Source organism: Protopterus annectens, chromosome 2.part1 (assembly GCF_019279795.1).
Source record: "Protopterus annectens isolate FY-2018-M chromosome 2.part1, PAN1.0, whole genome shotgun sequence".
Classification (NCBI taxonomy): Eukaryota; Metazoa; Chordata; order Ceratodontiformes; family Protopteridae; genus Protopterus; species Protopterus annectens.
In genome coordinates this window covers 410,754,957-410,827,045 of record NC_056729.1, presented here as the reverse complement: position 1 = coordinate 410,827,045, position 72,089 = coordinate 410,754,957, and positions in this window count along the sequence as shown.

The window sequence follows — 72,089 nt, the reverse complement described above, 5'->3', positions numbered from 1 at the left end:
CCTAGCTGTGATCCCAGCAAAAGATGTGTATGCTATTGCTAGGCAGAAAAAGCAGTATGCCATATGGTCTGACGTAGTCCGTTGGTATTGACTGGGGTGTCCCATTGTAGGCTACAGCAATACATGCATTCTTATTGAGTGTTACTGCTGGTGAATCCAACCCCTGTATGAACTGTAGTACTACCTGAAGCTGTATGCCTAAACAGCACAGTATGGTTTATGTCCACATGTCTTGGAACCACTGTTTTGTTTGTTCCCCGTAGTCCTCACAGATGACATACCTCAGGCATAAGGTCTTGTAACTACTGACACACACTACTGTATGGTACACAGGTAAAGGTCATGTGGGTTGCCATACCTTTGTGTCTGGTATGTATGCCTGATGTGTGTGTGTGTATGCCTGTACCATGACCTCGGTCATATGTGTGTTACAGGATATAGGTGCGTATCTAGCAACATGTATAGTCTAGTACAGCAGTATGCCACCTATATTAATGAATGAGCACATATGTTAGGCAGGGGTTTGCCATCAATGACTAGTGTGGTATACTGGTAATACTGTAACTGGACTTTACAATCATTGCAATGGATTACATGTTATGTTATGCATTAGCTTGATATAGACCCCTGTGGCTAGGTGGTGCATTGTGTCGCATACAGTGTGCCATGTAGTGTTGTATAGTCATACATACTGGTTTATCTTTGTTGCTGTGCAAAACATGGTTTGATATATAGAGTGTGCCAGGCACTGTCAGGCAGTTGTGGGTTGAGCACTGATATGTGGTATTGAAAGTGTGTATCCTTTGACAGCCAATAGTTGCTATATATGGCAGTTAATTGATATCTGTACTTTAGAATGTTAAGTGTGCCACTTGACTTGCTCACACATATTGTTTCATTGTCTTCCAGGGTCATGGCCCGCCATCGTAATCCCTCATATAGCCCAGCAGAGGAGGAAGTGATTACAGCCACCAAGGTTCACCACTACGCCCTGCTGTTCTCAAGAACCAGCCAGGACCAGCATGAGCGGACTGCACTGTGGCAAGATCTTGTCCGTAGGGTAAATTACATAGGCATGTATAACAGGACATATGATCAGGTACATCATCACTGCAGTGATTTAATTAGACATGTCCGGCAGCGTGCGTCTAATATCTGTAGACAACAGCTTGCCACTGGTGGTGGGGTAACCATCCACCCCCCCTCACCAGAGTGGAGGAGCTGCTCCTGAGCCAGGTGGCTCCTGGCCAACAACAACAACTAACATGCATCATCATGGAGGCCGGAGCCACCCAGAAAGTTGACATGGAGCATGCAGGTAACATGGCATAGCTGTACACTACTGTTACCTCTATTGGTAGATCATGCTTATGTGAGATGTGAACTGTGTAGTTACAAGATGTGGTGCCCAGTGTTGTGCAATATTAATAATTAGGAATAAAATATGCAGGCCTGTGACTATCAACAGTCATACTACTGTAAGATTGCAAACACACAGTAGCAATGCACAGTTGTTGCCACTGACAAACTGTCTCGTAACCGTGTAGGTCCCTCTGGTGTGACAGCAAGGCAGCAGACCCATGCTGGTGAGTGTGTTCTACATTTAATATTGCTAATTAAATGTGCATGTCATAGATGAGGTGTAGGCCATGTACACGTCACACACCTGAGCATAATGCAAGCTGTGCATGTTTGCTGTGAGACTATGCACATCTCAGTAATGTGAGTAGCTGCCTCAAACACATGCAATACACGGAGCATCCCACACAATTGTAGCAACACTGTAGTGGACATTGGATAGGCAGAGTCGATACACATGCACACAACATACACAACTGTGTCATACGCAGTACACATTAACATGCTACACATGGCATATTCAGACACCCGCTGTAAGGTCACACTCCAGTATCCCAAATGTCATCTACATAGCACACATAATATACCTGAGGGGTAGAGGCCTCTCTTATGGCTGTGCGACACTCTTCAACACATAACACATTCATGTTAGGCAATGCCCCCTATTGGGCACCCTACAAACCCATTTAACAACTGGCTGTGAAATGGTGAATGTAGCCATGGTACTGCAGTTCAGGTACAGCATGCTATGTGCCAGTCTGGCACACATTAGTAGCCTTGAGTGACCACATGATGCTGCATGTTGATGGCTCATGGTACTACACCCCATCCAGTTACAGTGGCCACAGTACTACACATATCATTAATTGCTATGTACCTCAATTCTGTGTGTGTGCAAACATATGCACCTATACACAATATGCATAGCAATCACCATTTGTACAAAGTGACACACATATGTCTTGTAATGCTATTGAGTGTATAGGTAACATGACACACATTGTGTATTGTGATGTTTAATGTTGCAGTTGTGTGGTAGCATGCCATGTCATGGCTGGCAGAGGCATGTCCACAATATGTCCTACACTCACCATAACCACTGTACAATGGCTATGTTGAGCAATGGTATTCCATCAGGTATACGTGCACCACTCATCCCGTTTGTATACATAGCATGCATGTGCTAAACATGTGTCCACAATTATCTGCTAAAGACATAGATGCTCTAATCAGAAATGGATATCTATGTGATACACAGATACACATCCAGCCATGGTATGTATACCTGTGAGTGATGGTGCACAGGACATTGCAGAGCCTTTAATACTTGCACAGCAATGTTGTGTCCATGTACACATTGCATTCCAGGGTGAGGCCAATCACTGAACAAAACACACATGCATCAAAGCCATGTATACTATTATTAGCAAGGGCTGTCTACACTCACAATGCATGCTGTTGAGCAACACATGTCCTGCATGCTGTCACGTTTGATATAAACGTTTGGCTTGTGATACTGTACCCCACCATCACACGCTATTGTGTATGTTCTGGATTGCTGGTGGTGTGTGTGTGTGTGTGTGTGTGTGTGTGTGTGTGTGTGTGTGTGTGTGTGTGTGTGTGTCTGTTTTAGTGAGGAGTGTATTTGTGTGCATGTGTTCATGTGTGTATGCGATCATGTGTGCATGTGTTCATGTGTTCATGTGTGCATGTGTTCATGTGTTCATGTGTGCATGTGTTCATGTGTGCATGCGTGCATGTGTGCAATGTGCATGTGTGCATGTGTACATGTGTGCATGCGTTCATGTGTGCATGTGTGCTGTGTGCATGTGTGCATGTGTTCATATGTGCATGTGTGCATGTATTCATGTGTGCATGTGTGCCGACATCATGTACAGGTCGTAAAGTGTGTTTCCTGTCTTCCTCTCACAGGTGCTGATTTTGGGCTGGTTCACTGCAGCAGGGAAACTGATGTCACTGAGCATAATAGTGATAATGATGACAGGTGTGTTGAGGCACAGGCATGTTTGCCAGGGTCTGTCATTGAGCCACCAATATACAGTACACAAGTGTCCACCCCATCCATGCACACAGTCATACTACCAATACATCCATCACCAATGCCCTTAGCTGAGGGACAGCATACAGCTGGCATTGGCCAGGACAGTGTGGTAGCTATGGCACATGCATCCCAACACAGCAGCCATACCCAGATGCCTGGAAGGGCACCACATAGGCAGATGTCCAGGGGTTCTCATCGGAGCACTGCTGCTCATCATGCCACTGGCAGATGTGCCACAGGTCTTACAACCTCACGTATGTTCCAGGCTGTCATGGAGGCACAGGCACGTATGGAACAGTACACCATACAGGGACTAAGGGCACAGAGGGCACATAACACCACCGTAATTGACAGTATCCGTGACCTAGCAGGTGCCAACCATCATCACACTGAGGTCACTGATAGACGTTTGGGTGAGACATTAGATGTCCTCCGCAATGTCATGTCCATGTGTAAGGACAGTGTGGGACAGCCGAGTCGTCGACGTGGACGTATGCCAGCAACATCAGCAGCTGGCAGTCACCGGGGACGTCCCTCAAGTCACAGCCACTCCCATAGTGCCAGTATCAGCCCCAGCAATGTTGGGGGTGGGCTGTCCATAGACCGTCCTAGAAGACCATGTGCACATAGCTCTGGACAGTCCCAGCAGGGACCTGGGTCCAGTGTACATCCATCTACCTCTGGGGATAGCACCCAGTCAGGCTTAGTACCTGATAGTGTCAGTAGCGCCCCTGCCAGGCACAGGTACCGTATCCATGGCCAGAGACAGTGATCTGTAAAGCCTGGCAGGTACAGTCTGTGGCTGTCCCACAAATACCCATATATGGCAGCTACATGGTGGAACTGTGTGCATGCAGACACACACACACACACATAAACAAGACATCTAGGGCTACCACATACCCGCACACATTACATCAATATTGGCCCATAGCAGCACTTTTGGCCCTCACACACACACACACACACACACACACACACACGCACACACACGCACACACACACACACACACACACACACACACACACACACACATGTCGATTATATGGCTCACTGTAGGCCTCTGGCAAACCAACAACACACCCTGTGCATATGATGAAATCTGTGCCACCTCCTGTCATCTGTAACATCGATGCAGGAACAGGCTACTATGGTGCTGATGCACAGGGTGACTTTATAGCAGTATAGAAATGTTAGCATGTTGTCAGCAGTAGAGTGTAATGATATGCTTGAAGGTGTAGCTGAGCAGGCATGATGCATTAAGCTATGATTGTCAATGTAGTAATGTTTACACCAAGGTTAGTTCCAATAGTGTACTGTCCACCCACGTGCCACTTGGCTGATGTGTGTAGTATTGGCAGCATGTGTTGGAGACTGGACAGTATGTGTGGGATGTGTGTGGCACAGATTTGCAGGTGTACATTTGTGAACATGGTGGGGGTGCACTGTCTGCATGTACGTGCATAGTGGACACATGGGCAGGGTGACATGCCCTGTATTACACAGTAACACTCCATAGTCTCTATTGGTGGCCAGTATACATTGTACTAAACACATTTCGGAACTTGACTACACATGTGTGTATGACATGGTTTGACATTGTGCTCTGGGTGATACTGTTACTATCTGTCATTGTTTTTCATTCTGATAGTATACATAACTTCAACAGCCTGACCATAACCAATCGTTAGATGATGTCTTGACAAATGACACACAGATGTAGGACACACAGTAACATTTGGTTCCTTCAGGTACTATACTATGCCAGTAACCAGTGGTATTCACCTGCACCCATTACTGAGGCCACTCCTGTTTGGCATATAGCTCTCTTAGGTACAAGCAGTGACAGTAGGGATATGTCCGTTCATGTCTGGTAATGCATACTGTGGCCTATAATGCATTCTCTAGATGACACACACATCCTCCACAAGGGTATCACACAGACAGATCACTGTTGTCAAACCCATGCTGTAAAGCTATAAGCCAACCAAAGCATAGTCATCCACCTTTATGGAACATAGTATCCCCACAGTAGCACATAGGTAGTAGCCACCAACATGAAGAACAGGTACCGATGTGTACATTCAACCAAGTGGTACGTCATCTCTCCTTTGATAATCACATTTCCAAAGGTATTTTTAAATCCATCGGTGGATCACATAAGCAATAAGGGGTCTGCATGCATATCCACAAAGGTTGTTGTACACCTATAATGAATATCCATCATTGATAGACTTTGCTGCGTTTGAACAGGTCTGACATATACTTCAGCCATAAACCCTCACTCACACAATTCTATAGAAACCGTAATGAGTGTGTGTGACACAGTTGACCTAGGCCAGGGATCACTGCAGTGGCTGGCCTTGTCTCAAGCATACAGATGTGACCTAAGGTCTGGAAAGCAGCAGCACACTGTTGAAAAGATGACAGATGTGTTCTTGGAGAAAGCAGGGTTCCCACACATGCAATAATTGAGGTCACATGTATGTATATGTATTTGCCACACAGCTACCTCATATGTGCAATGCACATACTGGTGTCATACTGATATGTCATACAGTAGTAAAAGCAAAACCCACAGTGTCACACACACACACACACACACACACACACACACACACACACACACACACACACACACACACACACACACACACACACTCACCAAGTGCAGGATTCAAATCCCTACCTAACTACTTCATGATACTAGAGGAGTATGTATTAACATTACTGTGATTTCTCTTTTCCACAGGTATATTTGTAGGATGGTGATATCATCAAACCTGACAAAGATTAGTATACCTCTTTTAAGGTGTTTGAGTACTCTCCAAAAAGGTTGCTCCTCTTCAAGGAGATCACACACAAACAGACACACACTTGTCAAGTGCAGGATTCAAACCCCTATCTAATTGTACAGACACACACTTGTCAAGTGCAGGATTCAAACCTCTATCTAATTGGTTTATGATACTACAGGAGTATGCATTTGCATTATACGCTATACACATTACTGTGAGCTCTCTTTTCCACAGGTATATTTCTAGGATGGTGACATCATCAGACCTGACAAAGATTAGTATACCACTTTTAAGGTGTTTGAGTACTCTCCAAGGAGATCACATACAAACAGACACACACACACACACACACACACACACACACGCACACACACACACACACACACACACACGCACACACGCACACACGCACACACACACGCACACACGCACACACACTTGTCAAGTGCAGGATTCAAACCCCTTCCTAACTGGTTTATGATACTACAGGAGTACACATTTACATGACACGCTATACACATTTTGGTGAGTTCTCTTTTCCATAGGTATATTTGTAGGATGGTGACATCATCAGACCTGACAAAGATTAGTATACCACTTTTAAGGTGTTTGAGTACTCTCCAAAAAGGTTGCTCCTCTCCAAGAGGATCACACACTAACAGACACACACACACACACACACACACACACACACACACACACTTGTCAAGTGCAGGATTCAAACCCCTACCTAACTGGTTTATGACACTACAGGAGTATGCATTTACATGACGTGCTATACACATTACTGTGAGCTCTCTTTTCCACAGGTATATTTGTAGGATGGTGACATCATCAGACTAGACAAAGTGGGTTACATTAGGTGACATTGGGTGGGCTACATAGAAGGAATGTCTAAACACTTTGGCCATGTGATCATCAAAGTAGAGTTTACCATCTAACTGTGTCCCCAGGGCCTTCATGACTTTCTCCATACATACTGGAGTACCACCTATGTTGTAATTTGTTTGCACTTTGTTTTAGCCAAAGGGGATGACTATGCATTCTTTGGCATTCTTTTTGGGGCATTGTTTTGACACCAGGTATCTGTCTCTGTAAGCCCTTTCTGGAGGATGTATGTGTCAGCCGTAGAGTCGATTATGGACCACAGTTAGCAGTCATCTGAAAACCTATTCAGCCATACTCCTCCCGTGTTTGCCTCTACTTCTAAGCAGTGTCTGCTGAACAGGTGGGGTCCCAGGACCAAGACCTGTGGGATGCCATTTGTGACTGGCTTAGAGTCGGACATGGCACCCGCAACTCTGAACATGTGTGTTTGATCTGTGAGCCACTTGACCACCCATCCTGTGACATAGCTGTTAATGTTCAAGCTGGTAAGTGTGTCCATGATGACAGAGTGGGGAATGGTGTAAAAAGACCTTAGTGAGGTCCAGGTGGGCTGTGTGGACTACTTTCACCTCCATCTATGTCCTTGGTAACTGTTTGAAGTAAGTCAACTATGTTTTGGAGGCAGGATCTGCCTTTAACAAGGTGAGGTTGTGTAGAGTCCAGTGTCTGGAGGTCCCCAATGTCTCTGTTTATGGATTCCATGACAATTTGCTCAATAGCTTTGTAGACCAGGCTGAGTAGACATATAGGGCAATGGTTTCCAGGTTCTGTTGTGGCACCCCCTTTGTGGAGCTGGATGACTGTTAGTGTATGCCATTCTTTGGGTACATACCCTGTGGTACAATTGAGTCTGGGCAGTGAATGTAGGTGAGGGTGTAGTTCCTTTTGGGCCTAGTGTAAGATGCTGCCTGGGACACCATCCCGTCTCATTGATGCTGTGTTCTTGGCTTTGGAGAGGGCTGTCTTTACCTGCATGTCCATGACATCTGGGGCTCTGTATTCTTCTGTGATGGACACAGGCCCTTTTGGGGGTGATGGGGGGAAGTTTACACTGAACTTGTCCCCCAGGATGTGGGCAATGAAAGTTGGTTCAGTGTATTTCTTGCCATTTGTCAGTAGCTGACAGCATATTTGGAAGTTGACACCTACATGTCTGGTATAGCTACCGCAGGCTTTGTGGTTGTTATTCTTACATTCCTTGGCAATTTGTCTTTAGAAACTGTCATTGAATTATTTTATGAGCGATCATTGTTTCTTCCTAATAATGATCAGTGATGCCTTTCCTTTAGTGAAGTTGGCTCTATCAGGTGTTAGTTTCCTCCTTCTGTTGTCTAGCTTATTTATGGGCAACGACCACCAGATTGTTTTCTTATTTTTGGAGGAGTGCATCTTGGTTTTATTTGTGATGTCTCAATCCATGCATCCCTGTAGATGCTCATAGGATGCACTTGTAACTGATTCGGCAGATTGTATACCATTATCCTATAGCAAGAGGGCTTTGGAACTTTCCAATTGGTCTTGGGACATGTGCAGTTTGCTTTTGAAAATGTCTTCACAGTGGTTTCATTGACTGGGTGGGGGGGGGTGGCGGGATGTGGATGTCCAGTGTGATTACTTTATGATCTGATATCACCAGTGAGGGTTTTATCTCTGTTGTGGAACACTGGTACCCCATGTTGGTGATGATCATGTCCAGTATGGTGTCACCTCTAGTGGGCATGGTGACCAGCTGTTCCAGGGTGTTAGAGTTTTTAAACTCTAGGAGACATTGGGCAAAGGACATTGTACACAAGTAATTCTTCCACTCAGTGTTTGGGTAGTTGTAATCACCTCATATAATGGTGTTTGATAGAACCTTTATATTTTCTACTGTTCTCAGGAATACTGAGTGAGGTTCCTGTGACAAGGTAGGTGATCTGTAGCAGGCTACAATCTGATGAGCAGCTTTGCCCAATGTTAGCTGCACTTGCATGGTCTCCAAGGCCTCATGCTGTGCCACTAACCTGAAGGTGTGGGTATCCATAAGGTAAATGGGTACACCCCTTCCTTTTGTATTTCACTCGTGGTTTTGGGTCCAAAGCTCAGAAGGATTGTGAGTGTTTTACGTGGAGCATGTCCAACAGCTCTGCATTTGACATAGCTTTGTATGTTAGGCAGTGAACACATATGAGTAAGCGATATGCAAGGGAGTACAGATGGAGCATTTTGAGATGGTCTGTGTATGGCATGTATTTCAGGCCGCTAATGCTCTTTGTGAGGTATTGCTGCAGGCTTTCCAGTTGTTGTAGTTGTCTTGTGAGGTACATAGCAAAAGTGGCGTTGTACTCTATTATAGTTCTAGTGAGTGATGAGTAGTGGGGAACAATGTCCTCTTCTATTGTGCATGAGACACATTTTGTGATGAGGTGTGCCACATAGCAGGGTTATCTGACTACTGTGGGGATGTGATTATCACAGTTGTGTCCAGTGTCCACCTGTGACCCAAGGTCTCTTGTCACACTTTCAGTGTTAAGTATACTACCGCCTATGTTGTAGATCTTGGCTACAGTGTTTTTAACAAAGGGGATGACAATGCACCTTTTGGCATTGAGCTAGAGCCCATGGCTTTAACAACAGCCATCTGTCTCAGTGAGGCCCTTTTGTAGGATGTCCACATCTTTAGTGTTTAAAATTATGGCTCCTAGTTTGCAGTCCTCTGGAAACTTCAGTATCCAGAGACATTCCATGTTAAAGTTTACTTCAGGGAAGTAGATACTAAACAGGACAAGACACAGGACTGGACCTTGTGGTACTGCACTCATCACTGGTCCAAAGTCATACTTGGAGTCTGCTACTTTCACAGTGTGTGTTCTGTCAGTAAGTCTGTTGGCAACCCATCTTGTGACATAGCAATTTATACCTAGTTTAGTGGGTTTAGCTATATTTCCAGAGTGTGGGGTGGTGTTGTAAGCCATGGCAGGATCGACATAGGCTGTGTGAACCACCTTACCCTTGTCGATGATTCTGTTGACTGCTTCAATGTCATCTATCAGGTTTAGGAGACATGATCTGCATTTTAGAAACCCAACATGGTTGTGGTCTAGGGTTTGGGGATTACAAATGTAATTTTTTATATGTTGTATGATGATACATTCCATGGCCTTGAAGAGCGGGCTTGTCAGGCTGATGGGGGCGCTAGTTCCTGGGGTCCATGGTGTCTCCACCCTTGTGTAGTGAGATAACCGTCACTGTGCACCATTCAATAGGCACAAAGCATGAGGTGAGGCTATAACTGCACATGGTACATCAGTGTGGTGCCTGTTAGTTCTGTGGTTTGTGTGGAACACAGCCTGTGAAGTTATCTGGTCTCATGGCTGCTGTGATACTGGCTTTGGAGAGTGTTTTGTACCTGTCCAGCTGTGATGACAGCAACTTTGCAGTCTTCCATTATAGAGATGTGCTCTTTCATGGGTAAGAGGGGGTTACAGTTAACACTGATCCTATCTGCCAGGATGTTGGCAATATCAGTTGGGTCTGTATATTTAGTGCCATTGAGCTGTAACTCAGAACAGATCTGAGTGTAGCCATGACATGGACCTGTCTGTTGGGCAGAGATCTCCTGAGTAGACAGTATGCAACAGAGTACAGATTGGGTTACATTCAGTCTTGTTGCATGGGGCAACTGTTTGAGGCCAGTAATCCTCTTGTTAGGGTACTTCAGTGGTCTTTCTGGCTGCTGAACGTGCCTAGTCAGATGCATCGCAAGTGTGTTGTGGTACTCTCTGATGGGTCTGATGACTGATGAGTAGTGGGAACCTCCTTTGACCTACATGCACAGACCTTGGCAGTTTGTGTGAACACATAGCATGATTTTCTGACAACTTTGTAAATGTGCTTCTGGAAGTAGAGATGTCTATCCACATTTGTCCATAGATCCCTTATTATCACCTCCATATTTGGCATAAGTGTGTGAGCATGCCCAGTATGACTTTTCAGTGTGATGCTGAATGAAATCCACTACATTTGTTGGAGTGTGTGAGCATGCCCAGTATAGACATTTATACTATATGTGTATGGAAAATCAAGTTGTATTTTTACAGCAGTCCTCACCTTTGTGCCATAGATTAACAGGGATCATGTTGTGCCTGCAGGGCTTCCATGAGACACTTTGCATAGACTTATCAACATTTCTGCATACAGGGGGGGCAGCTGTTCTTTGTACATTTCTACCCAGGGGCACACTTGATTGTTACTGTGGTATACATAGGATGAGGGGTTCACCTGACACTTATACACATTTGCTACACCTGCACTGCTATGTACGGTACACCATTTCAGTCTGTACTGTTGCCTATCATACTGGTTTGAGGCATACTACTGTACTACACTTCTTAGTGTCCACTGCCACATATATTAGATTGCAACTTCATAGCCTACACAACCCACATCACACTGCCTGGCCTGATGTTCTCTGTCTGCATAGGCCTGTGGGGGAGGTTACCCATATGCCTCTTTAGGGGCATGTTACAGCATTTCTTTGTGTTTGCATTACTGTACAATTGTCCTGCTGTGTCTGTGCTACTGAAATGGTATCATGGCTTAGTGGTTCAGTACTGTGACTATAGTGCACAGTATCCTGGGTTCAAGCCCTGTCACTGCTTTTTATTTTCATGCTGGGCAGACCAGACTGCTTACGGGACAGTAAAGCTAATATGAGCATGTTTACCTGTCTTTGCTCAACTTTGCCCAACCTTGCCCAACATTATTCAACATTGCCTGACATTGCACTAGTTAGCACGGGCAATTTTGTTTGCATATACTAAATATTGGTAAAAGCTGCTTAGCACTGCTTTATATTGCTTAAAACATGGCAATCATGCCTCAGGTGGTGCTGCAGGGCTGCTTATGTCGGATGTACATACTACACTCCCTATACATGTTTGGAAACAGGTAGTGTCAAGTTAGGCATCCCTTTTATTTTATGTGTGAGTCAGAGAGAGGTATCATTTCCAGGGTTCCTACTGAGCCAGTGTATGCATTATGCATTGCCTCTTTGCCAAGGCCAAGGATTACTGGGCACGCCTCCTTCTGCCTACTGGGGCAGGCTCAGGTTGTTCCTCCTCAGAGTCATGCTGTGCCTGTGCAGACCTTGGCAATGGTGGGGGGCTGTTTGGCCCTGCCCTATGCTGTTCCTGCTGCAGCTGTTTTCGCAGGATCATATTGTGTAGCATGGCACATACCATGACAACTTGGGTACATGTAGTTGTTGAGTACTGCAAGGCTCCACCAGATGTGTCCAGGCACCGGAACCGTGACTTCAGCATCCCAAACACACGCTCGATTACATTTCATGTTTGTGCATGTGCCTCATTATGGAGTTCTTGTTCAGGTGTGTGTGTATTTCTGATGGGTGTCATCAGCCACGGCTCCAGTGCGTATCCGGCATCCCCCACTAATTGACCATCAGGGATGTCCCCATTGGCAAATTTCTGGTACAGCTGTGTCAGATGCCAGATATGGGAATCATGGTAGCCTCCAGGGCAACCAGCACACACATTCAGTATTATGCCTTGGGCATCACACACGCACTGGCAGTTGATGGAGTGGAAGCCTTTGCGGTTGATGTAGGCCCTACCCCGCTCACCGGCTGGTGCTTTGATGTGTATGTGCGTGCAGTCACTTGCACCCACTACCTCAGGGTATTCCGCTATTTGCTGGAAGAGACGCATATTGCTGGCCAGTACCTCACGGGAATTGGGGAAGTGTACACGATCACCAACATGTGCTAACATGGCATTCAGGAACTGGTGCAGTACCCTGGATGCTGATGTCTGTGATAGCCCCATCATATCACCAGTTGGTCTCTGGAAGGTACCTGTTGCTAGTATTTTTAGACCAACACATACCTTGGTTTACACTGGGATGGGATCCCCTCTGTTGGTTCTGTGTGTGAGGCATGGCCTGCACAGCTCAACAATTTGCTGCAGGAGGTCTCTGTCCACTGTATAGCGCTCCACTATCTCCAGCTCATGTAGCCCCTGGTAGGTTACCCTGGATCTGTACACTCTTCTCCATCTCCTCACTGTGGGTTGCTCAGCAGCATTCGCAATGGCATCACCCTCAGCATCTTGCACATGTTGCCTTATAATAGCAATGGCATCCCCTAACATTTTTTTTGTCTCAGTTGAGCTTTTTAAGTTTTAACTTCTCTTTGTAGACTGCAGTGTTGCAGTGTTTCTGAGAAAAAACATGGGGGAATGTTGTTTGCAGAGTTTTAAGTGCTGGGCTGGGCTAGTGTACTACCTGTGTAATTGGCTGATTGTGATTGATTTCACCTGGCAGGTCTGCTAGTTCTCCTTGCTTAACTTCCTACTATTTCTTTTCCTTCCTTTTCCCTTTCTGTTTCCACAGGGGGCAGCGATGCGCAAACAAGCGCAAACACACACACACGCACACACACAGGCTTACACAGGCTTACACAGGTTTACAAAGGCTTACACAGGCTTTGACAGGTGCACATGCACGCACACAGGCTTAGACAGCCTTACACAGGCTTACACGGGTGCAGACATGCGCACACAGCCTTAGACAGGTTTACAGGCACACACACCCACGCACACAGTGTAAGCATCTTTGCAAGAAACTTTGGTGATATCCACGGCATACACCTTCAGTTTCTGAGTTTCAGTTAAGACAACTGTAGACACGCCTCTTCCAGTCCTGAGTCACTTACAGCAAAAACATGCCACTCTGCTCCAATAAGCTTACAGTCTTTGATACATACCCCCTCATGATGTCACCTATTTTCTACTCTGTTACTCCCCTAATCCTACTCTTACACTCTAGGGACATGGTTCACATGGCAGGCAAAATTGGGATTCACTATCCTTATCCTCATTTGCATAAGATTGCCTAGTAATGCTTGGTTACATCTCTCAGACTGAGCTTCCCCCCTTAGCAACCACTACTCAGTAGCCATGTTGTCTTCAGCCTGCCATTCACCTGCATGGCAGATGAATATTTTTAATAAAATGCCTATTTTTGGCTTTTATTTATTTTTTTGGTTTTTAGAGCGCTGCACGTTTTAGCGGCACTGCGCTACGCTTAAACATCGGAGAGCAGGGGAAAAAAATAAAGTTTTATTATTTTGCAATAGATAAAAATGCCAATGGTCTTATATTTGGCCATTGGCATGCTTCCTCAACTGGATGCATCCTTTATTTGGAGCTGTCATAGCTCCATTTTGCTATTTGCAGAACAGTACTCCGTTACCAACGGAGTACATTTCTGCAAATAACACTACTCTTACTTGGACAGGTTAGGGTTTCCTGGATCGCAAATTTACCTCATTTGCATAGCTTTCAGCAGCAAATGAGGTAATTTGCATAACATAACACTGTCCGTGCAAGGGTAGTCTTAGGAGCTCTCATGCACGCCCCTGCCGGCTATTCCTGGATCGCTCGGCAGGCATATTGGCTGTCTGGAGTCTTACTCTACTCTTAGACTCCGTGCAAGCCTTCGTGAATCCAGCACTTAGTGTCAACCCGAGGAAAAGTTCATGGGAGACTGTTATTGAGTACAAAGAACTGTTTTGGCAGTTTAATTTAAATGTCCTGACCTCCCCAGGTGCAAATGACCTGATATCTGTGATATCAGGTTTAACACTTAGCACAGCAAAACTGTGAGAGGTGTGCCCTTGTAAATATTTACTATCTTTTTAATTATTATATTAATTAAGTTAAACAGAGTTTTTACTTAAATATTTTACTATTTATTTAACACCAAGGTTTTGATATTATTTTGAGGAATTATGCAAGTGCAGATCATTGTTGAACCTTTTTAATAGGTTTTGCATATATATTTACTACTCTTTTTATTAAAAAACAGTACACTGGATTAATTAGTTGTAATGTACAACTTCGTACTATTTCATAGTACAAGAAATTATGTTAGAATTCTGGAAATATCAGTGTTGACAGTTATATTACATATTGCATATTTGGATTATGTTTTCACATGCTTTTTTAGAATCATGACACATGACTGATTTTTGGTTGTTATATAAGCGCATGTTCCATATAATGGCTCTAGTTCTGAAGAAGTCCTTATCATTCAGAAAGAGGAAAGCAGGTTGTTCTTTGTTCAGATTTTTATGTAACACATGATCTTTGCTATGTTGATTTGAGTTTATATTAAAAGTATTTTAGATGAATAAGAACAGTGTCCATCCATTGGCTCCTGCAGTATATCACTAAGTGCATTACATTATCCAGATCTCTTTTAGTACCTTTTATGGCATGCTATTAAAGGCATCACTGGTATCTAGTGATTCCTAACTCCATTTTTTTAACTCAAGAGTCTTTAAGGCAGATTACACAGAGTATCCCTGGTGCCTAGTGCTCACCACAACCATACATTAGTAAAGAGTTCTCTCTTATGTCTATTGTTCCCCCAAACCACGTTACGTGTACATTCACACACAAGCTTAAAGAGCTATTCATGGTGGCTAGTGGTTCCCTTCATCCACCAGTCCTCATTCTGTTTGAGTGCCATTCAGACAGGAGTTTAAAGACTTCAGCCTGCTGGTTAGAGGTTCCCACCAAAATCAATCCTTGTTCTGTTTAAGTGCCATTCAGTTATGATTTTAAAAAGTTATCCCTGGTGGCTATTGGCTCCACCCACCCTGTGTTGTAGGTTATGCTCATTAGTCCAGTGGTGTGTGGAAATATGAGAACTCCTGCCCCCCCCCCCCCGCATAACATGGTCTTCACGCATACAAACTCATGGACAAACTCATCTATTCACCATGCATGCACACCTAACATGTGCCCTTAGTAACCCCACTACTGTGAACTCCCAGGCAGACACACACTCACACACACACACACACACACACACACACACACACACACACACACACACACACACACACACACACACACACACATAACTCCCAGGCACACACGCACTTACATGTTCACTCACACAGGCAGCCCTTTCAAACACATGCATACACTCACCCCTAACACTGCTTTACCAGTATACTCCCTTATCTTTACTGACATGAATGAACACTGCCAAAAGGCTGTGTTCATTACTACAAGCAGCCAGGAGTGGCCATGCCAATCTGTGCAGCTAAGTGATTCTATAAATCACTTGGCTGAATACATGTGTTACAACAGGCACATGGCTAATTAACATATACCTGTCCCCCCAGACTGTCTCATCAGCATGTAGCACATGGATAATTAACATATACCTGTCCCCCAGACTGTCTTATCAGCACATAGCACATGGATAATTAAACAAAAAAAGGTGGTGGTGTAGCCTTAGTCTACAACTGCCTGCTAAATCTTAGCCCATACCAAAATACCATTCCCAACTTTAATAATGCAGAACTAGTCATAGGAATCCTCAAAATAAACAACTTCAAAAGTATCTGTATTATAACCATCTATATCCCTCCTGGAGACAACTCCTCCACCCTAGAGAATATTCTCTGTTGGGCCTCAAACAATATTAAACAGGAAACTTTCATTCTAGGTGATGTAAATATTGATTGGAATAATATTAATAGCAATACTCCCCTTCAGTCTATCAATCTTTATAATTTTACTCAACTAATAAACAACATTACCAGACCTAACAAAACCAACCCTCCAGGGTCCATCTTGGACTGGATCCTAGTCAGCCACCCTAACAATATCTCCAACTCAGGTACCTTACCAGACTCATTAAGTGATCATCTCCCAGCCTTTATTAACCGAAACACCCAACAGCTCCCACACCAACAACAATATGCCCACTCTCGCAACCTAACTAATTTTAATCCTTCTGTATTTTCAGAAACCCTTCAACTAACAAACTGGGATTCACTAAACACTCTTCCCTAGATGAAGCCCTAGAACTCTTCAATACTACCTTCCTTAAAATCCTAGATTCCCAAGCCCCTCCCATACAAAAGGATAAAGTCCAACTCTGCCACTTGGCTAACTAAAGACACTAAAACTCTAATGCGACAAAGGGACAAAACATGGAAACTATACAACAAAAATAAAACCCAGCCTCTTTACTGCAATTTAAGCAACTCCAATCTTGCTAAAAACTTATTATAAAGGATAAGAAATCTTACTACGGCAAACTTCAGTCCTCCCTCACAAATAATCCCAAAAAATTCTGGAATTCCATCAATTCACTTTTACATCCAGGTACAAAATCCAATCCCTGTCCAGACAATAATAAGACTGACACTGAAATAGCAACTCTCTTTAACTCGTTTTTTACTGGCTCAATAGCTGAACTGACTAAATCCTTCTCCTCTTCCACCCCTACCCCTAACCCAAAGCATCCTTCTACACCCATCCCTCACTCCAACTCTCATAACCCACCTCCCACTTTCATTCTACATCCCGTGTCTACCACCAGTATCAAACAACTTCTTCGCAAACTCAAACCATGCTCCAATGCCCCTGACAACATTCCATCAATCTTTCTCAAGCTCGCAAATGGCATCGCCATACCTATCAGCATTCTCATCAATAGATCCATCCAAGAATCTTATGTTCCCAAACTTTGGAGAGCTGCCCACATTCTGCCCATCCATAAAGGAGGCAAAAATAACACCATCTCTAACTTCCGCCCAATAGCAATTCTTTCCCCAATCTCGAAAATTCTTGAAAAATGCATACACCAGCAACTCATGCCCTACCTTCTCGATAACCATCTCCTCACTCCCACACAACATGGGTTTCGGCCTGGCCACAGTACCATAACCGCTCTTCATTCCTTCCTAGAAATTGTCAACCAAGCCCGTGACTCTGGAAAAATTGTCTCCACTGTTCTTCTTGACCTTTCTAAGGCCTTCAACACTATATCCCACACTCTCCTTCTCAACCACCTCTCTAACCTTAATCTCTCCCACAACTCTCTTTCTTGGTTCAGAAGTTATCTCTCTGATAGATCCCAAGCTGTGAAATGGAATACTGGTACCTCAAAATTCCTACCTACCCCTACCGGAGTCCCTCAGGGTTCTATTCTCGGCCCTTTGCTCTTTAACATCTTTATCAATGATCTCCACTCTTCTATTCCTCTTGCTCAAATAGTACAATACGCAGATGACTCCACTGTTATCTGTTCTGCCTAACCTTCCCGAGCTCCAAGCCAAAACCCAATTGGCCTTCACAACCATAGAAAATTGGATGCTTCAGAATCATCTTTCCCTCAATGCCAATAAATCCCACATCATTCTCTTCTCCCCCTCAAAAGCTCTGACTCCTGATAAGTCATCCTTCATAATTTCCAGCCTCTCCCAGTCCTCAATAGAAGTTGTTAGTAGTGCTAAATTACTCGGAGTAACCATTGATGAACACCTGAAATTTAATAATCATATTCAACTAAACATAAAGAAAACTCATCAGAAGCTCGGTATGCTTTATAGAAATGCAAACTTTCTTACTCTATCTTCAAGACAAACTCTCGCCACTACCTTCCTTCTCCCTTCTCTACTGTATGGTGCTCCTCTTCTATCCAATCTCTCCACTTCTATCTCCACAAAACTTGAAAGTTGCTACTACAAAATTGCCAAATTTGCTACTAACTCCACTCATTCTACACACCACTGCATCTGCCTCCGTAGTCTTCAATGGCTAGAACTCCCTAATCAACTCAATTTCCTCCAACTTACTACTGCACACAAACTAATCTTTAAACCCACTGCTTGCCCAGCATTATCTAATACCTTCACCATATACAATCCTCCAAGGCCCCTAAGATCTAGCCACCAAAATCTTATTTCAGTATACAAACCCAAACGACCCCCTGGCCAACTCCTACTTTCCTATACTACAGCAAAAAAATGGAACTCACTTCCTTCCCTTCTAAGAGCCACTACAAACTATGAACACTTTAAATCTCTTCTTCATTCTCACCTTTTCCAAAATTGGAAATGTAATTGTATACTTCCTACCTAGATCTCAATTTATCCTAGTTCCATCCCACCCCCCTGGTTCCCCTTCTTCTGACTCTCTCCCTAGCTCCCCTCTCTTCTTCATTATCTCCTCCTTCCTCCCTGATTAAACCCTTTATTTTCCTTCAAGTGCTATGCTTGCTCTCACCTTAAATCTTTTGACTTTTTTCTCAAGGTGGTCTCCTGGACTCAACCACAATTTGAACATTAGTTATCTGTTCTTTTTCTATCCTCTTCTGACACCTCTCCTTTAATTTCTTTGCTTCTTATTCGTTTCTCCCATGCATCCCTGCTCTTGCATTCAAACTCTATCTATAATTTCCTTTCCTTTCCTACTTTACTAACATTCACAGTTGCACTAATATATCTTTTTCTTATGTATAGTGCCCAATGCACCTCATTCTTGTTTGGAAATTGTTAAAGTATTATGCTATTAGAACAGAGTGTGTTTTTGTGTGTATTAGTTTAGATCTGTTCTGCTGTTTTTGTGTGTAATGTATTATCATGGAGCTTTTCTCCCTGGGCCTCCACTGAAAACGGGCTTTCGGGCCCAGTGGACTTCCCCGGTTATCAAACTGGAAATAAATAAATAAATAAATAAATATACCTGTCCACTAGACTGTCTCATCAGCATGTAGCACATGGATAATTAACATATACCTGTCCCTAGACTGTCTCATCAGCATGTAGCACATGGATGATTAATATATACCTGTCCCCCAGACTGTCTCATCAGCGTGTGGCACATGGATAATTAACATGTACCTGTCCCCTAGACTGTATCATCAGCATGTAGCATATGGATAATTAACATATACTTGTTCCCTAGACTGTCTCAACAGCATGTAGTACATGGCTAATTAACATATACCTGTCCCCCAGACTGTCTCATCAGCATGTAGCATATGGCTAATTAACATATACCTGTCCCCCAGAATGTCTCATCAGCATGTAGCATGACCACACAGACAGCCCTCAATGCTGTTACATGTCTTCATGAAAAAGCACTGAGGTGGGTCTGTCTCTGAATTCAAGAAAGTCATGGCAAAGTGTATACCTTGTGGTAAATTGTATACATTTAACCTCTTCACTTTTTTCCTCAAATGAGCAGTTACTTTGTATCTTGACTACCATAGTTAAATATATTAAATTATAGTCATACAAGTGAGTAGAGTGGATAAATATCTAGGATAAAAAATTACCAGGAAAGACGCTTGCAACACTTTGTTACAATAAAAATAAATTTGAAATAGTTTTTAAACATAAACCAACTTCACTAAATTAACCAGCAAAAATATAGCAAAATAAGCAATAACATTATCATTACACTGTAAATGAAAATAAAGCCCCAAACAAAGCATTTCTTATTGACACAGATGTCCCTTGATTAAACTGAATCTCAGCTATAACTGAATTTTACAAGCTTATTAATGGTTTCAGAATATACTGCCTTTTATTTTACCAGAAAAAAAAGAGGTTTTACACCTGCTTTATAATCTTTCAATGTAATGAGGCTAATGGTGTGTTCTAGCAATCATAACTGTTTCAGCTGAACGAGAAACTATTTCAATAAGAACAGCATAACTTGTTTTTGCTCATTATAGCATCTGTTCATGCCCCAGCTCATTTATTTAGGCATTAACTCAGTTTCTGGATACTTCCATCTAAATGTCAATTTGGATTAGGTTTGTATGCAATCTTTTTCTTTGTTTTTTATATCATACTTTTTGTTTATACTGAGATACCCTGACAATGTCAGACACCAATCAGAGGACTTGACTTTTCTCTTCTCTTCTCTGATACAAAAGTGACCAGCTTCCTTCCACACACACACAGTCTAGGGGCATCCTGTGGTGGGGGAACCACATGATGCTAATGCCTCTGGTGTCAAGAATTCATTAAATGTTCCTCACTAGATTTTTGTGTTAGTTTGACCACATGCATGAAAGCAACAAAAAAATTATCTGGGCTCACCTCATTTAACAATCCTATATACGGATCAATAATCATCAAATCAAACTGGTAGTTAAATAAATCTTCAAAATGATGTGTCCACCAATAACACAATGTTTGTCATTAATAGTCTTGCACTGCAAAATAAGTCAAGCTCAGCACCATATTCCTCCTTGATCATTTGTAACATCTTTTAACATCAGACACATGCTACAAAAAGAAAGAGGAGGTAAATACATAGGTTCATAGGTTCATAGGTTCATACTAGGCTATCTGCCCTGGGGCAATTATAAGCCTAGCCTGATTCTGTATGGCTTACGCCACCCCTTGATTTGAGTATACTGTGCCCTTTTTAAGGTTTAGTTTACTGTGCCTCTGTCTAATAGTGACACGGGAGTAATCCCTGGGACAAACCTACGATCCCCCATCCACCTATTGAGATTCTTCTTGAAGAGATTCAGTGAGGTGCTCTGCCTCACATGAACTGGAATTCTATTCCAGAGCGAAGGGAGCCTCTGGGTTATGAACCTGTCCCTCCAGCAAGTTCTATTTATTTCTGTGCTGAGGTTCAAGTCCCTTGAGCGTGTGGCTCTAAGGGATTTAGATTTATTGAGTTGGAGCATGTCCATTAATTCTGGATTTGACATAGCTTTGTATGTCAGGCATAGATCGCCTCGAAGTAGGCAGTATGCAACTGAGTAGAGCTGGAGTTTTTTTAACCGAGCAGCATATGGCATCTGTTTGAGACCCTTGATCCTCTTGGTGAGATACTTTTGGGGTCTTTCTAATTGCTGCAGGTGTCGGGTAAGGTACATCCCAAAAGGGGCATTGTATTCTATGATGGGCCTGATGAGGGATGAATAAAGGGGCACGATTACCTCTCTTGATCTCGATGTGAAACCCTTCGTGATGAGGTGGGCTATGTAGAAGGACTTTCTAACCACTTTGGCAATGTGGTTTTCAAAGGAGAGATTGCTATCAACTTGGGTCCCCAGGTCCCTAATAACTTTCTCTGTACTTAATGGGTTTCCGCCTATGTGGTAATTTGTGGGCACATTGTTTTTGCCAAAGGGTATGACTATACATTTTTTGGCATTTAGCTTTAAACCATGGCGCTGGCACCAGTTATCTGTCTCTGTGAAACCTTTTTGAAGGATGTTTGTGTCAGCTGGAGAGTCAATTATGGCGCCCAGTTTGCAGTCATCTGTGAACTTGGTGAGCCATAGTCCTCCCACGTTTGCCAGTACCTCGGAAAAGTATATACCGAACAAGAGTGGTCCCAGGACAGAACCCTGTGGGATGCCACTTGTGACCGGTTTTGATTCTGACATGGCTCCAGCAACTCTCACTCTGTGGGTTCTGTCTTTGAGCCAGTTTGCGACCCATCTTGTGACATAGGGGTTTATATTTAAGCTGGATAGCTTATCTATGATGCCCGAGTGGGGGGTATACAAGACCACAGTGTCTTTTATTTTATTATTTATAGAATGAGGAAATGTTTTCATTTCCTTAAATGCCTTTTATTTATGTCTAATTGTTTCCCTATATTCTGCAGCCCTGTTCTGTCAGACATTCATAAAAAAAAATAAAACAATCTCATTAGAAAACTTCAGGAAGATCCAATCTGATTACTCAGAATGCCCACAGGATGTTTTCTCAGGTCTTCTGGGAATGGAAAGAACTTGCCTGCTTCCCCTCGCGGGTTTTGCCAGCAGGCAACAGCTGTATAGTCAACAAGTGGTGTATGGTGCAGAGCATCTGGAAATTACTTCTCCGTCTTTAAAAACCTTCTTTTCTGAATACAGGATTATTTTATTTATACATTTTTAACTGCTACAAATACTGTACTTAAATACAACCATGCATATTTTTTCTGATAATCTGGAATGTGAATTTATGTTACTTGATAAACAAAAATAGACAGTTAAAGTTTCTTAAACAAAATTATTTTCAAAAGATACATTATTTATCCTTTGCTGCTTAACACAGAAGGGTTAGTATGGAATATAGCAGGTTATAATCAGGTTGCCAATTGAAACCAGTTTATGTGTCAGAAATCGATGTGAAGAGTTCCACTTCAAGAATACACAACATGTTAGTTATTATTAGAGAAACTTGATTATATTACTTTGTTGTATGTGAAACTTCACATGCCCTGATATGCTAATAGTTACAGAGAAAAAAGTGCAAGAATGTAAACGTGTTTTACAGCTTTGAAAGCTGCAAACCTCTTAGTGCTGCCATACTAATTTCAGCTAGAAGAGAAGAGTACAGCTGATTATCTGACAGCTTCAAAACCTGTTAAACACTTTATAATGTAAACAAAATGTGGCAGTATTAAGTGCAATACAGCTTTCAAAGCTATATACTCTGAGGTGTGCTGCAGCATAAGACCTGATCCTAACAAATGTCAAAGGTCCTTAGCAACATTCAGTCTGAAAGCTTATCTTTCTGCTAATTCTGGAGAGTAATTGGCATGCTTCTTATACTACACTGTTCTTAAGGTGTTATCAATGCAAGTTTGATGTTGCCCAAAGCTATTTTTTTCATGTACAGAATTCAGTTTCAGCATGATGACTACTACCTAGCCCTATGCCTTTTTACTCCAAAATCAATATTATTCATGGTTTACTACTGAAGTACTGCAGAAATGCTAGTATGCAGTCATTGTCAGTGGTGCAACCAGTAGCACACAGGAGGTTGTGGGTTGGATTCCCATTCCAGGTGACGGGATTCATTTTCAGATTGTTGACATTGCAGTGCAACAAGCTGCCTTCCTGAGAGTGTTTTTCTTTAGTTGAGATGTTAACTGAGGTCCCATCTACTTCAGTTGGTGGTAACTCAGGTGGATGCAAAAGGTCCCTTGGCACTGTATTTGGGCAATGCCACTGAGACCCACACCATGAAGGAAATATTCCAAGATTCAGAGACACAATAATGTCAACGTGAGCAACATCTTATTAGAACCTCATTATCATGTCTTTGATTCCTACATTAGCAAAGTTAGACCTAGCCATTCTAGTGTACTCCCTACCAGTACAAGTAATGCCGTTAGACAGGCACCTACTCACATGTTTACATCCCTATGGTTGCGCGAGCGCACACACACACACACACACACACACACACACACACACACACACACACACACACACGCGCACGCACACATGCACACACACAAACACACACACACACACACACACACACACACACACACACACACACACACACACACACACACACACACACACACACACACACACACTAATGCTTATACAAAATAGTTAAGATAGTAACTATACATATACACAAGGAGAATCTTGCCAAGCTGGTGCTGTTTTAAACAAAACCTGAAATTTGGAAAAAATCCTATGTCATACCCTTACATAAAAGTGGCAGCTAAACTGACCCCTCAAATTTCAGGCCCATTGCCATTCTATCTCCCCTGTCAAAAATTCTCTAAAAGTGCATCCACAAACAGCTCCTTGATCACCTCCTCCTAGAAAATCTGCTTTCCCCTACACAGCATGGTTTCTGCCCAAATCACAATACAGCTACTGCTCTGATATCATTCACTAATTCTATCACACATTCTTGTGACAGCAACAACCTAATCTCATGTTTGTTTCTGGACCTCTCCAAAGCCTTTGACACTATTTCCCAGCAATTGCTTCTGTCCAAACTAGTTACCCTTAATCTCTCCAACTCTGCACTTTCTTGGTTCTCTCACTATCTCTCCAGCAGCTTCCAGGCAGTTTAATGGCAATCTAACTTTTCTCCCTTCTTACCAGTACAAACTGGGGTACCCCAAGGCTCCATCCTTGGAGCCCTATTACTTAATATGTTTATTATTTATGACCTACAGTCTTCCTGCTCACTCTCATCTGTCATACAATATGCTGACAATTCCACCATCATCTCCTCCTCTAACAATATCACCACCTTCACACCCTCACCTAATAGTCTCTCCACTCAGTTGAAAAATGGCTAACTTCCAACCAATTGCTTCTTAACCCTAAAAAAACAAAACTTCTCATATTCCTCCCTAAATCTCTGCAACATCATAAAGCTACCTTTACTGTCTGTTCCCTTAAGAACACCATCATCTCTGTTGAACCTCACACCAAATTGCTATGAGTTATTATTGATGACCAACTAAAGTTCAACCTCCATATTCAGCAGTGTATCAAAAAGGCACATCAAAAGTTAGGCCTGCTATACAGGCATAAAAAATTCCTCACAGATGTCTGTAGGCCTTCCATTGCACAAGCATTCCTACTCTCCACCCTTCTTTACTCCACTCCAATCTTTTGTCGAAAATGGAACTTACCTATAATAAAATTGCAAGATCTGTCTGTAACCAAGCCTACTGCCTCTCACTACTGCGTAGCCTTGAAAAACCTTCAGTGGCTGGAATTTCATCATCAAATCCTACTACCCCACCTTCTCATAGCTCATTCTATCTTACATGACCCCCTCCTCCTGTCCCTCTCATCCAGCTTTATACTCCCAACCACGCTCTCCATAGCTGCCAACAGCATCTTCTGCAAGTCTATACACCCAATAAAAGCATTGGTAAACTCCTCTACAGCTACTTAGTGGCAAATGCTTGGAATAAATTACCACTAAGTGTTAGACAGATCTCTAATCCCAAGTCTTTCAAAACAACACTAAAGGAAACTCAATATATATCATGGACATGCTTATGCTATGACCCAACTTAATCCACCTCCGTCCTATAATACTATTGCAGCAACATTTTCTCCTGCCTCTCTCTGCCTCTGCTTCTAATAAAGTCTACTAATAGTCAATAGTTCCTACAGCTTCCACAGCTGTAGTCTTGGAAATTGGCTCTTGCTCTGGGTTTATCTCCTATTTATATATTTGTTACTTTCTGTTTTACAGGCTTATCTATATTTTCTGCGTTCTGCTTACTACTCTATGAAACTTCATACTGTATTATGTTTTCAGTTTAATGACCATTTTCTAGCATATTATTGTAACATACTTCTCATACATATTGTATTTATTGTAATTTTAGTTATAACTCTGTCATGTTACTTGTACTTTTTGGAGCTTTTCTCCTCAGGCCTCTGCTGAAAAAGAGCTGCTGCCCAGTCAGACTAACCTGGTCAACAAATGTCAAATAAATAAATAAATGCTTCTCAAGTGAGTAACACTGTACTAATGTCCTATAGTTTCATTATCAGTACTTAAATGGTTGCAGCCAACTTTTGTGTGTTCACTTGAGACTTGTACAGAAGTGATCACAGTGAATTAAATGCTCTGCAGTATATATACTGTATAACATAGTTCAATCTTTTTTCAGGGACATAGAGACTATTTTTTACCTATTTGCTGACTGGCTAAGCCACTAGGTACAGTTGTCTGTTTTTAGGAGCAACCTAGGAGAACCATTTTGTTAAGTGATTTGCTTAGTTATACAACAGGTAAATGAAAATGGATGACTCAAGTTCTCTACCCTGGGTAAAGGAAGCAGCTTATTAACTGCTCAAAGTTTTAGTCCTCTTTAGTGTCCTAACCTGAGAAATAATGGACATACAGCAGTGAATTATTCCTGCACAGGACATAAGTCCATCATAAAACTTAGCGACACAGGCAGACTGACTGACAGACAGACACACAAACTCACACACTCACACATGACTCTTCTTATCCTCCTATGGATAAATTAGAGAACTCCTAGTTTGCCTAACTGCATTTTGTTGAGATAGGAGGAAAACACAACTATTACCCAAAACTTATGTAGCCAAGGAAGTCATGCAGAATCTACACAGAAGGCACACTGGTTAGGAGATGAACTGGCAAACCAATAGCTGTGACCCAGCAATGCTAATCCTTGAACCATAATGTACTATCCACATGAAACTGTCAGAAACAGCAGGCCCAGCACTGTAGAGTGCTAGTTTGATTGTGTCCACTCCAGGTGGATGCTTTCCTACTTCTATTCCTAATTGTACTCTAAGCACACATGCCCATATAGTTAGTATCCAGTCTTGTTGAAGAATCTGTTATACCAAATGCATTCTGGAAATGCCAGTTTAACAACAACAACTTAAGGCTGTTTCCAGCTGAAGTGAGCCTGTGGGGAACAGTTAATTCAACATTCCAGCCGTCTGAAAAAGGAGTCCGCTTTGCTGCTCATTGCATAAAAAGCAATACAGTTTCACACCACTAAATATATAATTGAGTTCTTCATGCAGCTTAGTGTAATCTACCAGAAACTCCTACTCAAGATTAATAAATTTTACTCACGCAAATTCTGTTTCTGTATGCATTTTATAAGATGCTAACCCTGCAGTGTTTGCTGGGTTTTAGTGTTCATTGCTCATGAACTATAATGCAATAGCTCGTCCATCAATATATTCTACTTTTTGAATCATTGCATTACTCACAAAATGGTAAGAATGATCAGAAAAGATGTCCATTTGCAGGATGCTCACTAAAGCATGAAGGGTAGAACAGCCTGAAGCAAATACATATCCAATATGCATTACATTAACTGACCCTCCAGTGCAGGTTTTGTTTACTGTTACAAAAGGTCCTTCAGTCTGGTATGATTTGTAACAAGGTTTAAAATTTGTAGCTTCTCTTTCAGAGATAATGTCATCAAAAGTGGCTGCAAATAATACCTGACCTTCATTGCAAAATTCCAGGAAGGTCAGCTTATTCCATTATAGGTCAGATGTTCAAGTTTCAGGTTTCTATGAGGATGGGAGAGACAGAGTGTGTCAGACTGGGTACTTTAAAGAGTTGGCCATAGTACTAAAACCTACCTTGTAAGCCTGGAAAATAGAATTTCAGGTTAGCATGTCTTTTCTTGTATAATTTGAAAAGTACCATTTCAGTTATCTACTGAATGGTATAATGCTGGAAAATCTGGATATTCGAAATTACTGTTTAAAAAAAAACAAAATGTGTCGGCAGTCTCTCTATGTTTCTGTAGTGTCTTAATATAGCTTACAGTTGTGACATTGAAACTGCAGTTTGCTGAAGATAAGTAATATACCCCATTGTTGTGTGATGCCACAGATTGTGTGTATATATATATATATATATATATATATATATATATATATATATATATATATATATATATTTATATAAAACGTCTATCTTGAAGTTGTCTTTTGGCCTCCATATCATATTGTGACCAATTCATTACTACCACTGCCCCACCTTTATCAGCAGATATGATGACAATATCCTTATTGTTCTGTAGTTCCATAAGTGCATCTTTTTCAGTCATAGACAGATTATTAGGTTTAAAAGAAATATCAGAGCTTTGATAGTGTAGATCTTTGAGGACACTGCTGTGAAACTGATGCACTATAGGATGCATAGGGGGAAGATATCTAGATTTATGATACACAAATGTGTCATTATCCCTATTGTCATCTGAGTCACCAAATTGCAACTTAAGATTAAGTATTCTACAAAAAGACATTACATCCTGTGTCAAAATATCTTCAGTGACCACAAAACCAGGAATAAAAGTTAATCCTTTATTCAAAATGGACATATGAGTTGTTGACAAACTGAAATCTGAAATATTCAGAACATTAACATTTCCATTTACTTTTGTATTGCTAGTTTCAGGAGACCATGTATATTGTTGATTTTTGCGATGGTTCCTACCTCCTCGTTTGTATCTTGGCCTAAAGGGACTGAAAACCTGTGTCCTTTTGTGGGTCGGTGAATCTGATGTATGATGCATGTCACTATCTGTACAAGAAGATAGATCATCAGTCGATGATCCATTTTCAACTGAATGTTTCTTGAGAATGGATCTAGGCATTTTTCGTTTTGGGGTCCTAAATTGGCCTTACATAAATCTGACCTGTTGGTACTACTAAACGGGTTGCCACCCTGATAATCCAACCGATCTCGTTGGAATTTTTTAAGCTTCCTAGATTTGAGTTGTTCCTCAAGATTGCTTAAATCAGTGGCCACCTTATTCAAATTTCTTATAAAGAAGGATTCCCCTTCAAATTTCTGCACCTCATTACATAGTTTTGTGACCTCACTAATCTCACGGTCAACCAGTCTATCATGGTACTTGGCCAAGGCCTCAACAAAGGCCATAGTGGCTTGCTGCTGAATGGATCCCCACTGACTGCTGAGCTCTTCATCAGCCTCACTAACATGGGGCTGTGTTCTAATCCTAAGCCCCCTAGGTGTAATACCCTTGGCCATATAGGCCTTAAAGAGCTTAGAATGCCAAACATGTGACCTTAATGATCTCATGTGCTTATGCAGTTGATCAAAAGCGAATCCACAGCTTGCCTCAGGACCCAAGGCTGTCCCACTTCCACCATTGTTAGATGTTGTGCCTAAACCAAATACCCCAAGATCTTCTCTGTCAGCTGACAAACCAGATACAAATCTGGTTAGATCCATAATTTGAGCTTGCAATAGTTCACTATACAGCATGTATATACCTATAGCAATTACATATAAAGAACCCACCAATATTCCAGTTGTTCCCAATATGTTATTCAATCACACAAGTATACAAGTGGTTATAAATATTGGCAATAATAGCACTTACAATATCCAAAGTAATGCTACGCCAATATTAATTAGCTATATTCAATCAATTACCCAACGGACAGGAGCAATAATAGCCACAAACTTGGCCAAAGCCTGGCAAAAAATAAATTAAATTAAAGCTACACTCCACCATCCAGGTAAAAATGACTGAACTGTAAAACACTGAACCATTGCTAAAGGTACTTAATAAAGTCACCCATCAAACTCAAATTGGTTTAGTGGTTTGAAAGCTGACAAACAAGAACAAACAAAAATCACCACTCTAAGCACAACCAGTTATGGTCAAAGGCACACCAAGTTCCTAAGCAAGCTGTGATCAAAAAATGAAACCCAAACCATCAGAGGGAGCCACCCAGCAGCAAATTCCAAAGTAAATCCTACAAAGAGGATCAAATAATAGTTGTACCATAAATCGGGACAACTAATGCCAGTTGTAAAAACTATGAAATGTGTACAAAAATAAATATATAGCTCACTAGTGCTATACAACAGATCTTCATAACAAGTATATACTTTATAAATAAAACTGAATAAAGGTCCAGCAACCAAAGGTCCTTAGAGTCCAAACTTTATATAATATATAATACCCATACTGGAGCACTGATATGCACACCAGAAACAACTAGAAAAATTGTTAATTGGCAACCACATAACCAACATGAATATTAAGAACAGTTATATGTATTTCCACCCAACGTAATCAAAAAGATCAGATGTAATATAAATACTTTCACAACAAAAGTAGTTTGACAATAAATTTTAAAAAGTGAATAAACATCCACTAGTATTGGGACCGTTCTGTTGTTGTTCAAGCCAATCCAATATTAAGCCTATAGATCAAAACAAGGTGAAGCCTTAAGAGAACCCTAAACCACTATAATCATATGTAATCCGCTCTATTAGACCCAGTCAAGTGTAAATATTAGACGATGTTGTAAAAAACATGAAGTAAAAAACATAACCAGCCATCCATACTAGTAAATAAAATAGTACGAAACAACAATGCCAAAACAGAACATATTTGTAAGTCCATTCAGTTCAAAGATGTTTGACACCAACGACTTTGGACACAGGCTTCAGAGAACTGTCCAATAATCCCAACTGATGTAAAACGCACCACCACTAGTATCTCCGATGTTCCACATCAACATTTACCATAAACTGTTTGGCCAATTCAGAAAAAATAGTGAAAAAATAGTCAACCAAGGTCCACTCTTATTCGGAAAACCAAATTTGTAAAAAAATATATCTGAATTTTCAGAAGAAACACTGATAGTCCCGAATGATGTGGCCATACGAATTTGTAGAAAATTATACCACCATAATATTTCTAATGGCCCAAAGTTATTACAAACAATAGACAAAAGCAAGCCCCATTTGTCCGTTGTAATTGAGACTGCAATCTCAGTATATAAAACTCAATAGATATATATAAATCCAGAAGATAGCAAATATTTTGCCAAAATCTGAAAGCAAACGGGCTCGACAGTATCTGTTCAATACTTGAAGAGCTTACTCAACGCTTCAGAGGGAGAATAACAGCATAGTTGTTGCCCATCCTGCTGAATCACGTTGACTGCACAGAAAACCGCTGCAAAGAAACAAATACAGCGTCCGTTCACGATGGTAGCAATGCATAAAAAGAATAAATGTCCAAAGAAAGTCATACGAAACAACCAAGGGGAAATTTGGAAGAACCAATGTGTACATAAGCTGCAGATACGACCATGCAGCCTACATCAGATTCACAGGCCCCCAGCAGGAAACAGAAATTAGTGTACAGATTTTTTCCACCTAGATTGAATGAGCAATTCTAAACAACCAATGGGGGTTTGTGTTTAATTGACATGCAGATATATAAAACAGTATTGATTTGATTTTTACACTGATGAAGGCTGTGTCTTTTACCAGCCGAAACTGGTCTGGGTATTTGTTTTTGATGCTGCACTAATTTATTAAATCAGTTCAGGTTCACAGTTTGCTGGTTCGTTGTTTTTTTTATGCATCTGATATTGTGGAGCCGTGCAATTGCCTTTCGGGCAGGAGGATCTTTTTTGCTGGTACACTAGTAATGTATACCTCTAGTGTTGTAATTATAAGTAAATTCCAAAAACGAGGCAGTTTTCTCCAGGTGGTTAATAAAGCCAGGAATATCTTCCACTATTCCCTTCCACAAAATAAAGATGTCATCTAAAAACCTGCAATATAACTTGATGTTGTTCCAAAATTCTTTGTGGATTACATATCTTAATTCCCAGCCTAATAGTACTATATTTGTATATATAGGGGCACAGACAGCCCCCATGGCAACTCCTCTTGTTTGCTGAAAATATTGGCCCTCAAAGAAGAAAAAAATATTCTCTAAGATAAGTGCCATCATTTCTCACTTTTACTTTACTTTATCGTGATTCAAGGTGGAACATGTAAAGAGTGTCTCTTCAAATAATTCTAGTCCTTCTTGCTTAGGAATACAGGGAAAAAGATCTTTCACATCAATGGTTAAAAATACCAAATCAGCTGCCCATAGATTTTGTTTAAGCTGCCCTAGAAAATCCAGGGAATCCTTAACTAGATGTACTGCTCTTTCCACTACATGCTTAGTCATTTTATCTACAAATAGTGCCAGATTATGTGTTTTGGAGCCACTGGCAGCAACAATGGGTCTTAAAGGTGGCTCAGTGATGCTTTTGTGTATTTTTGGGATACTGAATATGACTAGCACCTTAGGATAGGAATTAGTAAGAAAATTAAGGAGGTCATTAGTAATAAGTTTGTCCAGGACATATTCTTCTAAATAACTATCAATACATTGATATGCAATATTTATTTGGTTCTTAGAAACCTGTGCATAATTCTCTTCATTAAATAACATATTCTGCATAATGTTGGAATAATCCTCTGAATGGAATATTACTATAACACCTCCCTTGTTAGGGGTCATGATATGCATTCCCTCACTTGTTCTAATTTTAAGGGTTTTAAATTTGGTATTTTGGATACTGTGGACATAGATTTCAGGGGGGTGACTGGAAGAATTTATTAAGTAAAAAGAGCTGGTTTGGCAACTCAGACTAGCAGCTAATTTTCCACCAGGTATAAATGATTCCTTGACAATACTTCCAGCCCTGAAAGAAAAATCTATGAATTTTACATGCATTACTGTGCCTGCATTTTTAAACATATGCTGAAGGTATTTAATATATGTGTTTTATATGTAAAAAGCTAAGTTGGCTTGAATATTAACATCCTGTGTATTTAATATTGCTCATTTTACATGTGACTTTTTGACAATAGCATTGTCTCAATTTTATCTATTATGTAACATGTACTTTTATAAAAATGGTTCTTGAATTAGTGTGCTTTATTCTGATGAAGTCTTCTATGTGAAAGACAAAAGCGCTTAATGCTGGTGTGTTTTTACTGCAATAAATGGAGTTTGTATACAGGCTTGTTTGGTGCGTTTTCCATTTGGTTCCTGGTCTTATGTTATTTGCACTGCACCAGATATTTGGATTTAGTCATCTTTTTTGGTGTTATTAGCCAACATGGACTCCTTGGATAACTTTGATGCACTATCAGGTAACACTGCTGAGTGAGAAATGCCATTTCAAAAGCTTAAGGAAGAAGATGCAGTTCTCAAGGGGGAATTAACTAAACTTATCGAATTATTGACCCCCAAAGAGCTAATTTGGCTGTTTCTGCTGGCTGCAGTGTACCTGTGTCTTCCACTCATTTTCCTGGCTGCCCTGGTAACCAAAAACTATTTAGGCAGGATGTGCAGCCTACTGATGACTATAGATGGTACTGTGATGTCATTGTGGAAGCAGATGTTCATCATGGTGGATTTCTGACTCACAGAGGCAACAATGGAGCTGTTTATCATGGTTCAGACCTGAATTCTATCAGCAAGGATGTTTCTGGCATCAATGTAAGGTCTCCAAAGGCAGCTAAAGGTACTGATACACTTTTTCCTTCAGAAATGAGGTTTAATAATTTTTCATCCAATCAAAGGGCTGAGGGCTGTAATATGGCTTTTAGCCTTAGAAGTGTTCAGCGTGATGTTCGTGGTAAATTTGGTGCTTTAGTTTCTAAAGCATTTGACTTTCAAGATATGGCTGGTTCTGGTCACACAAAGTATGTAGCAGTGAACATTCAAAACGTTGGTTCACTCAATGACATTTTTTTTTTTTCTTTGAAAAGAGACTTTTTAAATACAAAGGTTTGCAAATGGAAATTGTGTATTTGAAACAATGTATCAATTTAAAAGTTATACCACAAGGCTTGAGAGTTTAAATGTCCCTTTGGCTTAATGTATGATGCCAATATGATTGAAGACTTTGTGTGTTTATTTGATAAATGGGGGATGTAACTTCTAGCATTATTTTACAATGAACAAATGCAGGCTAAGATAGGTAAAGACTTACAAGATTTAAACATCAATATTTTGTATGACTTGCTGTTTTCACAGTTATCAAGATTATTATGAAAAAATTATTAACAGGGTAGAAAGGAAATGTAATGCATGTTTTTTAAAGAAAAAAAGAAAGTTAGAGAGGGATGTTAAACATTATCAAAGTAAATCTGCTTATCCTACTAGTGGGTTAACTGTGGAGAAATTTGCTCATGGCTCTGATATGCACAGTAATTCCGCTGGTAATGACAGGGAAATGGCTGATGATATGTATAATGACTGTGCTGAAGTGTATAATGAAATGCATGAAGGTGGTTCACAGGATTTTCAGCAACTAAGATGTTCAGAAAGGATAGCAAACAGAAATCTGGAGACGAAATACACATACAGTCATGCAGTGCAAATTCAAAAGGGACATCCCAACTGGGGGAGGGGGAGGAACAGATATTAATTGTTTGAACTGAAAGTACTGTGCGTATGTTTCAAGGTTTTAAGATTTATAATTACACAGACAGGGCTATCACTAAAGATTTTTTTTTTTTTACTTTTTTCTAAAGGATTTAAATTTGTTCCCTCCAAAATACCAGATGTTGCTGATTGTTTGTTAGATTTTCAGATGTACACTATGCAGCTTAATTTCCATCTCCCTTTTTCCCAAAATCAAGTGGGGCCTACAAATGAGGCAAGTACACACAAAAATATTCTGAAGAAAAGTAGTGTGTTCAATCCATAACTCCATCCCCTCAATGTTTTTGAGAAGGCAGTGAAAGAAGACATGTATGAATTATGGACTCAGAACAGGAGGTTTTATGCCAGCTTAAGCTCTGATAAAAGAATTTGCATGAATCAGCTGAGGGGGGACAAGGAACTGCGTATCATGACCCCTGACAAAGGAGATGGTATAGTAATTTTCCATTCAGAGGATTATTCCAACATTATGCAGAATATGTTATTTAATGAAGGGAATTATGCACAGGTTTCTAAGAACCAAATAAATATTGCATATCACTGTATTGATAGTTATTTAGAAGAATATGTCCTGGACAAGTGTATTACTAATGACCTCCTTAATTTTCTTACTAATTCCTATCCTAAGGTGCCGATTATATTCGGCATCCCAAAAGTACACAAAAGCATGATTGAACCACCTTTTAGACCCATCGTTGCTGCCAGTGGAGCAGTACATCTAGTTAAGGATTCCTGGGATTTTCTAGGGCAGCTTAAACAAAATCTATGGGCAGCTGATTAGGTATTTTTAACCATTGATGTGAAAGATCTTTTTTCTTGTATTCCTAAGCAAGAAGGACTAGAATTATTTGAAGAGACACTCTTTACATGTTCCACCTTGAATCATGATAAAGTAAACCTGGTGTGTGAAATGATGGCACTTATCTTAGAGAATAATTTTTTATTCTTTGAGGGCCAATATTTCCAACAAGCAAGAGGAGTTGCCATGGGGGCTGCCTGCGCCCCTATATATGCAAATATAGTACTATTAGGCTGGGAATTAAGATATGTATTCCACAAAGAATTTTGGAACAACATCCAGTTATATTGCAGGTTTTTGGATGACATCTTTATTTTGTGGAGGGGAAAAGTGGAAGATATCCCTGGCTTTATTAACCACCTGGAAAAAACTACCTCATTTTTGGAATTTACTTATAATTACAACACTAGAGGTATACATTACTAGGACACGGCAATTTCCCATACACCTACAGGTTTCAAATCTAATATATTTTATAAGAGTACTTTTTGTAATTCTTACCTTTATTATACAGGCAACCATCCACTTTCACAGAAAAAGAGCTTAGTCAAAGTACAGGCTATAAGAATTGCATGCATGACTTCAGAATTGAGTGACGTGAGGCAGGATTTTTTCACATTAAGAGATCTGTTTTTAGAAAGGGGATACCAAAACAGATGGTGGAACAAATTATTGAGGAGGTTTACACAGGATGGGAAAAATATATAAGCTCCTGTTAGGAAACCACCCATTAACTAATATAGCCCCCAAACATCTTGGTGAAATGAAGATTTATGAGCATACATGTATAGTGCAATACAGTCCTATATCATATGAAGTGAAAAAACATATTAAAAAAGAACTGGAGTATATTTAAGGTAAATAATGATGTGTTAACTACAGTGGGAGATAAACCAGTTTTTATCAGCATGGTGGGCATGAATATTAAACATCTTATGGAAAACAAGTTAAATTTACCTATAGAAGGTGGTTGTGGTGCAACACCTTGTGGGAGGTGCTCACAATGTACTAATAGTATCAAAGCACTCAAACCCACCTAGCTAATAAGATGGCATCTAAGGTTATATTCAAGAAAGGAAACTGTTTTACCACCAGAGTGGTGTACCATGCTCTGTGATACATGCAATGGATTCTATGTTGGGAAAACGGAGAGGGCGTTGAAAAGCAGAATCGGTGAGCACGTATATGATGTTAAAAACAAGAAGGATACAAGTGCATTATATAGGCATTCCCTCACTTGTTCTAATTTTAAAGGTTTTAAATTTGGTATTTTGGATACTGTGGACATAGATTTGGGGGGGGGGGGCGCGACTGGAAGGATTTATTAAGTAAAAAAGAGCTGGTTTGGCAACTCAGACAAGCAGCTAATTTTCCACCAGGTTTAGATGGTTCCTTGACAATACTTCCAGCCCTGAAAGAAAAATCTATGAAACTTTAAGCATTTTAACATTTTTACATGTATTACTGTGCCTGCATTTTTAAACATATGCTGAAGGTATTTAATATATGTGTTTTTTTTTGTAAAAAGCTAAGTTGGCTTGAATATTAACATCCTGTGTATTTAATATTGCACATGTGACCATTTTACATGTGACTCTTTGACAATACCATTGGCTCAATTTCATCTATTATGTAACATACTGGTATAACTAACTGGGAAAAGCCGAAAAAACAAACAAAACAACGTACTGGTATAAAAATGGTTCTTGAATTAGTGTGCTTTATTCTGATGAAGTCTTCTATGTGAAAGACAAAAGCGCTTAATCTTGGTGTGTTTTTACTGCAATAAACAGAGTTCGTATACAAGCTTGTTTGGTGCATTTTCCATTTGGTTCCCGGTCTTCTGTTATTCGCACTGCACCAGATATTTGGATTTTATACATATTCAGCAAGCCATCAAAAAGACCCACCAAAAACTTGGTCTGTTATACAGACATAAAAAATACCTCACTATTAACGCCAAACATTTTCTAGCACAGACTTTCCTTCTGCCAACCTTACTTTATGCAGCCCCTATTCTCACCATTATTCAATCCAATCTATTAGCTAAACTTGAAACCACCTACAACAAAATATCCATATTCTCTGCCAACCTTCCCTATTGCTCTCACCACTGTATAGCTTTAAAAAACCTACTATGAGCTACATAACCAACTCCTTCTTCACCAACTCCACCTCACATATACTACCTTAAATCAATCCTCCCACTGTCCTGCCCTCATGGACCTCTTCACTCCCTACTCTCCTAAGAGTAACCTACACAACACAGACCTACACCTATTTTATAGGTTCATATGTTAGTGCTAGGCTATCCACCCTCATTGGCCATTTTAAGCCTTGCCACTGACCCCATGTAAGAAACAAACTCTGCACCTTGTGTCTGTAAGGTAAATACCTTAGCCATTATACCAACCTCCATTTAGACATCTACAAACCCAATAAAAATATTGGCAAACTTTTATACAGCCACTTTGTTGCCAGTGCCTGAAACAGACTGTCCCTTTCTCTAAGAGCAAACAGCAACTTCCTTAACTTCAAAACACTTCTAAAGGACTTATTTACTAATTCCTGGCCCTGTCCTTGTCCCACTTCCACCTAAACCACTCCCTCTCCTCTTCCCCTCCCCTCTCAGCTCGCACACTTTACCACAATTACTCATTTATGGTCTTTATGATATTCTACCAATCTTGAATTTCTCTCTGATGGTAATTGTTAGATAGAATAAAACTTTTTATATTACATTTTATATATTTAATATGTATCATGGCTGTTTAAACCCTCAGTATTACTGTTGTATTCTAACATGTTCATTATAAGTTGCATTCTGTTTCTCCTGTGTATATACACTTGTATGTTAATATTGTATGATGTTTTGTTTTTGTACTTGTTTATCTGTGGAGCTTTTCTTATCGGGTCTCCACACTGAAAAAGGGCTCTGCTGCCTACATGGACTAACTTGGTTAACGAATGTCAAATAGATAAATAAATATATATATATATATATATATATATATATATATATATACATGCACACACACACACACACACACACACACACACACACATATAATTAGTAGGCAGTGTGACGCTGTAGGGCAGATTGTCCCTCAGCATAAAACACTTAGCTAGGAGTGATTTTGTATGTTTGTGTGTGTGTGTGTGTGTGTGTGTGTGTGTGTGTGTGTGTGTGTGTGTGTGTGTGTGTGTGTGTGTGTGTGTGCATGCTTCTGTGTCTGTGTATTGGGCTTGAGCTTTAGTGTGTGAGTATTTGAATGTCCAACTAGATATGTTTGATTGCTTTACTTGCAATGACTGGTTTTGTCAAGGTATTAATATTAACTCAGTGACATGGTTGCTGGAAAGAAGGAAAAAAGGCAAGGTGATTTTTAAGCTGGTGTCAATTAACTGCAGCCTGCTGATGTCACACATTTATTTTGTCAAAAGTGCAGATTGTAATTATGTTAAGGATGTAGTACATAATCAGGGCATACAATATATACAGTTTGATAAAATAAATGTAAACAGCACTTACTTGGTTTGCAGTCCAGAGGACCCTTGCCCAAAATCCCAATTGCTTCTAAGCACTATCTGATCAAGTAAATTGTTTAGGGTCACATAGAAGGCAGATGAGCACTGAGTGAATCAGACTCTGCCCCATAAGAACTGCAGTACACAGTCTTCTCTCTGTCTGCACCATCTGCCAGGCATGATGAATTTAAGGGGAATCATAGGATAATATTCAGATAGCTAAGAGAATAATGCACTGTTTAACTAGCCTACAGCCATTATATTACTGTTATGTTTAGTATTTATAATCTGTTTTTGCATAACAGACATTATGCAGACTTACGCACATCTCCTGGTGACTACAAAACAAATCACTGGATTAAGTATCATTTTTCAATGGAAAAGAAATTCTTAGAAAATAAACTATTTATTGGGAGTCTGACAGCTCTGCAAAGGTCCTCTTAGTGAGTGCCAGTAAAATTGCTGAAACCACTTTCAGTGCTAATGGACTTTGCAATTTTCCTCTGTTTTGTAACCATAGAGGTAGTATACATAGGTTTAGAAGGAGGTGGGGTTTGCAACTTGAAAAAAGTGCACTTAGATGTGCATTTCAGCAATTTTGCTTCTCACAAACAACACTAACTGACATTACCTTTGGTGATTCAACATGACTTCATCTAGAGAAATGAAAATAAACCATTCAGGCAAATACTAGAGTGAAAATATTGGAATAGCTCAAACAGTTGATGTAAAGATGACAACAAGACTGCACTATGATGCCTCAAAAAAAAAAAAAAAAAAACACATGCCAGTTGCAGTCACCAAGTTACATTGTGTCCAGGATGTTGACAACCTGTGTGTAGCATATCATTGCATCTGCAGATAACCTAATAAACACTTGTAAAATTCAATAAGTAGCAATAACATTTTCCTGTACTGCTTGCCACATAAACACTGAAATATATTTATGTCTTAAACTGCAGCTGCTACATTTGATTCTGTTTTGATATTATCCCCACAATAATCACTAAGTACTTTATATACTCCCTACATTAATCAGAGAGGACACTGGTACTCTGAGTCATGCTCCCATGTCATACTGTCTAAGGTGATTCAGAACACAGACCTGTCAGTTAGGTAAACATACACTTATATAGACACCTTTACTAAGTGCACTTATTCTTCTGTATGGAATCATGCTGTCTGCATCCTTGCTATCTCCTGCAATAGCCAATAAAGCTGGTATTTAACTTTGCCCTTACTGAAAGACAAAAGGGACAAAACAGGCATCATACACAAAAGTAGGTAAAATAAAGATGTCAGTGCACTCTCGCATGTACATATGTGATAGCAGAAACCTGGAAATGTGCCCAAAGCCTCACAGCTAAGTCATTGTGCTACATTTATGAGCATTATAGTAGAAACATAAACATTTACTCAGTACTACAATTAAACCACAATCCCACAGGTATGTGCAAGATGACAGAAGCCCACAGCCTCACAACTAAAGAGCTATGTTTTTCCCAAATAGCCAAACATGTCTTGATATATAGATAAGGAATAGCATAGATTCAGTTTGCCACAATAGCTTACTTGTTAAGTCCTAGTATTTGTTAGAGGAAATAGTCTTTATTAGGATTCTGGCTCTGAATGACAAAACAAAAATTTACAATTATAGTTTGAAAATCAGTATCAGTGCCAATTACTTGCTGCACTTCTCAGAGCAGTCATTTTCAGCCTTTGTTTCCTACTGCCAGAGATCGTCAGGGAGTCACTGCTCACTATACCAGTGCCTGCATTCTTCACCATTCCTGGGGATGTCAGTAACCTCATTCAAAGCTTGGTCTGGTTAAAACAGGCATTCACCTTCCTGAGCTGACCCACACCTCATCCCAGCAGCTACTCCTGGAATGGCCCATGTAGGATAAAGTCCATTATTTTTCTCTCCTTGTCATACAAACCAGAGGCTTTCCATTGGGCACTAGCAGAGGCAGCCATCACCATGAATATCATGTAAATCAAAATGTTATCCTGTGATTCACTCTGGGAATGTGATTTCTGAATCATGAGGGTGCAGCTGAAAATAGATTTGAAAAAAAAAGATATTTATGAATGAAATTATGATTCATGGTTAATTACATTACTCTAGCATGCACCTAAGGTTTATGAAAAAGAATACTTTTAAAGGACAAATTACTAGAACACACAATCTAACTGTGAGTGATGCTACTTTTAAAGAAGAGAGGCATGGGTTAGTGAAGAGATTTAATGAGAGACGATACCCCAGTACGGTGGTCACTGCCTATATTGATGAAGTCAATGAGCATAGGCATGACAAGTGTAAGCTTGTTGTATTGGTGAATAAGCATCTACTCAGTTTCATACAGACTCCTCAGTGGTGACCTCTGTCTGGCATACAAGGGGATTTCAGACCCTGCCTTGATGGGACAGCTGCATATATGCAAGTCCAGCTCCACTCGAGTAACCCACACGCATGACTCAACCTGGTCTGTGACATCAATAGGACTTGTTGGTGGGACAGATTTATGTCCCAGAGACGCCCCCATCTGTGGAATAGACTTTCTCTCCATGTCAACCTGAGTACCTCTTTACCCCTTTTTAAATGCAACCTGGATAACTGGATGGGAAACAGAAAATGCACCCCTGGGATTCCACCTGGTCCCCTTCTAGACAGGGGCATCTGATGCTGACTTGTCTAAATATGGACTAAACTCTTGGCTAGGTTTACAAGGGTCTCATTGCCAATAGCCTAGTAACTTCCTATTATCCTATGAGCACAGGCATGGCAAGTGTGAGCCTGTTGTATTAGTGAATGAGCACAGACATGACAAGTGTGAGCCTGTTGTATTAGTGAATGAGCACAGACATGACAAGTTAAAGCCTGTTGTATTAGTGAATGAGCACAGACATGACAAGTTTAAGCCTGTTGTATTAGTGAATGAGCACAGACATGGCAAGTGTGAGCCTGTTGTATTAGTGAATAAGCACAGACATGACAAGTTTAAGCCTGTTGTATTAGTGAATGAGCACAGGCATGACAAGTGCGAGCCTGTTGTATTAGTGAATGAGCACAGGCATGACAAGTGTGAGCCTGTGTATTAGTGAATGAGCACAGGCATGACAAGTGTGAGCCTGTTGTATTAGTGAATGAGCACAGGCATGACAAGTGTGAGCCTGCTGTATTAGTGGATGAGAACAGGCATGGCAAGTGTGAGCCTGTTGTATTAGTGAATGAGCACAGACATGACAAGTGTGAGCCTGTTGTATTAGTGAATGAGCACAGACATGACAAGTGTGAGCCTGTTGTATTAGTGAATGAGCACAGGCATGACAAGTGTGAGCCTGTTGTATTAGTGAATGAGCACAGGCATGACTAGTGTGAGCCTGTTGTATTAGTGAATGAGCACAGGCATGACAAGTGTGAGCCTGTTGTACTAGTGAATGAGCACAGGCCATGACAAGTGTGAGCCTGTTGTATTAGTGAATGAGCACAGACATGACAAGTGTAAGCCTGTTGTATTAGATAATAGAATCACTAAAAGTAAGTTACAGACAGCTGAATGCAAGGGCAGTGTTACTTTCATATACAGTTAATAATACATATAAAAAATATAATCCTTAATAACTGGAAATTGTTGAATGTACAGAAAAGTTTTAGGAATTTAATATCAGAAAAAGCACAGTTTTTGAATAAGAGATATAAGAATTTTAAAGACAGTTCTCTAAAAGATGTAAGAGTCTACTACAAGCAGCACTCGAAACTCATAGTCTGGAAGCCAGGGGCTCAAGCGTCTTGCGGCACATGTAGGCTGCTGCGCACTCTCAGACTCGAATAAGAGCTTGGGCAGGCAGCTTCTACACCTTACCCAAATGAATTGTTTGAGGTTGATGGAGGTAAGTGCAGCAGCCATGGAGAAGGAGGAGGAGGAAATGTAGATTAAGGCAGCAATTGGGAAGGGGATTTAGATTTAAGGAATTGGGAAAGGAGATGTAGGATTAATTTTCATTTATGGAGTGGGACAGGAATTTTAGGGTTAGGGAATGGGAAGGGAGTTTTATGGTTAGGGAGGGTAGGGCAGTTTTAGGGTTAGGAATTTATGAGGCAATTTATGTCTGCAAGATGGAGTTTTAGATTTAGAGAGTGTTTGGGGACATTAGGGTTAGGGAGGGGGAGTGAAGTTTTAGGGTAAGGGAGCAAAGATTCAGTCTGGGAACTAGGAGGGAGTTTTAGTGTTCATGTTGGGGTTATATAGTTTTATAGGATTGAGTGTGATGACAGTTAAGCAGTTAGAGGAATAAAGGTTAGTGGAAGTTAGAGCACCTACTTTTTCAAGCAGTGAGTGTGTTGTGAAATACTAGAACACATGCACCTGTAGTAGATCCAATATGTAAGAATGAATAAGCTTTTTTTATGACTGATATAACCAATGCCAGTTTCTAAATACTGAGAGAAAAAGCATATTATACAAGGGAAAAATATTTTGTGCTGGCTTTTTTTACGTCATTCTATTTTTAGGGTGTATGTTGCAGCCTGTTCAAAACTTTTATTTTTTTATTTTTGAAAAAAAAAAATACTCTTAGTCTGGAAAATAGAATTTATAAGCATACATATGTATGCCCTGTACACTGCAAATTAGTTAAACACTTTGTTTATACATTCAAAAAATTGTAATAGGTACATAACTTTTATTTTTCAGAACTAGATTATGTCAGATTGGATTTAACATTGGAAACATGGAGACTATCACTGCTAGTGCACTATGAGAGTGACTGGTGATGCGGTTTGTGAATTATCACTTGTTAACGTACTGCATGCACATTCATCACTGACACACATTTATGTGGATATTATATGAAATGAGTAGTCCCCATAACAACTCATGCCCTTGTCGCATTCTTTTGAGGGGTTCCAGATAGCATAGCTATGGACTTTGTGACATAGAGGTCTAGTCTGTGGTTGTGAAGCAGGTCTTAATGTAATAGGTTCTTGATTTTAAGTGGAAATAGGGAGATGGGCCAGGTCTGTAGATGTCATTACATTTTCTAATGAATAAATAAACAAATCTAAAATCTGAAATTCCTGAATTTTGATTAGCATTGTATTACATAGCAATTGCTGTGCTAATCTACACTTTCTCCCCTTCCCATTCGCTCCCCATAGCTGCCATACTTACATTACAAAAGAGCTGCCATAGGCAAGGGTGTTCTACTTCCCCAACTGGAATACAGCCTACCAATACCTGCTACTGCTACCAATAAAAAAATCAACACTTTTCAAACAACAGACAACAACTAACAGGAACTGTGGATTCATAAACTCTCCCCAGATATGAACATCATTGCACCACCTTAAAAAAAAAAAAAAGCTAAGTGAAACCCAACTCATAGAGGATTGCTTTCTTCCAGGGTTCCCTTATCCTTAAATTGCTACATCTACAAACCATTCAATTATTTTCAAGTAGGCTGTGTGAAAGGCAACCACCAGCCTGTGTTTTAAGATCACACTCTACTTCCCCTTCCAAACTGCTCATTCCACAAAGCAACTTAACCAAAGTGTATCATACATTCTCCCTTGTTGCCCAAAGAATGTGAGGATTTTTTCTACTCAAATCAATTCACCATCATGAATTTCTTCTCTGTTTTCTTCTGACTTGGATCCTCTGCGGCCCATTTATATGATGTCACTTTTTCAATCCCTTTGGTTCTTTCCCACCATTATCTTTCTAGTTACCCACTCTTTTTCTCACCCTCTTGGTTCTACCATTCCATCCCATAGCTCCTCACATCTGTCGAATCTGCTCTGTCTTTTCCCTTTGCTAAGTTGGTTTTGCATATTCTACTCTGAGTCTACAAGGAGAACTAAATTATACAATTGATCTATTTAATACTGCAGTTGTGCAACATGTGTATGTTTGTAATTTCATGTTATTTTACTTTTGCATACTAGGTCTTTAACTGGGGCTGAACCAGAAAATGGTCTATAAGATCAGCACTTTACCCCAAATTTCGATTTAAATAAATAAATAATCATGTTTACTCTCTTGAAATCCAATTGTTGATGGTCTCTGAAGCCACTGAATCTTACTTTATTCTCGTTTCTTATATCATGCCTTCTGCATAGGATGTTAGTCGTGTCTTCCCACACAATTCAATAATTCCAGTCACATGGCTCACTTTGGCTGTGCTCGAGCATTCATAAAACCAGTATAGTACCTCAAAGATTCATGGCTTCAGTCCTAATGACACTTCACTGCCTTTGGGGATCATATGTGTTTTCTTGTTGTTTTCCATGTCAAATAATTTAAGTTTCATTGTTATTCTCCAAACAGCATATTGACAGGTTCAATACACTCAACCAATAAACTATATATTTGTATTTGTGTGTGTACATACATACAAACACACACACACACACACACACATACACACACACACATATACATATATATATATATATATATATATATATATATATATGTGTGTGTGTGTGTGTGTGTTCCATACACTAGATCGAATTTTCACTAATTCAAAATAGTGCATGGAATGCTCACTGCAGCGAAAGTGCACTTAATCGAAAGTGCACTTACGCGAAGTTCAGTACAACAAACGGGTGTTGTACTGAACTTCTGTACAGTACTCACAGACCTTAGGGTTAAGGCATGGGTCATAATAAGGGGATAGCACATAGGGCTATCCCCTTACCATGACCTGTGCCCTAACCCTAAGGTCCGTGACAACTGCAGCGCAGTGAAGAACATAGCAATGTCCTCCACTATGGTGCAATAGTCACGAACCTTAGGGTTTGGGCATGGGTTAGGGTGAGGGGATAGCTTTACTAACTATCCCCTTACCCTAACTCATGCCCTAACCCTACGGTTCATGACTATCACACCATAGTGGAAGACATAGCTTGTTTTTTATGTCCTCCACTGTGCTGAAGTGTTTTCAGTGAAGTGCACGTATGCAAAAGTTCACTTTTGTTAAAGTGAACTTTCGCAGAAGTGAGGCTTCCTATTACAAGTTCGAAGTAGTGAACTTTCGTTCTTGTAATAGGAATCCAGAATGGGAAATTTACTTTTTCCTCACTGTAGTGCGATCTTAGAGTTGGTATGTGCATTTAGCAGAGGATGTGGGGGGTGCAGGAACACTTGCCCCACTGCAAAAATGTAAAAAAAAATGTTTTTGTTTTTATTTTTTATTATAATTTCAAAGTTTCAAAACTTCGACCTTATCATCCCAACCATTTGCAGTTCAAAGTTCTGAAACTTCAAACTTGTAAAGTAGATCCATATCTATATATAGCTAGGATCTAGGACTTTTGAACGAAATCTCAAAAGCCCGAATCCATTACCACCGAACACACTTTAACGAAAGCGCTTTCATCAAAAAAGCACTTTTGTTAAGGTATGTTTAAAAAAAAAAAACACAAAATCCACTTGAATGCAGGGGGGCAAGCCCCCCTGCCCCCCGACCCCCTCCTTTAATATTCCCACTCCGAGTTCTCACTACAGTGGGGAAAAGGGAATTTTCCCTTACCACACCGTAGTATGACTGGAACAACAAGGATACTTACGCAAATGTGGGATTATGTCAAAGACCTTGGCTAAGTCAAGGTAGGCTGTATGCACAGATTTGCCTTCATCTGTGGCTCTGATGATGTTTATGATGAAGTCCACCTGGTTTAACAGGCATGATCTGCCTTTGACAAAACCAGACTGTGTCGGATCAAGGGTTTAGAGATCACCTATATCCTTATTTATAAGGTCCATGATGATTCGTTCCATGACCTTATGGATAAGGCTAGTTAAGCTTATGGGTCTATAGTTCCCAGGGTCTGTTGCTGTACCCCCTTTATGAAGGGGGATGACAGTTGGTATTTTCCATTCAGCAGGGATAAAACCAGTACTCAGGCTGTGGTTGAAGAGAGTACCTAACAGAGTTGCTATCTCACGTTTTAGACCATTTAAAATATAACCTGGGATGCCATCTGATCCTATAGAGGCTGCATTTTTGGCCTTGGAGAGAGCATTAATGATTTGCTCTTTGGAGATGCAAGGTGGGGGAGATGTAGAGGTAATGCTTTGTAAAATATTTGGACTGGATGGGAGAGGGTGACATTTTCACCAAACCTGTCAGCTAATAAGTTAGCTATTTTCACAGTATCAGTGTGTGTGAGGCTATCCACAGTTATTTCAACACATGTCTGGGTCCTACTTTTTAGATTATGGATATAGCTGAATAATGCTTTATGGTTATCCTTAGTTATGGTTGCTAAATTTTTTCAAAGTTGCTTTTAGAGGATTTTACAAGTTGTCTTATTTGTTTGTTCAAGCAGAGGAGGGTGTTCTTCCAGTGCTGGGGCCTCTCTTTCTCTCGTTGTATAACTTATTAATGCTAGATGCTCACTGGTGGGTATTGTTTTTTTCTTGAGAATCTTATTTTGTTCGTATCAGGTACAGCTGTGTCTACATTTGTATATGTGTTTGTACAGGGCATTTGTGTATACCTTAATATAGTTGTCAATGCCATTTGTGGGAGCAGGAGCTTAGAATTTATTTATGTCATCCCTTAGGAGAGTATCATTAGCTTTGGTGACATTTTTTAGTCTGATTTCACCTAAGAGGGGTTCAGGTGTTATAGCTACTCCAAATGTGACTGATTTAACCAGTGAGGGTCCTATATTTTTGGTGGTGAAACGATCACCCATGTTGGTCACGACCAGGTTGAAACTATTTGAATCCCTTGTGGGGTTGCATATTATATGTTCCAGGGCATTAGTGTTAACTAAGTTCATGAACATTTGTGCGAGCATGTTGGTACTAGTATGTTTCCCAGTCAAAGGAAGGATAGTTAAAGTCACCCATGACTAGAGTGTTTGGTTGTAACTTGATTGACTCAAGTAGGTCCAAATAAACAATGTGTGTATCTTGGGTTATTGAAGTTGGCGTATAGCTAATCATGACTTGAAGGAGGTCTTACCCACAGTTAGGTGAACTCGAGTAAGTCCGTGGAGTTTTTGTGTCTAACCAGTCTAGAGGTGTATTTATCTTTGTTGAACATAAATACTCTTCCTCCTTTGGTTGTCACATGTTCATTTTGCCATCTGAAAGTGTGGAAGGCATTATAGCCTTGCAAGGCTGGGGTGCTCTCTGCAGCCCTGAACCAAGTTTCTGCAACTGCACAGATGTCAACATCCTCCAGGGAGAGGAGTTCTTCCAGAGAGTGCAGTTTCTGATTTAAACTCCTAGTGTTTAGCAGCATAACCTTTAATTTATTTGTAAGTGATATTTTCACATCAGAAATGTTGTTCTTGTGACCTGGCCTAAAAAAGGCACTATGGGAGAGGCAAGTGCCTTAGCCAGTAACCTAAGGCCTAGATGTGACAAGTAAAGACCATCTCTGGCAAAGCACCATGGTCTATCAACCATGTCATCCCAGGCTGACAGGACCTGCATCCCCTTAGAATGACACCAGAAACTACGTCAACTGTTGAAGCAAAGATTCACATACCTGAGGACTGATGCTGTTGTCCAGAATGCAAGGGCCCCATGCAAGTTAATAAAACATTATTATACGTATGGTCACAGTGACACAAGGATATCACAGTAGAGCAACTATATAGACTGTCTTACTCACTTCTGGCATCCTTGGATGAGGACAACTATTGCTGTCATTGTGTTAAACCTTAGAACTCAAGCAACAATTGCTTATGTATCACTCTTAAGATCAGACAGTAAAAGGATTGACATCTCTCTGAGTACAGAGATATGTACTTGAAGTGTGATGACAAGGAGCAGAATGTGACGGCCCTGTGTAGGTGAATAGAACATCAGTAAACATAGTGTTCACAGTGTCACTTAAGCAGTGATTATTTAACAGAATATGCAAGCAGTCATACCGGGTCTTCCCTCAGCCATGAAGTTTTATATAGGATGCTGCTGTGTTGTTGTGAAATGTATAAAAACAGTTACAACATGTGTGAATGAATGTCCATGAATTTCAAGTACAATGTAATGTTGTGTATGTGAATCGTGGACATACCTGTATGTCCCAAGACACCAGCCTCAGTCCCTCAACCACAAATACAATGTTCCTGGCAGATAGTATGGTGGGAGGTCAGGAATAATATAGTTTCATCCAGGGGAGGTACACATGGCCCACCACCAGTAGCATTCCTGTTGCTTTCATATCGGTGGAGTCTGTTGGCTGCAAGGAAAATCATGTCAGAGCAGTGGTGATGACAGGCATAACATGACTGATTATGCTAATCCACAGCATTCACCATGTTTGTGATGTCTCTATGCATGTGGTTCCTCCAAAATGTGTTGTTCAGCCATCCTAATAAATTCCTGCCATCATGACGCAGGGCCTCCAAAATTATCTAATTTTCCTCGTGGGAAAAATTGTCATGTCTACTTTATAAAGACATCTGCAAAAATATAAGTTGCACATATCAGGAGGTATACATGTAGTACACCTATTGACAGATTAGCATTGAAATTATAGATCAGTTTAATGCCCCTCATATACATTGTAATGCTTTGCAAAAGAGTAGATGCCAATTATGTGTATTGTCATTATGGACAGATAAGCATAGTAAACACACACAACATGTAGCAAGTGCAGGTTATGTCATTAAATGTAAAGCATACATCTGCAACACACACTCCCCATTCCACAGCTTAGTATATGCTGAATATCCAGAGGTGATCTTAGAACCCAGTTCTGTGGGAATGATAATAATAATTAGTTATTCACATAACCACTACACCAGGGACAACTGTGGGCCATTCTCAGCTATAGTCATATGCAAAGCTGCCTATCCTTTCCATGTCAACTATAAATATTGGGAATATCAAACAGATGTCAATGCAGTAACTCGCAAAGATCAGAGCAATTATGTAATGTACACAAATGGGATTAACATTTGTAGGTACCTATGTTAAAATGCACCCAAGAACATTAGAGGTAAATGAACATGAACATATTAGCTGTAATGGCTCAATGTGAAAAGGGAAAGAAAGTAAGAGACTTCACCATTTGGATACACTACCCCTCCCATAGAATGGCATGGGAGCTTACAGTGTAAGACTTAGCATCGGTAGATATCTGCTAAGTATACTTATTATATCCAATTTGAGAAAAGTCTCATAAACCATTGTTATCTGCAAGCACTACTATGGAATAACAGGTGAAACTGCATTCACGGCATTTATGGTTGGAATCTGTCCATATCCGCAGTTTACTGGGGCTGATGACAATGTATCCATAAACCCGCATGTGGGAGAAACCTCACTGACACATTTTTTCACATTACACCGGTCATCAGATGCCATGTACCTTTATTTGGAAATGCTGTATATGTACATATTCCCACAACTCTCTCTCTCTCTCTCTGTATATATATATATATATATATATATATATATATATATATATATAGAGAGAGAGAGAGAGAGAGATAAATATAGATAGATGCAGATATCAATCTATCTCTATCTCTAGATACATGTGTATTTCTACATGTACACACATACATATCTAAGTTTATTTATGTTTATATTTGGAGGTATTCCCATTGATGTATGTATATAGATATATATATATATATATATATATATATATATATATATATATATATATATATATATATATACATATATATAGGTTCATAGGTGTGTACTAGGCTAATGGCCCTGGAGCAGAAATAGATATATGGAAACATATTTATATATGTAGAGGAAACAAGGATGCCCAGCAAAGAGGTGGATGGATTGTGTGAGAGAAGATCTGTGATACTCAGGCATGAGTGTCAAAGAAGGCAAGAGTGTGGCCTTGAATTGAGAGAGGTGACAACAGTTAACATGAAACCACAACCTCATGCAGAAAATGGGAAAATGTATATATATATATATATATATATATATATATATATATATATATATATATGTAAACACATACAACTGGATCAGCATTCATATGTAAAAGTGACAGTGTATGTATTGTACATGCATATCTGCGCTGCTACCTATGTGACTTTCTTGGTACTTCTCATACATTAATGTGGAGTACATGATACTGTAGTAAATGCAGTCTCCGTCTTCTTGCTGTCCATGCACCATTAACCTTGTTTTTTTTGTACTATTCACTGTGCCTAACGGAAATCATATCATTATTCATATACTACAATGGGTCTTTAGCACATTCTATTTGCCATGAATTCTGTATTGAACATTCCATGAGTACAAAAGATCACCTGATACAGTACTTTATGCTGTAGCTGTGTATTCAGAGATCAGAGATGTTTGACTAACAGTAACTTATTCTTCTATAGCATAGGACAAGTAAATGCTGTTTAACCTCATAACACAGAGTCATTACTGTTATGTAATATTTACACTCATTATATTCCTATAGGTGCCAAGGAGCGAGGTTGTAATCAAGCAATGTGCATCAAATGGATATACAGACTGGAGGAGCATTTGCAGAAAAGAGGTATGTGTTCATTTTTTTTTCTGCCTTAGCTGTACCCTTTATTACTAATGGTCTGTCACTGTCTCCATTTAGCATTGTTTCTGCAGATTATATCCTTCAATGCTAATGTGTACGCAAGCTTCCCATAATGCAGTAACAAGATATAGCTTGTAAATGTTAATTTAGTGAGTATCACATTTGTTTTAGACATCATTTAATGTGCACTGTGTTTTTAATGTGCTGAAACAGTTGTTAATGTGTATATTGAGGTAAATGTTTGCAGACACAACCTAAATGATAGTCATCTGTGTTGTAATTATACTAGCAGTTTCAATGTGATTATTTTGCATGTAAGTTATGTGTGTTTGCTGGATGCATAGGCCACACTTTCTACTGTGTCTACCTTTTTGCCAGTATATAGTGATTAAGTTATATGTATGGGAGTAGTGCTCAGCTCACATGTTGTTATATACATCATAGCTGTTCATGTATTAGATGGGTGTCTGCCATCTCACACTGTAAGTGCCGATTGTTAGCAGACTTGTAAAACTGTGTATTGTTTGGGTTCCACTTATCTTACAGATACATTTAGGAGCACAAGTATGGCTGTCAGGACACTTAGCAGATCTATATGCGTTTTTTTTACACATTATTGCACCAAGAAGTGCTTTGATGTGTGTTGTTATTAATGGAGCTTTCCCAATTATGTTGAACATGAGCATGTGCAGTTTCAGGTTGGCACCTACACAATATCTGTGTAATCTGCTTATGTTGAGTGAAACTTAAAATACTTATAAATAATATCTGACAACAATACGTATGTACAACATGATCTGACAACAATACGTATGTACATCTGTTATGTACAAATATTACAACATGAGCATGCTGTATATTTTAAAGACAATCTGTAAAGATGTGACCAATACATTCTACTCACAATGTAATCTAATTCTTTATTTAGAAGATGAACTTAATTCTGTGGAGTACCATTGGCAAGTGTTATTGAATAAATCAGTGCCCCTGGGCATCAATGATCATTTGAATTTTAAAATAGCATTGACAAAGAGGCATTTAAAGCACAAGTGATTTTCATTGGTTGATTGCCAATGACATCTCAGTTTTTAATATATAGTGTGGTTAACATTTTATCAAACCAATCTGATGACGTCTCCTTTGAGATATGAAAGCACTTACTGGTGTGTTACTAATAAACATTTATGGAGTTGACTTTGATCTTATGTTTTTATGTTATTTAGCTACATTATGGCACATGTACTCATATGTCGCTGTCATTATCGACATCTTGTCACGCAAACTTAATATGCTGCATTTATGCTGACAATGTTACTGACATGTAGGTTAGCTATTCTTGCATTCAGACTGTGGCCTGCCTCATCTGCATACAATGGCCCATGAGTTTTGTCTTTTACAATCCTGTATGACCTTGTATGATGTGCAGATTGCAGGCTGCCAGCGCCACACATTGTCCTCTTGACAATGTTCACCTGCCTGCATGGAAAGGTGATAACATATAATGTGGTGCACATTCCATCTGTTAACATTAATGACATTACACACATGTCCCACTGTGATGCCATTGTACTGTGATGTTACATACACATGGTTGACATATGAGTATACTTTGCACACGTTGGGCCTGATTCCAAAAGAAAGTCAAAGCATGTCAAAAGAAGACATCAGTGCATCAGCAGCAGGTACAATTTCACAACATACACAAAATCAAAACCAAGTAGTTATTTATTCAGCAGAGGATATTTACGGACTCCGCTCATACCTGCCAGATTCCAAAACATAATGGGTGTGCCCAGTGCAAGATAAATGAGACAAAGTACTAAGTTCACAACTTTTTGAAAGCACTCAGTGGAGGCCATATATGCTTTAGCTTAACACTACTATATTTGGGACAGGAATTGAATAGTTTGTCTAATGTTACTTAGGTTATATGATATATAACAACATATGTGAAGCATAATGTTTGTTAATTTTAACTTGTTAATACAGTTTATTTACTTTTATATAAATGTAAATGTGCCTATGCCACAAGTGATAATTCAATAAAGGTGTTTAAAAAACACTACTATATTTCACATAATCTTAGGGAATCCTGTGTAATCCACAAAACCTACTTAAAAATGCAACTGTCATTTAATGCACTACATCAGGATGGGCACTGCAAACCATAGCAGAGGACATACATCACAGAAGTCAGCCATCTAAGTGCTGAGCCAGGCTATAGTTAAACCAGCTTTCTGACCAGGAAATAATAAATAGATAGACAGATAGATAGATAGATAGATAGATAGATAGATAGATAGATAGATAGATAGATAGATACAAAATAGACAGAAAGCTGCAGCAGGCTGTGTGCAGGACGTATGCATGACATATGTATGCTCATAGTCTGCAGGGTATCCCAATACCAATAAAAACAAAAGTGTGCCTGAATATAGGATTACTGGCCTCTAGGACATTTCAGTGGCATACGGAAAACACTGTAGGAATATTTTAGACAGCGACCAGTGATGTCCTCTAACATTTCCAGGCAGCAATATGTACCAAAGTAGATGAATATATCCACTTCCCAACAACAGTCATGGGGCACAGAAATGCTGTACCAACCTCCCCATGCCCTCAGTGCAACAGAGTGCACTTAAGTACCAATTAAAACTCCAGATGTACCTGATGCTTTACAGTACATTAATAGATAGGAGTGGCTATCACTCAGTTTTCAGGTAATGTGCTCATTAACCTGTGGCATCAGACATTTGAAAAAACACCTACAGATTAATTGGTCAGTGGTCAGCACAGTGGTCAAAATTGCCACAGGGTCAGAATGACACACATTTTATTATCTGTCAGTGTTACTCTAATGTAGTCTAAGGCACCCTCACTGACAGCTCACATCACAGTCCCAGCTGTCCCTGCCACGTCTGGAAGAACTTGGCACATGGTGCTGCACTGAGGAGCTTGATATGTTAACACAAGCATTTTGAGACACAGTGTGGATAGGAGCAGTACTGCGATGTGACAGACTGGCCATGACTGCTGGGCTCACAGTGGACTGACCAACAACAGATGTGCATGCTCATTGCAACACAGACATTGATGTCTGAGTGCCATGTGGGGGGGTCTAATAAAAGGGGGTCCAATTCACCCTACTGGAGGTAATCTGCTTAGGGAATTAGGCAGGTACTATGTCACTGCTCTAGCACAACAATAATAAGACTTTCAACAAAGCACGCAACTGATACCACGCTGTTATGCTGTGCAGCCAATGCTGCCATGATCTCCCTATGTCTGCCTTCCTCATGTAACACACTCAGTTGGTGTGCTACGTGATTGGTGGCATGGACAAGTGCCCACAAGTCAGAGCCATGATGTCACTGTGAACATTCATGTGCCTGTAAAAGTAGGTGGACACCCTCTGATACCCATCCATTCACATCAGCTACACTCCAACTTGTAGTTCAATGGGAAATACAGTAAGATACATAATCCATACCTTCATACCTACAATATCATACATGTATTTAGTAGGCATATGTCTGGAGCATTTCTCCCTGGGTCTCTGCTGAAAATTGGCTTCATTCCAGATTGGACTTTCCCAGTAAACAAATGTTAAATAAATAAATAAAATATCTGCTTCTGTGACAGTTTCAAGTGTATTCCATGGGTATCTGTATTGATAACAGTAATTCAAATATAAGAATTTTAAGTTCCACCCATTAAAGTTATCATTAGTGTATCGATGCATTCTGAGGTTGTTAGCAGCTATACTAGGCCAATGTATGCATTATACAGGACTGTTGATTATGACTGTATATTAATATGGACTTTACATGTACAGCTATCACTTCTGTTCCATAATATCTGCTTTTATAACCTATAATAAGCTGTGATGTACCTTAGTTCAAATGGTTAAGTAACATGGCAAAATGACTACTGCACTCCTATGCATGGATTTAAATCTCAATGTAGCCTATTATTGAAAATATTCACGGTGTTTCATGTAATATTGCACACCACATATGGAAAACCTATGTTTTTTGGTAATTTATATAGTACAGTACATATTTTTACAGATCTTACATGGCCATGATTCCTTGATGCATATAGCTCTTAGGCTGTAGATGACTATGCATTTTTACGTTATCTCCATAGCTTCTAGAAACATCATACAATATACGTCTGCATGTGTGGATGCTGAGTAATACATACATTAGTAAGCTCTGCATTATAGAAATCACAAAATTATTTTTATAATCCCTGTTTTCTCTAATCACTTTCATGAATGTAAGTCCAGTGCAGGTCAGCATGTTCATAGGTTCATAGGTGTGTACTAGGCTAATGGCCCTGGAGCCTTTACAAGCCTAGCCCATAGGATTACCTCGTCATCGTGCCACCCAACCTTAGTTCCCAGTGTCTCTGTCGAGTAGAGCCACTGGAATGATCCCCGGCGTGAATTTTCTATTTCCCATCCACTCATCAAGATTTTTCTTGAAGAGGCCCAGTGAGGTGCTCTGTTTGACATGCATGGAAAATCCATTCCATAGCATGGGCAGTCTCTGGGTTATGAATCTGTCCCTCCAGTACATTCTGTTGATTGTGGTAATGAGGCTGAGGACTCTGGAGCATGTGGTGTGGAGGGATTGGGATTTCTTTAGATGTAGCATTTCTAACAGAGCTGGGTCAGACATGGCTTTGTAAGTCAAGCAGAGATTGCCTCTAAGTAGGGGTTATGAGACAGAGAATAGTTGGATTTTTTTTAGTCTGTCCATATAGGACAAATGCTTAAGGCTTAGGATCCTCTTTGCGAGGTACTTTTGTGGCCTCTCCAGTTGTTGCAGGTGTTTAGTGAGGTACTTGCCAAATGGGGCATTGTACTCTATGATTGGCCTAATGAGGGAAGAGTAGAGGGAGACAATGACCATCTTCTTCCTGGATGCAAAACCCGTAGTAATGAGATGTGCCACATAGAAGGTCTTTCTGACCACAGTAGCAATGTGGTGGTCAAAAGAGAGGTTGCTGTCAACCAGTGTTCCCAGATCTCTTATAACGCCTGCTGTGTTCAGTGGACTACCATCGATGTGGTAATTCATGGGAACTGGGTTTTTCCAAAAGAGATGACACATTTTTTGGCATTGAGCTTAAGGCCATGGTTTTGACACCAGTCATTGGTCTCAGTGAGGCCTTTTTATAGGATGTCAACATCACTTGGGGAGTTAATAATAGCTCCCAACTTGCAATCGTCTGCAAACTTTGTCAGCCAGAGTCCCTTCGTCTTGGCCTGGACTTCAGAGAAGTAGATACCAAACAGGAGAGGACACAGGACCGAACCCTGTGGGACTCCACTCGTGACTGGTCGTCAGTCTGACTTGGAGTCAGCTACTTTCACACTGTGGGTTCTACCTGTGAGCCAGTTTGCAACCCACCAAGTGATATAGGGGTTAATGCCTAGCTTAGTGAGTTTTTCTATGATTCCTGAGTGGGGAATGGTATCAAAGGCCTTGGCCAGATCAAGGTAGGCTTTATGAATCACCTTGTCTTCATCCGCAGCTCTAGTGACTGACTCAAAGAAGTTGACCAAGTTGAGCAGGCATGATCTACCCTTCACAAAGCCAAACTGTGTTGGATCCAGAGTTTGGAAATTCCCTCTATCCTTGTTTATTAGGTCCATGATGATGCATTCCATAGCTTTGCATATCATACTCATCAGGCTAATGGGGCAATAGTTCCCAGGGACTGTAGTCACTCCTCCTTTGTGGAGAGGGATGACTGTAGCAGTGTGCCATTCAGTAGGGACAAAGCCTGAAGTGAGGCTGTGATTGAACAAGGCACACAGGTGAGGTGCCAGTTCACTCTGTAGGTCATGTAGAACACAGCCAGGGATATTGACAGGTCCCATAGAAGCTATATTCTTGGCCTTGGACAGTGCTATTTTAATCTATGCAGCAGTAATACTGGGTGCCTGGCAATCTACTGGTATTGTGACTGGTCCCTTAGGGGGGAGAGAGGGGTAAAGCTGGCACTGAATCTGTCGGCCAGTATATTGGCAATATCTGTTGGCTCAGTATAGGAAGTACCAATGTGCAGTAGCTCAGAGCAAATCTGGGTATTGCCATAGAGATTCTTTACATAACTATAGAAGGCCTTGTGGTTGTCTTTACTAGCTGCTGCAATTCTGCTTTCATAGCTAACTTTAGAGGATTTGATGAGAGATCTCAACTTTTTGTTGAGGCTGATAAGGGTGTTTTTCTAGTCTTGGGACCTCACCTTATTCCACATCAGTTTCCTTCTTCTGTTGTAGAGTTTGTTTATGGCAGGGGACCACCAGATTGGCTTCCTTTTTTTGGAGGAGAGTGTCTTGGTTCTATTGGGTATGGCGAGATCCATGCATTTGTGTACGTGTTCGTACAGTGCATTGGTGTATGATTCAGCAGTCATGCAACTGATCTCCATTTGCATGGGTGCAGTGAAGTTAGCCCCATCTGTTTTTAGGAGCCCAAAGTTAGCTTTGGAGAAGTTTTCATGGTGGTTACCTTTGATGCGGGGGGGGGGGGGTCCAAGGTGATTAGTTTGTGGTCGTATCTAACCAGGAAGGAGTTGACTACTGGTATAGAGCAATGGTCACCCATGTTAGTAATGACCAGGTCAAGGATATTGCTACCTCTAGTGGGGGTAAGAACGAGCTGGTGCAGGGCATTGGAATTAATGAATTCCAGGAAACGTTGGGCAAGTGTGTTGGTACATGAGTAGTTTTCCCAGTTAATGGAGGGGTAGTTGAAGTCAACCAGTACAAGAGTGTTAAGTTGGACCTTAATATTCTCTGCTTAGGAACATGGAGTGTGAGTCTTGGGACATGGTTGGGGACCTATAGCAGGCAACGACCTGAATTGTTGTCTTACCCAATGTTAGCTGCATCTGAAGTATCTCAGATGCATTATGTTGGGCTACCAGTCTGTAGGTGTGCGCATCCTTTATGAATATGGAAACACCACCGCCTTTGGAGCTTCGGTCCAAGTTCTGGGGCCGAAAGGTGTGGAATGAGTTATAGCCTGGTAGTGCAGGGGTGCTTTCTGCTGCCTTGAACTAAGTCTCTGTTACGGCACAAATGTCAATGTTCTCTATTTTAAGGAGTGCTTCGCGCAAGTGCATTTTGAGATTTAGACTTCTAGCGCTGAGCAGCATGACCCTCAGATTGCATTTGTTTGTAGCTATTATGGTGGTAATTTGGTCTTTGGAATACCACCTAAAAAGGCATTATAGGGGTGGCAAGAGCCTTGGCCAGTATCAGGAAGCCCAGGGGTAACAGATGCAGGCCATCTCTGGCAAAGCATCGAGGTCTGTCAATCTTGTCATCCCAGGCAGATACTGGATACCCATAGAATGACACCAGAAACTTAGCCAATTGTTGAAATCAATAATTTTCTGCTTGTACTGTGGTATCGTTCTGGTTGATAGTAGGATGCTGCTCAGGGCTAGGGTCATACCCGCCTGGGCTACATAGTCCAAGAGCTCCTCCATGTCTCTTTTCATGTAGTCCAGGGAGGTACGTCTCAGGTCATTTAGACCCACATGTACAATACGACTATAGTCCAAAAAAATATGCTGTAAATATTCATGGCTCACTGTGACACAAACTTGAACAATGGTAACAACTGTTTATTTAAAACAAATAAAAATCGAACCACATAGGTTAAGCGCTTTCATCTAAAACATATAGACTACATCAGAACATCTAAATAGTTGTCCATAACGTTTAAATACTATTAATTATTCAATGGGAATGGCCATACAATTTGAATCCATGATTAACATATTCATGGCCTCATACATATTCATATAGTACTTCCCACCCTACTCACATATGAACCTGCGTTTCTCTGTTGTACATAAAATATAAAATACCTAAATCTCTCATGAAATTCAAGCAAATATTCATAATTGTATATAATTATAGGGAGAAAAAACACACTAATTAAACCATACTGGCTTACTATGTCATTAGTGAATTAACAACACTACCACACAATACATGTAAACATGATATAATACTATCCAAGTTAATCCCTAAAAGCTGCAGATAATCTGTCAGCACTTTATCTAACTTCTAATAATGATTTTTGGAAATATGATCATTCAAACCAGGAACTTTGGCTGCATTTAACCTAAGCTGCCATTTAACTTCTTTTTCACCTAAAATAGTCTTTATGTCCCCCCCCCCCCCAGGGGTTAGGTTAAACTTGTTCCAAGATCCCAAATTTGAAAACATGCCTATCACTCTTCATGTGTATATGTCTATATAATGCATTGCTATGGTCCCCTCTTTTAATACAATAATTATGATCATATATTCTGTTTCTTGTCTGTCCATCTTCCCTACATAGAAACTTGGACAGACAGCACATTTAGCTAGATAAATTATATGCTGGGAACAACAGTTGCCTTTCTTGAACCAAATCTTAGTGTGGTTGACATCCTCCAGTATCATTACCTTCTCTTCCAGAATATCCTGACACCATTTGTAACACCCACACTTCCTAGTATATCCCTCATTATTTATATATCTGGTTCCTGTGTTCCCTCTTTCAAATCTAAACTTTAAGTTACGTCCTGTCTTATACACATAACAGGGGTTATCACCTATCTTATTCTGTGCCATTATGTCACTTCGAAGTATATTCCAATTATTACTTATAATATCTTTTATTTCTTTTACATAAGGGCTGTACTCAGCTATACATGACCTTTTGTACTATCATTGTCCTTATCCAACAAATCCATAGACTTATCTAACCCTATGATTGGTGTGTACCCACATGTACAATGACAGAGTCGTATTTGTACCTGTTGTTGATGGACCTGAGTGCATGCATTATGTGGCAGATCCTAGCACCTGACAGGCAGCTGACTGTTACTTTCTCCTTATTCATCCTAGTGAGTGGGAAATCAGTGTGCCTCACTATCGAGTCACCTATGACTAGTGTGTTGAGCATGCTGTTTTTCCTTAGGGGCTTTGGTTGAGTGGCACACCGTTTAGGAGAGTTATGTGTCTCGTGATTAGTGTTGTGTTGTGGTGGTCGAGTGCGTTTCTGCCTTGAAGGTCTCTGCTGTTTGGGTAGATTTGTATTGAGAGCCTTCATGAAGGTGGGTGTGTGGTTTGTGTTTTTATGTAAAGGCAGTGCTGCTATGTGTTCTGGAGGGCTATGTGTTCCATGTGGTGTTGTGCAAGTGTTGACCTTCTCCTCTTGATCAGCTATTCCGGTCTTGGCTGGAGAGTGCATGGCTTCCAAGTTGGATATATAAGTGCATCTCTCTCAAGTCTGAGTGTTGGAAGGTAAGAGGAGAGGGTTGTCAGTGTACATGATGCAGTTGCTACATTGCCTCAGGATGCCCAAGTTCACCAGGTTTGTAGGAGAAAGCACAGGGAACTGACCTTCAGACATGTCTGGAGGGGTGGGCATTAATAATAAGTACTGGGTCTGAAATATATCTGAGTCTTTTAAACACAATGTAAAAGTACAAGAAGTGTGAATCTGTAATTCTTATATCTTCTTATGGCTGTAGGTTTACCACTGTATATGGAGACATGTGATATTGAATCACACGATTGTGCACTAATGCCATTAATGTTTTTTTTCTTTTACTAAATTACCTTCTAATGTGCTGTTTTGCAAACTATGATAATTAAACTCAGGATGTTGACACATGCTACTGTTATTAGGTAGATAAATGTGTATGCCATTGTTATTCCATAGAGTTTTACAATACAAAAGGAAATGTGATGTCCATTACCTCAAATGGTTAAGCCATAGGCCAATGTAAATGTTTTAGGAATATGTGTAGGTTTGAATTGCAGTGTTGCCTGTTTTGAATGTTATCTTCGCAGTTCAGCATTTTCTGTTGAACAACGGATGTGAAAGATTTATACTTGTTTGGTAAGTTATGCAGTACAGATTCTTACACATCTAGTATGGTCTTGGTGCATTGATGCCCACAGCACCTAAGCCGTGGTTGACTATGTGTATCTCCATTATCCACAAAGTTTCTAGAAACATCATACTTCTGTTAATACTGATGTATGTGTAAATGGTGGATAATACATACGTATGTTATCTATGTAGTTTGATTTACACAACATTGTTATAATCCATTACTTGTTTTCATTCACTGGCCTTCTACTTAAATTACATGTTCGTATTAAATCCACAGATGAACAATAATTCCTTTAATATACGTTTATGTGTTTCAAGTGCAGACAAATGTTTTATTGCAAACAATTTGGAACTCTGATGTGTTATTGTTGTGGGTTATTGCTGTGAGCAATGTGATGACATGCAATCATGATTACATAGTTTTATTGTTCAAATCCACAGCACATGGCAGCACTTGTACTTTTCTTGTATTTTTCATGTATGCCACAAACAGCTTCACATTTTGTTGTAATTCTTCCCTGCATATTCATAGGCATCAATTCAAGTAGTTGTAACCAAGATCAATTAGTTAGGCAGATAGGTTTCTGGTTTGTAGTGTGAACACAGGTAATAGTTGTTAGTTTAAATCTTGGTTCTCCTTGTTTGTCTACAGCAGTGGTGCACAACGTCTGTCCCTGGGGCCAAATCTGGCCCTTGACGCAACACCATCCGGCCCCCAAAGAGTAACTAAAATCTTTTAAAAAAGTGAAAAAATGCTATGCCTTACCCCAGTCACGCAAACTTTCCAGCACATGCTTACTTACCTAATTGACTGCAGTTACACACACATCTAATTTTAGCTGTGGAAGTAACTATTCTTTGTTGTTTATAACTTGTAGTCTGTAAACAGTAGTAACTTTCTACAAGAGTTTGTAATAAGTCATGGCTGCAAGCCAGAATAAAGTTAAATGTAAAGTTGATGTAGAAAACAGGCAATTTCATGTCTAATGTCTTAAGTAAAAATACCAGTCACCTGTACCTATTGTTAACTCACAACAATTTACTAGGTTTTGAGGTGGCCCACAGATGCATTAAGAATTTGAGTAGTGGCCCTCCCCACAAAAAGGTTGTGCACCACTGGTCTACAGTATTTCTTATCTATTTGCAGTACTGAGAATGACACAACAATGACTGAATGTGATGTTGTATTTTATGCCAAGGCTAGATAACATCATACTATTGTTTCACTGTTCTGTTGCACATTGCAGTAATTATATACTGGCCTGAAGCAATCCTTCTGTTGCTGTAATACAACCTAATTTTCTGTTTACAAATGATGAAGATTACACCCAAGACTGTGCTTTGTGCATAGAGTGTACAGCTTGAGGGGCAGTGGAGGGAGGGAGGTATGTGTTATCACTGTCCATCGTTATTTCTCTATAAATACGTCTAACATAGTCAAAACTTCTAGTTTAAATTTGTATTCTTAGGACATTCTGTCATGTTAATGTTTATATCAGACTTCTCATAATGCATCCTCAAAGTAAGTGCAGTACTCATTGATTTATCGTAAATAACATTAATATGTACATTGAATGTTGTCTTAAAAGTTATCAACAGGATTTTTTTTGCTAACTCGAGCAATGTTTGGTGAAACAACCTAAATGAAATACATCTGTGCTTAACTGTCATACTGATTTTGACCTAAACATTTTTTTTTATTATATGTTACTTATAGTGTTATTTCTGTTGGTAAGCTTGTATGTATGACAGTGGTTCTCAGTGACTGTTGTGTTGTGGACAGCCTCCCTATTCTGTTTGCTGTGTCAACATTCTTAATGTTATTGGTTGACATTTAGTGGCATGCACATCTTGAGTGCCGCTTTTCTTCCAATGATGTATAATTGCACTGTGATGGCTTGTTAAACACAACATTACATTACATTTCATGTCATTGATTTGTCACAAGCCAGTCATGCTTTTCTGATATATATGAGGTGTAGATTAGAATATACCTGATCAGAATTACATTGTTTTAACAGTGCAGGGACATACTGTATATAAGAATAATACAAATGCAGGCAGTGACAGTGATACATTTGTTGAGGGATAGTTATGTATGTGTGCCATACACATAATTTCTAGCTCTCACATGCTGTCACTATGCTTGTTATTGTGCAAATTTTCTAAGCTTTTAAATTCCAGTCCAGTTATATGATGTTGTGATGTCACCCATTAACCATGTTGTATTGTTCATCCCATTTGCATATACATTTTAAGTGTACAATTGCTTGTTAATTTTGAAATTCAGCATTGTAAGCTTTCAGTATAATAAGGCTTAGTCAAATGAGTTTTCAGTATTTTGAAAATTAGGTATTGTGGTCTCAGTCAAATGAAATTCAGTATTTTGAGTTTTCAGTCATGTGAGCTACATTCTAAGTGCAATAATGTTATCCAGGGGTGGGAATCACATGGAAATCATGGACTGTCCAGGGGTGGGGAGGTCCATGCCTAACAACTCCCCTAAGAGTTCTGTTATTTCCCTGCATAGCCTACCATGCTTGGCATTATTGCTTACTTGATGAATTCCATTGGATATGCATGGTGTACTTTTTCTCTGCATGGGTATGCCATGCAGTTCCAATGATCACTGAAAGGGCACAAACTCCACAACTCAATCTGTACATCAGCACTGGTACTGCAGACATTTAGCAATCAATACATTCAATCATCATCAGTCGGCTTTTTTCCCATTTTTTCTACATGGGGTTGGGCTATCATGTTAGCTGTCACCAACTATTTCAATTCAGTGCCACGCTCCTGCCTTCTTCAACACTCATGTCTGACTGTCACAGATCTTCTTTCACACAATCCATCTACCTCTTTGCTGGACATCCTCACTTCCTCTTACCTTCTTCCTGTCTGTCCCAAATCTTCCTCACTAGATTGTCTTCTGCTTTTCTCCACGTGTCCAAACCACCATAATCTATTCTGTTTGATCTTTTATGCAATTGGAGCTACCTTGGCTTTTGCTCTTATGTCCTCATTTCTTTGTATGTCCCACAGTGTGCATCCTACCACCCATCTCAGGCACTTCATTTCATCACCTCTAGCTTCTTCAACTGTTCTGCCTTTACTGCCCAGGTTTCTGTACCATACAGTAGTACTGGTTGCACCACTGATGTGTACACCTCACTTTTCAGCTTTTTTGGCATTCTTCTGTCATAGACTACACCAGACTCTCTATGCCAATTGGCTGCAGCCCCTCTGATTCTAGCTTTGACCTCTTCATTCAGACTTCCCTACTCCTCAACCACCTCTCCCAGATACTTGAAGCTGTTTACCTGTTCCACTATCTTCCCTTCTATCTATATTCTCAGCTTCTTCTGATTTTCCCAGTTTGCTGCCATTGCCACTGTCATATCTGTGCTTAGTTTCACCCCATGTGCCTTCAGTTTTGCATTCCATTCCCCTATCCTTTGCTGAAGTTCTATCTCAGAGTCTGCTTGTAATGCCACATCATCTGCATACAGCAACTTTGTTGATCTGTCCCCTCCAACCTGTTTGCTAATGTAGTTCATCACCAGTATGAACAGCAGTGGGTTCAGAGCTGAACCCTGGTGTACTCCCACTGGGAACCCCTTTGTGGGGCCGAACACTGTTCGTATTCGAGTCATTGGGTCCTTGTACATAGCCTGCACTAATTCTACCAATGTTTCTGGGACTTCAAACCACTGTAGTACTGCCCAGATCAGCTTTCTTGGGACCTTGTCATATACTTTCTCCAAGTCTAGGAATGCCCAGTTGGACTCTCTCCCCATCTCTAGCTTCTTCTCAAGTATCTATCTCACTGCAAACATCGGGTCAATTGGGCTGCATCCTGATCTGAATCTGAACTGCTCATCTCCCATCTTACATTCTGCTACTCTGAATATCCGTTTATCAATCACCTTCTCCAGAACTTTCATACAATGTGATAGGAGTTTGATGCCTCTGTACTTCCCACAGTTGTGGATGTTCCCTTTGTTCTTGTACACTGGCATGAGTATGCTTATTCTCCAGTCATCTTGGATTCACCTTTCTATCCACACTGCTATGAGTACCCTCAGGAGCCATTTCTCCCCTATCTCACACAGCATATTTATCATATCTGCTGTGACCTCATCTAAGCCTGCTGCTTTCCCTGACTTCATTTTCCTTAGTGCTGTTCTTACTTCTTCTAGGGTGAGCTCCTCTTCTTCTGTCATCGTAGGCTGTTTCTGGGGCAGTACAGCTTCTGTGGGGTTTTCTTCATTCAGAAGTTGGTGGAAATACTCCTTCCATCTGCTTTTGATGTCCTGTGGACTGGTGAGCAGGTTGTTGCTAGAATACCTTATGAAGAGTGTCTGAGTATCTTCTTTATCTTTCTGTCTTTGTCTTGCAACCTGATATAGTTTCTCTGTGCCACTTACTGAGTCACTTTCTAGAAGATGGTAGAGTGCCTCCGATGCCCTATTCTTTGCTATTGCAACTTCTTTCTTAGCTTCTTTGTTTGCCACCCAGTAGTCCTTCCCAACCTGGTCAGTTTTTTTCTATTTCTCACTTCTTCCTGCACTCCTTCTTTCTTTTGATAACTTCCTGGACTTCCACATTCCACTACCAGCTTTCCTTATGTACCTTATTTCCATATCTGGCTTGGCCACATATCTTTTCTGTAGTCCTAACACATGCTGTTTTTAGGCACAGCCATTCTTGTTCAACTCCATCTATTTCCTCCTCTTCTTAGGGTGCTAGAGCCCTAATTAATTCCTTGAATTGTTGTACTTTCTCTCCAGGCAAATTCCAGATCTTCAGCCTGGTCTTTGTTGACCTTAGAGCCTTCTCTGACCACTGCTTGGAGCTGATTGTGACAACTAGTGATTTATGCTGTGGGCCAACTGTTTCACTGGGGATTACATTCAACACCAGTGAAAAAAAATCCAAAGCCTGAACTCACTGTGTGTCTTCTTGTTTTAGAATTGGATGTAGTGCTCTGGAATTCCTCCCTAGCCTTAGAATCTGTGTGTGCCTTCCTGTTTCAGAACTGGGTGTAGTGGTCTGGAATTCCTCCCTAGCCTTGGAATCTGTATGTGGCTACCTGTTTCAGAACTGGGTGTAGTGCTCTGGAATTCCTCCCTAGAGTTGGAATCTGTGTGTAGCTTCCTGCTTCAGAACTGGGTGTAGTGCTCTGGAATTCCTCCCTAGAGTTGGAATCTTGTAATACTTCTTTAGGAGTCAGGCGTCACAAAGGATTTCTGGTAGCATGCTATGCCAAGAATACATTGTTTTAATATCAGAACCAGCATGAATATCCAGACTCCACACAAGAGGTACTAAACTGGAAAGCTGAGTGCTCTGTGGCAACAACAACCTCTGTACCACTATGCCACATTGGAGGCATGTCATGTATTCCCTGGGCACAGCATGACAATAGATAGCTGGATCAGTGCTCTACCCTGGTTAACAAATAAATACATTTTTATCTGTTTACTGGTTGTTTACTCAGTACACATCATGACTATTAGACCCTTTTCAACTGTGACCTGTGCCACATGACTAAGCAGAAATATAGTAAATTAGTTCAGACAGTTTAGCGCAACTGATTAACCACCATGTTTTTTTAGAAAGTGGGAGGAAACAGGAGTGCTCGGGCTCATCCCGGCAAAAATACCAAGAATAAAATGCTAGACGAATCAGTTAAACATATGAGAGTGAAGCAAATCCACCATCAGTACATAACAGATTATTTTAAGGACACATACAGTAAGTGTATATCTAAAAAGTGTTTACCAAACAAACCTTTCAAAGATGATATAATTATGCAAATGTACCACATTTTATATATACATACATATATATATATATATATATATATATATATATATATACATACACATACATGCTTGTAGTTTCCACGTCTTAGAGAACTGTAGAAGATATGAAGAAGGAAGACAGTTGAGGAAGATGGAGGCAGAGACTAACGCTGATTGTTATTGGGAGGCAGTACATTTGTTTTCTGATGAGAGGTTATTCATGCAGTGAGGTTAAATGTCATCTGTGTTATAATTATCCATGGTATTGCTAATTTTTGATATGCTTTAAATGACTGCAGTGTTTCTAAAACATTTATTTATTTATTTATTGCATTTGTTTACCGGGAAAGTCCACTGGGCTAAAAAGAGCCCATTTTCAGTGGAGGCCTGGGGAGAAATGTTCCAACGAGATAAAGGAAAAATATAAACATTAATTAGTACAGAAGCAGAAACAGTGTTACAGATAGTAAATATAGTAACATATACAGAATATATACATAAAAGCAGGAATCTAGTTTGCTTGATTACAGTAATATGTACAGAAAATATACATTAAAGCAGAATTCAATGAATTCAATCAGAGTGGTATAAATAGAGATATATTAATCAGTATTATTGTACCAGTATCAACAAGTGAAAATAAAAATAAATATGGAGAAAGTATCATCAGTCACTAGTAGCAAAAGACATAGGAGTTTAGTAATCATATAAGGAGAGTGAAGAGGTTAGGTTATAGAGCAGGAACATAGCCAGGAAGAGTTGAGATGATTTTTCAGTATTTGTTTGAAGGTGGTGGTGCTGTCTGTGTTTCCTATAGGAGGTGGAAGTAAGTTCCATAGTTTGGCGACAGTGAAGGAATAGAGGAGTTGACCAGCAGGTAAGGTGGGCTTATCTACTTTTAGAAACAGATGATTTTCAGATCTTAGATGCCTGCTGGAATGGTATTTGGCAAGTAGAGTTGAGAGAGCAGGACAGTCTGTGGGTTTGTACATTATTTTGTGCACAGTAGTTAGTTGGGTGAATGAGATATGGTGGGGGAGTTCCAGCCACCCTAATTGTTTCAGTGACTTACAGTAGTGGGATGAAAATCTGGCCTTGGTGGCAAATTTTGCTATTCTGTTATAATACAGAGCAAGTTTGGATTTTGTAGAATTTTGGATATTAGTGAGGAAAGGGGCACCATAAAGGAGAGAGGGTAATAAAAAGGTAGTTGCAAGGGTTTGTCTAGTAGAGAGGCTAAGAAAGTGTTGGTGCCTGTAGAGCATACCAAGCTTTTGGTGTGTTTTTTTGATGTTATTGTTTATGTGTAGGTCAAAGTTAAGGTTTTCATCTATAATAATGCATAGTAATTTAGTGTGTAGGACAACTTCTATAGTGGTATTGTCTTGGGCTTGTATAGTGAAGAGTTTTTTATCAAATGGAGTGGTTTTCCTAGGAGTAAACATTACTAATTTAGTTTTTTTGGATTTAGGGCAAGATGATTGTTAAGCATCTAAGATTCAGTTGATGTGAGGGCATTCTGGGTAATTTGCTGTAGTTCAGAGTGGGAATTTGCAATGCATATTATTGTAGAGTCATCAGCATACTGGATTACTGAGCATTGTGGGAGAGTGGTGTGAAAGTTGTTAATAAAGATGCTAAATAAGAGAGGACCAAGTATGGAGCCTTGGGGTACCCCTGTGGAAGTATTGAGGAAGAGAGAGTAAGACTGTTGCTATTTGGTGGATTGCTGCCTATTGGAGAGATAGCTGTTGAACCATTGTAGGGTAGGGGAGAAATGTGGAGGGTGGATAGTTTAGGGAGTAGGATAGTGTGGGAAATGGTATCAAAAGCTTTGGAGAGGTCAAGAAAAAGTGAAGGAATTATTTTACCAGAATCCTGTGCCCAGTTAACTGTATCAAGGAAGGATAGGAGGGTGGTAGTGGTGCTGTGTCCTGGTCTGAAACCATGCTGAGTGGGTGATAAAATTTTATTTTCATGCAGGTGGTTGATGAGTTGGGCATGGATGCATTTTTCAAATATTTTAGAGAGGAGTGAGAGAATTGCTATGGGTCGAAAGTTTGTGGTGTCTGTGTTGGTGCCACCTTTGTGTAAGGGGAGAATGAATGTTTTTTTCCAGATGTCTGGGACAATGGATTCTTTAATTGATCTGTTAATGAGTATGCTGATGGAATAAGCTATAGAGTTTGCTGTTAGCTGCAGGAAGTGTGGGGGTAGATTGTCAGGGGCCAGAGTACAGGGTTTTCACTTAAGTAAATTGTTTTTACTGTGCTGGTGGGTATGGGGGAGAATTTTAGGTTAAGGTTAAGGGTAGGCTTGTTTTCTGAGATGATTTGGTCATCAGTTGTCTTGGTGGTGGTGCTGTTAAATGTAGGAAAGGTGGTGGTTAGATTAGCTATGGTGTAAATGAAGTAGGAAAATTGAAGAGGGTAGCAAGTTCAGTGGGAGTGTTTTGTGGGTCAGGGGATGGATTGCTTTGAGAGCCTGGGTGTAATAGTTGGCTGATGGAGGACCAGAATTTTAGGGATTATTTTTATGTTGACTTTGTAGGTGTAAGTAATGGTCTTTTTTATCAGTGGTTATTAGACGTTTTGCCTGGTTACAGAGTTGCTTGTAATGTAGTAGAGTTGAGGGGTCTTTGTTTTTCTGCCATGATTTCCAGATTTTATCCCTTGTGGACATTACTTCTTTGGTGGATTTTGAGACCAGCATGCATGGTTATGTTTTATTTGCTTTTGGCGGGTGGGTGCTTGCCTATTTAGGATGTCTAGAAATGTTGAGATAAAGAATTCAACAGCCTCATTAAGTGGTAGGGATTTGAAGGGTTTCCAGTTTACTTTAGCTAAGGTTTCATTAAATATGGATGATTGGAACTTAGTAAAATTTCTGGTAGATTTGTATTGGTGTTGGCCTGTGATTAGAGTAGTTTTGTGTATGATATATGCTGGGTGGTGGTCACTAATGGCATTAGGTAGTATGCCTGCACTGATGACATTGAAAGGGTGGGACACTAATATAGAGTCTATTGTGGAGCCCCAGTTGTAATTTTTGTGAGGTCTAGTGATGTCTTCAATTAGTTGGGAGAAGTTGTAAAGATTTATGTTTTTTGAGGGGTTGTTGTGGCCTATATCTAGCCAAACAATATTTACATCACCTACAATGATGGTTTCATTATCTATATTTTGGGAAGTCCAGGCAAGTATGTTTTCTAATATTGGTATGTTGTTTCCTGGGGGAATATAAAGAGCAATTATGCAAATGTTTTAATGGTCGTTAAGTTTTAATATAGAGATTAGTACTTCGGCTGGTGAGAAGTTGGGTGTTGGTTTTGAGTAGGGGATTAATGTGTAATTGCTAGGGAAAAGTATTGCTACTCCTCCTCCTCTCTTGTTGGGTCAATCGACTCTCAGCCATGAGTAGCTTGGGGGGAGAAATGCAGTGGCTTTTATATATGATTTCAACCAGGTTTCAGTAGCTGCTATAATATCTGGGTTGTACTTAGAAATCCAGGCATGGAGTTCAGGTATCTTGTTTCTAAGGCTTTGGAGATTTATGGTTGATAGCATAAGAGATTTGCTAGGTGTCAAAGGAAAAAACAACTTCAAAAAGATCAACACATGGCAGGTTCAGGTTAAAGCACTTTAATTCTTGCAGCAAGGAGACAAAAGCGTGCTAATACAGAGTTTGTCGAACTAGAATCAGGAAGTGAAGCCATTATTATACATTTCTTACAAGACATTGCCTACTAAGCTGACGTAATAAATCACAAGTTCTTCAATATTATTTCATAGCAGCTGTTTGTCCATGATTTTCTGCTGACACTATCAAGTTTATGAAAAAACTTCCTAAGAAAAACAACGTGACCTTGGAGACCACCGGTTAGATACAACTTCTCACTATATGATGTTACCATTCAAGGTACTATGGCTAATTCAAGCACAAAGCAAGTACAGATTATAGTTCATTTCTTCAAGCAGTCTTTGTTCAACTGTATCTATCTTTTTCTGCAGCTGTGCATGTTCTCATAACACGAACAGAGCTGATTGTTCAAGTTCAATAACATTATAGAAAACAGTATTGTTCTATTTATTATTTTCCTGACCTAGCAGATAATCACCTGCTTCTCAGTAAATTTCCAAAAGGCATAAACATGAATTTTGCTGTGCTAGCAAATATTAGGTCAGAGAGCATCTTGCAGTTTCAGAAAGCATCTTGTAGTTTCATACAAAACTAAGCTGTACATAAAATAGAATGAAATGTGTTAACCCTTTTAGCTTCTAATAAGTACTAAACACATACATTAATACATATTTTTCTGACATTTCTACCCCATTAATACTTTTTATTCTATTTTCAAAAGGATAAACAGTTTGCTTCTTCTCCTAACCTCTTCCGTTCAGAATTTGTAGTTAAGAGAGTCATTCAGTTTAAACTTATGAAAGTGTTTCATTTTTCAACAGTTCTTCAAATTCAGTACTTTGATACAAAGTCTCAGAAACTGACATGTCTATAAAATCTTTAATTAATCTTTTCATGCTGGGAATACCACAACAAACACACACTCCTAATAAGAGTAATCCCACACAAATGGCAATCAGGGTGTTCATTAGGATGGTACCCCACCCCCCAAACAAATTCTGGAAAAAATCTGTCAGTGGGTTTGGGCCTGGTTTGGTCATGGCCGACACTTGCTGAATTACCTCAAGGTGGTTGTCTATCTCATGCTGGTTGTCAGGAATATACAAACAGCACTCCTCTTTTATTAAAGCGCAAGTACCTCCTTTCGCCACTAGTGTGAAGTCGTGAGCCATGCGGTTTTGAAGCACCACAGTTCTCATAGCATTCAGTTCATCAGTTACTAATTCAAGAGCAGAAAAAGTTGCATTGCTCATTACTTCGAGAAGTTTGGACAGTTTTCTCAGCTCCCAAATCGATTTTACTGCACCATATGCAGGGGCTGTACCTGCCCACGATATAATAGTGTCACTCAAGTCCATGTGTGTCAGTTTATCTTTGTTTTTTATGGAGTTATGGTTTCTCCAGCCTGCTTCGATTCGTCCC